Source organism: Camellia sinensis, chromosome 13 (genome assembly GCF_055761805.1).
Source record: "Camellia sinensis isolate YWXY chromosome 13, ASM5576180v1, whole genome shotgun sequence".
Taxonomy (NCBI): Eukaryota; Viridiplantae; Streptophyta; class Magnoliopsida; order Ericales; family Theaceae; genus Camellia; species Camellia sinensis.
This window is the reverse complement of record NC_138973.1, coordinates 112,118,211-112,190,299: the sequence shown is the minus strand read 5'-3', so window position 1 is coordinate 112,190,299 and position 72,089 is coordinate 112,118,211. Positions and strand designations below refer to the sequence as shown.

At 37.8% G+C, this 72,089-nt stretch overlaps 4 protein-coding genes and 1 non-coding gene across 11 annotated transcripts; 3 read left to right on the top strand and 2 right to left on the bottom strand.

The window, feature by feature from the left end:
• Window positions 1-35,470: 35,470 nt before the first annotated feature.
• On the bottom strand, window positions 35,471-45,273 carry LOC114264130 (uncharacterized). Of its 6 annotated transcripts, none has more exons than XM_082903201.1 (4): window positions 45,091-45,271; window positions 43,982-44,075; window positions 42,571-42,681; window positions 35,471-36,779 (listed from the first exon to the last, which is right to left on the bottom strand). In XM_082903201.1, the coding sequence occupies exon 4, from the start codon at window positions 36,631-36,633 to the stop codon at window positions 35,698-35,700; it is 936 nt and encodes a 311-aa protein (XP_082759327.1). In that variant the 5' UTR covers window positions 36,634-36,779; window positions 42,571-42,681; window positions 43,982-44,075; window positions 45,091-45,271; the 3' UTR covers window positions 35,471-35,697. The 6 variants fall into 6 exon arrangements, with proteins under 6 accessions (XP_082759327.1, XP_082759325.1, XP_082759326.1 ...); XM_082903199.1 differs by having other exon boundaries at window positions 35,471-36,774; XM_082903200.1 differs by having other exon boundaries at window positions 43,999-44,075.
• On the top strand, window positions 40,699-40,807 carry LOC114264160 (small nucleolar RNA R71). The gene has a single exon (XR_003629860.2). It is a non-coding gene; the product is annotated as a small nucleolar RNA R71 (small nucleolar RNA).
• An 815-nt stretch (window positions 45,274-46,088) lies between the features above and the next one.
• On the top strand, window positions 46,089-49,002 carry LOC114264436 (PKS-NRPS hybrid synthetase cheA-like). The gene is made up of 5 exons (XM_082900798.1): window positions 46,089-46,121; window positions 46,256-46,898; window positions 46,998-47,442; window positions 47,522-48,434; window positions 48,826-49,002. The coding sequence occupies exons 1-5, from the start codon at window positions 46,089-46,091 to the stop codon at window positions 49,000-49,002; spliced, it is 2,211 nt and encodes a 736-aa protein (XP_082756924.1).
• A 1,247-nt stretch (window positions 49,003-50,249) lies between these two features.
• LOC114291191 (protein MAIN-LIKE 2) lies at window positions 50,250-50,795 on the bottom strand. Its single transcript, XM_082900797.1, has one exon. The coding sequence runs from the start codon at window positions 50,793-50,795 to the stop codon at window positions 50,250-50,252; it is 546 nt and encodes a 181-aa protein (XP_082756923.1).
• A 2,682-nt stretch (window positions 50,796-53,477) lies between these two features.
• On the top strand, window positions 53,478-65,880 carry LOC114264131 (uncharacterized). Of its 2 annotated transcripts, XM_082903198.1 has the most exons (8): window positions 53,480-54,205; window positions 54,890-55,068; window positions 55,169-55,923; window positions 58,002-58,067; window positions 60,742-60,870; window positions 61,002-61,052; window positions 64,284-64,424; window positions 64,537-65,880. In XM_082903198.1, the coding sequence occupies exons 3-8, from the start codon at window positions 55,207-55,209 to the stop codon at window positions 65,587-65,589; spliced, it is 2,157 nt and encodes a 718-aa protein (XP_082759324.1). In that variant the 5' UTR covers window positions 53,480-54,205; window positions 54,890-55,068; window positions 55,169-55,206; the 3' UTR covers window positions 65,590-65,880. The 2 variants fall into 2 exon arrangements, with proteins under 2 accessions (XP_082759323.1, XP_082759324.1); XM_082903197.1 differs by having other exon boundaries at window positions 53,478-54,205; window positions 54,890-55,923.
• Window positions 65,881-72,089: the final 6,209 nt, after the last annotated feature.

Genomic DNA, 72,089 nt, shown 5'->3' with positions numbered 1-72,089 from the left:
ATGGAACGCGCTCCTAATTGATTTTCTTTGTTCTTCCTCCACTCACGAGTCCAGCGTGGTTGGCGTGTGTTCACCCTTTGCATCTATTGCATCACATCTATTACATCGTATCTATTTTACTGTCTGGTCTAGGAGACCTTAAATCCTCCGGTCTAAGAAGACCTTAAATCCTGCATCTTTATTCGCACTGTCTTGTGCACTCCCGGGTCTAGGAGACCTTAAATCCTCTAAAGGTGCAATTCCTTTGGTGTTTATCGTGCCCGAACGACTTCCAGTGGTCTGGTATAGCCACCTGCCTATGTTAGCAGTGAGTTCCTAGGAGATCAACTGAGACGGTGGAGACTAGAGTTTGAATGGCTCTTACCTAGAACGCAAAGGTTCGGAATTTCTGAGACTAAAGTCTGGTTTAAATACCCAGGGATATATCCTCGGCTTGAAATCTGTATGGCTGCCCCATAGATTGAGATAGCATATGTATGCGCCTTAATTCTGGATACCGAATCAACCTAGTCTGTCACTCTGTTGGAGAATAGGGAAAGCTGCGACCATAGTTAGGGAGAAAAGTAGTACCTGCAGTTCAACCGAGAAGAAGCAAAAGATCCCCAGCGGCATGAGGCACGATATTGTATATACGGTTCATTTGAAGCTGGTGCGACCAGACGAACTGGACGGTATTGTATTCTCCGTGTGAGACGTGATGAGGATTGCATATTTCTCTTGCATCCTTTCTACATGTAATGTAGTTTGGTTTGATTTCATTCGCCTACTTAAACTGTCGCATTCATTGTGTATGATTGCTTTGCTACGGCTGCATTTGCATGATCATAGGTTACCTTCGGCTTCTTGCATTGTCAGTTGCATTTTGCCCCTGCCTGCGGGCACGCCTGCGGGCGCATCTCTGTTTATCTCGCATGTTTGTCTAAGTCTTCGGCCTTGTCAAAAATGGGTCGTCTCTGGGCTTTGACATTCACTCCCGTCACTTATGACTTCCGAGTTCTGTCAAAGAGGGGCAACTGTAGACACCCTATTTTTGACCGACCTTAAGACTCAGACGTCACTGATTGAGCACTTGGTGATTTTGCATATTGTGCTCGTTCAGAAGTTTCAGAGTCCCGGCTGCAAGCCTTGCCTCCGGACTTCCGGACTCTTTCGCGCCTTGCCTCGGTTTGCGAACCAGGCTCTGTTTTCTCTATTTTCTCTTCTCGAAGGGAGAGAGAGGTTTCATAGATCATCTCTCAGTGGCCGTAGGCTACGTTTCGTGGTCATAGGCCATTTTTCCCATTTGGAGCCCGATTTTTGGTTTTTCGGAGCCGACGGCCGTGTGCCTCGGTTCGGGACCGCCTAACCAACTCCGTTTGCTCCGATTTTTGGCATACACCTTATTTCCTCCCTTTTGAGGAACACTGTGGCTCGAGAGACCAACTTCGTGGTCAAACGCCACCTCTAGTGCTTAACAGCCCATTTTCGGGACCCCGGGCTGCCCGTTTCGGTCCCCGAACCTCCGTTTTGCATCCATTTTGGTTCATTTTTGGTGGAGACCTTATTTTCGTTGTTAGAAAGCTTGTAGGAGGGTGGGAGGCCAGCAATTGTTTTGAAAAGCCAGATTTATTTCTTCATCGCTCTCCGTCGCCCGTTTTCCTCACTAAAAGGCTAATGTTAACCACCCCGGGGCCACTTTCTTTAGCCCTAAACCCCATATTTGTGTTGTACACACCTGGGAGGCCACCAATATGTATAGGCCGGCCAGTAATTGTCCTTGACCCTTTTGAACCCCTCTAAAAAGTTGGCTTTTCTCTCTCCTGATTCACATTTTCTGGGTTTTGACCACATATTTGTGTTGTGCACACATGGGAGGCCATCTTTTTGGGGTGGCCGGCCAGCAATTTGCATTGACCCTTTTGACCCCTGGCCAGCCGACCATGGGGGGTGGCCGGTCGGCCACCTGAACCTTTTGAACCTGGCCGGCCAGAATCCCCTCTCCAAATGCCTTCCAGCTGTACCCTCTATTTCCCCCCAGATTTTGTATCCGGGGGGGTGCCTTTTGGGGGGGAAACTTGAATTGGTTTTTCCCCCTTTTCCTCCACTCCTCCCTCTATAAAACCAGACCCCCCAGCTCCATTTTTGAAGGTTACAAATTCTTGTTTAGAGCCTTCCTTACATCTCTCCCTCTCTCTCTCTTCCAAGCCTCAAAACCCTAAAAGCCTTGCACCATTTACACACCAACCCATAGCTCTATACATCCACACTCCATTCCAGCCTTTTGAAGCTGATTTCCAGAGGCTAGGAGCTCCTCTTCTTGGTCCAAAGGCTGCTAGTTCATTGCTCTTCAAGGGTAAGCACACTTTTCCCCTAAACTAGTCTTTTCTTGCTTCATTTATAAGCCTTGCTTGCAAGCATTTTTGGGCTCCGACCCGAACTGTAAATAGTCATATTTTGTGTACATCTCCATGTTTGATTAATGGTCTTTCTCTGTTTGAGGTCTCCTCCTCACCCTTTGTGTTTAAACTCTCTTTTAGGCCTATTTTTGCATGATATTTTAGGCTTATTTGTGAGCTGTTTCGGACTTAGTTATAAACTTTGAAATATCTTTTTTTGAGCCCCTCTTCAACTTTGTTGAAGGGCTCTCCTCTGTTTGAGGCCAGAAGCTATCACTTGTCTCTTTATCCCTCTTTTAGGCCTTTTTCTTGCATGATATTTTAGGCCTACTTGTGATTATTTTCGGAGCTTGACATAAACTGTAAAGTACCCTTTTTTGAGCCCCTCTTCAACTTTGTTGAAGGGCTCTTCATGTTTGAGGCCAGCTGCTGTCCCTTGTCTCTATTCCCTCTTTTAGGGCCATTTTTGCATGATAGATTAGCCCTACTTGTGTTTGTTTTTGAGAGTTGTAATAAACTGAAAAATATCTTGTTTTAATCTCATCTTCAAGTTTGTTTAAGGTTCAATTTTTTTTTGAGGTCATATGCTTCCTTATATGCTTGATTGTCTCCTATTTTGAGCCTTACACCTAAGCCCTTGTTGCATGCTTTGTTTGGCCTTCTAGCCACTGAAATCCAGTGGATTTTTAGTGGCTAAGGCACTGCTTTGAGCTTCCAAATCAAAGGGGGGTGACCCCCTCTCACCTTGACTTGTTTGGTGGTCATTTTGGCCTTCCAAAGAGACCCTATCTTGCATGTTTTAGAGTCACTTTCTAGGGTCAATTGGGTGAGTTTTGGGACTGCCATATTTGATTTTCATAGTTTTTTATGCCATGCCAAATGTCTATCTTGTATGTGCTTAATGACTCCTTGCATGGCCCTCTAAAGTAACTCATCATTTTTGCATGCCATGGTTGCATATCGGTGGTTATTTGGGCCTATTTTTACATGTTTTATTCACTGATTTTTTCTGGTTTGGTGAGATTCCATGTGCATCCTATACTTGCCATGTAAACCATGTTTGCTAGTCAAAATTGCATGCTATTTTAGTCCATCTTGCTAGCATCTTTTGGCCATGCTTTGAACTGAAAATGTCCATGTTTTGGGACTGCCTTGACTCTGTCTTCATGCTTCATGATCAAATAATGCATGCTTTGTATAGCTACAAGTCATTCTATGTGCCTAGTTTCGAGTTTCGGGGTTCATCTCATGTATCGGGTGCCATATTTCCATAATTCGGGACCATTTTGCATCATATTTCAGTGCTGTAATTACATGCTTGTATGCCATATTTCATGCCTTGCCATGCTTTGGTAGAGTTGCATACTATGCCTTAGGTTCGGTCCTCGATTTGCGTGCATGCGTGCACGCATTTCGAGAGTCTCATTCTCATCTACTGGCTACTGGTGTGAGTATGGCTGAGGTCCACTCATGTTAGCATAAGTCCATTATGTATTGTGTATGCCATTTCATTTCATAGCATTGCGTATGCAAGGTTGTATGTTAGAGCATTGTGTATGCCCCGTTACATCGTGCATTGTGTGTGCCATTTCGTAGCATTGCGTATGCTAGGTTGCATGTTAGGATTGCATTCATACATGTCATGCACATTGCATTGTGCTTGGGATAGGAGTTAGCCCATGCACGGGAAACGAGGGACGTTTCGTACTCCAAGTGACGGAACGTGTCTCAATTCCCGGTCGCCGACACTCCGGATTATCCATGATGAAGTCTAGGCCTTGTTGTGTCCATATGTGCATTCATTTTATATTGAGTCATGCAATTCGACTTCTCGGCCATCATGCATCGAGATGCGTGATTGGTGGCACGAGGATCGAGGACTACACTCCCTGAAGAGTAGTCATGCATACATATGTGAAAATACTTTGCCATGCCCCTTTGTTGCTCTCTGTTGCAGTAAATCAAAAATCAGCAACCTTCCGGAGCCTGGCACGCATCCCAAGAATAATTACAAACAGAGGCAAACCGGGGCATCGCAAGGGATTCTCCGCACAAGGCAACCCGAGCATGCATCATTCATCATTTGGAACAGAGCTGAGGCGGTCCATGGATTTGCGTGCCAATTTACTGCTTTCTTAGATTAATTTGTTAATTAATTAGGATTCTGTATTTATTTGGGATTGTATTATTTATTCATTTGGGACTGTATTATTTATTCGGACCCTCTGCGCGAGGGCAATGTTGTAATAAGTGTGCGTGTGTGTGATGTATGTCTTCTAACCCCACGTCTTTCTCCCTTTTATTTACTCACTTATGATGGTTAGATTAGGGCATGTTTCAATTAGCATACAGTATGATAGCATGTTTGCATTCATTCATCTGTCTTGCATGCACCGGGCTCGGCGCATCATACTAACTGCATTTGTATCTCAATTCTAAGTTGAATACATGTTAGTTGTAGCATTTCACATGACATCTTTAGAATAGCCGAGCCTATCTTAGTTGCATTTTGCATGTGTTGCATTAGGCGTTTCTGTATAGTTAGGATCATGCATGGATTTCTGATTAGCTCCTGTTTTGGCTTGGAGTACTCGGTAAGTTTTATGCTTTAGCATCCTTGCATGCATGTGAATGACTGCCATGATAGCATGCTATGAGGCTATATGCTTATGTGATATAACTGCCTGAATGCCTGTGGGTGAAGATTGAATTATTTGAATTGGAATAAATGCATTGACTGTGAGTTTTAAGCCCACTAGATAGTGGCAAAATCATGTTTTTCTAAGCCCACCTGAGGGTGGCAAATCCACATTTAGCCTACTTGCGGGTACCACCATCAAACCATTTTCAAATAAACAAACATGAAATGTTTTGTTCCAATTCAGGCGACCCAGTCTATACTTGTATGTTGTGCGCATCACATAGTAAATCTAGGCTAATAACCGGAATAAGGACGCATAATGTTTCCAAAAATAGATATCATGGTTAGTAGAGGCCAATCTTTGATCGGATGAGCGGGGGTGCTCACGAAGTGACCTTCCCCAATTGTACCCAAGTTCCCGAGCCGAGGCAACTTTGGTGATGACGGACACGTGGCCTTAGGCAACGAGTCAGGATTTCCTAAATTTCCCAAAAATAAAATATTTAGGTGGCTACTCTGTATCTGGCAAAGCAGTCCATGTTTGGCACTTCTTTCAAAAAATCTGTTTTCTCAAAACGATTTGCCAGATTTGGACTCTTTGGTTCAGATTAAGAACCGTGACAATTTGAGAGTCCGAACTTGTAGTGAGCCTAAATGAACAGAACGGGACTCATCCTCCCGGGGCGTTCGGGGGCGTCTATAGCAACGAGTCAGGGTTTCCTAAATTTCCCCAAAAATAAAATATTTAAGTAGCAACTCTGTATCTGACAAAGTAGTCCATGTTTGGCACTTCCTTCAAATAAATCTTTTTTAAAAAACGATTTACCAGATTTGGGCTCTTTGATGATTCATCGGTCTTGCATTGCACTCTGCGAGATTAGATACAGGACTGTGACTTTTGAGTCTGAACTGTAGTGAGCCCATATGAACAAAACGAGGGACTCATCCTCCCGGGATGTTCGGGGACGTCTACAGTTTCTGGCGACTCTGCTGGGGAGTTAGAGAACTTGACTCGAACTTATGATATCTTGTTTTGACTACACTTGTGTGTTTCTATGCATTTCATTTGCATTGGTGCGCCTAGGACACCGTGTTTGTCGTATGCTATTCCTGAATGGTTTGCCGGAGGCTCGCTTCGAGAAGCGTGCCATAAGGCTGACCGGTTGTGGGCTTTGCCACGACGGGAACACAAACTCCGGTTTTACCGGGGCACCCTTTTTGACCATTCGACCTAGTGCATATTCGGAATCCGTAGTGACCATTCCAAAGCAAGGACAGGTTGCCTACCCAATTATAGGTTATTTGAAACCGCTGTGTGCGTAGTGAAACCCTAGCTCCTAACAAAATAGGACAGGGAAACCTTACCCCAGCATAGGGGTGTTTTGGCTCTCATTTGCCTGCTATGTGCTGTCAGAGTGTGTCTCTGCAGGGCTGTGTATATCAGTTTGCAAGTCTGGGTATCAGGCCTACGGGCATCAACATCAGTATACTGAGAATCAGTTATATCTGCGGGTATCAGATTCAGTTTTGGAAGAGTAATTTGGGAAACAGTGATCAGTGTTCGAGCATAGTTATTCAGCTGCTCATATCTGTTTTGGTGAAATCAGGCTGAGATGCTGCATGTTTTCTCTTTTGCTAGATAGTCTCGGAACCGTAGCTTCAGAAGGCTCCAATATCCCCCGAGGTTCATCGGACTTGTGCTGATAGACTTTGTCAGGTCAGAGATTCAGTTCAAGGGAAATCAGTGTTCCTTTGCCAGAGGCAGGGTAAAAGGGCCAATCAGGCACAGATCTCCAGTTCAACAGTCCTCAGATCAGCGGTCATTATCCATCTCACCTGTGCGCAGTTGGGTTGAGATATCTATTTTTACAGAGACAAATATACCGATAGATTAGTTAGATCAGGACAGTATGGCAAGAATGAAGGAGATGATGCGTCAAATCCAAGAAAGTATGAAAATCATGCAGCAGGACGCCGTTCGTCAAGCCGAATTTGCCAAACAACAGGCCGAGGTCATGGCTCAACAAGCAGATTTGATCGCTAGGTTACAGTAGCAAACCGGAGCATCTGCTTCGCACCAAGCCCCTCCCCCATCAGGAGTTCCAGCACCCGAGGAGGCACCAAATGTCCACGGAGATACGGACATTCCGGCAGGACCGGCTCCACCCCCAATCATACCCTAATTATCCAAAACACCCACCAACCTGCCGGATTCTCCCTTTGAGTCTGACATGGACCCCACAACATTGAAGGTGAGCAAGCTTGAAAAGTTGTTCAATAAATCTCAGGGTGTGAAGTCCATCCCGGACATCGAAGATGGGTATACCGACGCAGCCGTGCCGCTGCCGGACAGATTTAAAATGCCACAAATCGATCGCTTTAACGGATCTGGGGATCCCATGGTGCATCTCCGGTTATTCTTAGATATACTACGGCCAATGGGCCTCACCAGACCGCAGAAGCTTTCATTATTCGGCCGGACCTTGTTGGGTGTGGCCGCTATCTGGTACGCAAAATTAGAAGACGATGTCAAGAAGAATTGGGATGAGATGGCCAAGGCTTTTGACGCTCAGTACTCCTATAATACACAGATTGAGGTCACAACACGTGATCTCGAGACGACTAGGCAGGAGCCCAAGGAGAGTTTTTCTGACTTCGTAACCCGGTGGAGGTCTAAGGCCTCAATGATGACCACTAGGCCCACTGACAAAGATCAGATTCGGATGATTGTGCGCAATCTCCAGCCCAAGCTTATGCAGAAAATGATCGTTCTCCCCTTCCCCACCTTTTCAGACTTACATGAGATGGGAGTACAGATCGAGGACGCAATGAAGCAGGGCCTTCTTGACTAGGAGAAAGAGCCGCCCAGGAGGGCATTTTCCCACAGTTCGAATGCGACCACCAGTGGTGATGCAGCTGCAAGATCTTCTGAAGTGGGCATGGTTACCACCACTGCATAAAAAACAGCTACCCTGTTCACCGGTGCGTCCAGAAGTAGCTCACAAAAAACCAAATATCTGCCTCGAGTCAAGAGGGTTTTTACCCCACTTTATATGCCTTTGTCAAAGGCTCTAGAGGCCTTACTCCGGAAAGGATATCTGAAACCGTTGGAACAACGACCTCAACCTGATCCTCTCCCTCCAAAGCATGACCAGACTAAGTACTGCGCCTACCATCAACAAACCGGTCATGACACTGATAGTTGTTTCGTCTGCGCCATGATGTACAGGATCTGTTTGACAACAAGGTCATCGCCGCACTAGCTCAGCAAAGTCTATCGCCACTGGATCAGTGAACTTGGGGGATAGTGCGAATATGTGATCAGGGGATGAACCACCTACGGGTGGCACTCAATTTACTCCAGATGTGGCGTGTGGCACGCACTGTTTTGAGCATTTGTGAATGCTAATTTTTGTATTTTCTGACTTGGGTATTGGGTCAGTTTTGTTGTTTTGTGCATAGTCAGTCTTTTTGTACTGTGTCAGTTGGGTCTGTCTTGTTGTATCGAGTCAGTCCTGTTTTGTTAAAGTCGGGTGATCCCGAGGGCGTTACCTCGGATATCACTATTTTGTTTTGTGTCTGTCTTTTCGCTTCCTTTTGAGTCTGTTTCTGCCGGGGAGCCAGTAACGCCAAAAGATTTGAATGAAACAGCAGTGGTTTTTCATGCTTTTGTGCTTGCTTCTGCCTTGTGCCGGTTGTGCCAAAAATTTGAATGAAACGGCAATACTTTTTGCCTGCTCTTCTGTGCCTTGAAATCATTGTATTGACCTAAGCTTTTCAAAACTTTTTCTAACACTGCGGTGAAAACAAAGAGAAAGGAATTCCTCGGGTTTTGCAAAAATTTGATCAATTGAGTGAAAGAGAGGCATACCAAGCCCTTAGTGAATGAAATCATGCTTGTTAATGTGAGTACCGAGAAGGATCCTGGCTTGATCCAGATTGGTTCTACATTGTCTTCAGCGCGAGCGACTAGTCACTTTCTTAAAAGATTTCAAAAAATGTTTTGCGCGGTCCTGCGAAGACCTGTGTGGAATCGCTCTTGAGATTATGCAGCTTAGGATCGTTCCCAGCCCCGAGACTCAACCCCTCACTTTCAAACCTTGAATTTGAAATTCAGAATGTTCAAAAGGTCAATCACAATGTGAGGCCTGTGTGACCAGATTTGTAGCAACCCGTGAATCAGGGGCAAATAAGTCAGATCAAGAAGATCAGATGTCGTCAAAAGAAGCTTGTAAAGCTAGATCAGAAGCACCCCTCGAACTAGGAGCAAAAATGTCAGATGTGCTCGAAGAAGTCAAAGACGAAGATCGGCAAGAATGCCAAATCCCAGAAGGGAGGAAAGAAGAAAGTATTGCTGAAGGATAATTGAGTTCCTACCCACAACACTAGGAGCAAATTCAGCCCCCCCATTGGGTGGACTCTTGCATCGTCAGCGAACAGCAGTCATTCTCCTGGATTCAGATGACTTTAGGATCTCAAAACCATTTGACAAGGACAAAGCTGCACCTTTACCCTTGAGAGGCTCGCTGGGCCAAAAACCCGGAAGGGCAACCCAAGCAAAAGTTAGAACAAGGAAAAAAAGAAGAAAAGAAAAATGCAAAAAAAAAAAAAAAAAATGAAGAAAAAAATCTTGAAAAGATTGAAGAAAAGAAAATGAAAAGAAATGAAAAGAAAAGAAGAACAAAGCTCGTAAGGTTGAAAACCCGGAAGGGCGGCCTTGGTAAAAGTTAGAACGCAAAAGGAGAGATTAATACCCGAGTGTACCTTGACCTCGAACTACGTAAGGCTTGATTCCCATCTTAGGGATACGTAGGCAACTTCACTCTGAAGTCCAGCCGTAAAACACTTCAAATCTGACTGTGTCCATGTGATGGTTCTGGTCATCTTTGTCTTCTCTGTATCCGAGAATTTGGTTGTAATTGTCACTGTGAGGACTGATTGCCATGTGCTGCGGCGCTATTCAGACTAGGGGCAACTTTCCGTTGCCATACAATGTGCCGCGGTGCTATTCAAACAAGAGGCAACCTTCTGTGTCCTTCAAGCAAGGGACAATTTTCCTTCGGATCTGAGGTTGTGCATCTCGAGGGTAGGTTCCATGCTCGTTGAGTAGTGACCGTTGGCAAAAACAGTTTTTGAGAATTTTTACTAAGGTTGATTAATTTTCTCGAAAAGTATTCCATTTTTCAAAACTGGACCATTTCTTGGACCCAAAAAGGAAAATTTTCAGTGCTCATAACCTACCTGGCATGATTTCAAATCAGAAAATTGAACAATCATGTTAATCTAACTCTCATGTTGGTCAAAATTGTTTTAGCAGAACGTTAAAAACAAAAAATGGTCAAAATAATGAACTAGGGGCACAGTTGAGTCAGGCTTCCTGTCTTTTCCCCAATGCATTTGCCAGAAAGGGCACCATACTTGCCAAGAAGGGCGCTCTCCCTGCTAGAAAAGGGCACAGCTGAAACTGTCAACAAAGGAGCTGAAAGCTCTCTCGTCCTCCAAGCAACGAGGTATCAAGCCAAGTGCAAAGCATGAACTGGAATGGATCAAGGTATTCCACTCCCTCATCTGGACAGATCTAACCGCATCCAAACTCCCTGACAGAGTATCGACAGCCAATGTCAGCTGCAGATTCGTTACACACTTAGTTGCAGCGCAACCCCTCTGTGGGAGGAACTCATTAGCTGCGCGCAGAAAAAGAAGAATCTAGCTGAGTGCTAGGGACAGGAGCCCACAACTTTTGTTTATCCATCAACCACCCTAGGGATAGATGAAAAATGAGAGATTAAAGAATAGAGAGATGTGCGCTGAGAGGAAAAGCGAAGAAAGGGTTTTTGAGAGAAAAACTGAGCTTGAAGGCCGAGTGATGTGAGAATCACAAATGAGAAAGGGTGGGAAACAATACCCAAAGAAACAAGCTCCCTGTGCACGTCCGAGTGTCGTGTCTTTTTGTTTTACCTCGATTCTTGTCTTGAGTCGTTTTTGAATGTCTGTGTTTGTGTTTAGGTTGTTTTGCCTTTTGTTTTCTGTTGTTGAGTCGTAGTGCGCTGTGTTCAGTCGTAGGCTCAATACCCCGGTCAAAAACTCATCACTCAATTTTAAAAATAAAATCGTTTTGCGCTCCGAGTGCCGTGTCGTTCTGCACATCTGTGCAAAATAAGATTCGTTCTTTCATAAAATCGTAGGGTTCAACCTACGTCATGTAGGAACAGTAAAACCAGGACCTATCTGAAGCCATATTGGTTCTGGACTGCAAAGCAAAAGAAAAGAGAGAAAATGTCGGGTATTTGAGTTTGTTTCAACTTTAGTAAGTTCCGAGACTACATTTCGTGTGTACCTCTTCAGGTCTTGCCAATGCTCCGAAGTATGAGTGTGCCTCTACCTCAAGCTCGAGATCAAGTCTGCTTCAAGCCAGAATGGCAATCAAAAGTGCTCTCCCTGAGTACCATTCCCTACCAGAGGCATCTTGGCTGTGTTCGCAATGAGTTCCTAGGAGACCAACTGTGACGGTGGAAACTAGAGTTCGAATGGCTCACGCCTAGAACGCAAAGGTTTAGGACTTCCGAGACTAAAGTCTGGTTTAAATACCCAGAGGCGTGTCCTCGGCTTGAAATCTATATGGAAGCCCCATAGCTTGAGATAGCGTGTATGCACCTCAATTCTAGATACCGAACCAACCTAGTATGTCACCCCGTTGGAGAATAGGAAAAGTTGTGAATATGATCAGGAAGAAAGGTAGCATCCAAAGTGTTCTACGTGAAGAACCCTTGTCAGTATTACAGAGCCTTTGTACTGTGAGTTGAAGGTAAGTGTTCGAAGAGCACGAAGGGAGATCCTCGTCAGAGTAGAGCGGTTCACCGCTACTCACCCCATGAGGTGCTTTCTAAAGCGCCGCTACGCTTGTTTATTGCGTTCCTTAAACATCATGCATTGTATTGCATTGTACCTATCAAGTTTCTTTCTCATTCATGCACGATATTGTATGTACAGTTCATTCAAAGAAGTTCCGTTTGAGATCATTTATTTAGTGTATCAATCACACTTCATTCAGTTAGTGTATTAATCACACTTCATTTACTTAGTGTATCAATCACACTTCACTTTCTTCATTTGTTTAGTGTATCAATCACACTTCATTTATTTAGTGTATCAATCACTCTCTCCACTTAGTGTGTCAATCACACTTCTTTCATTTTGTGTATCTATCGCACACATTCTCATCTATCACAGACATTCTCATTTTCTGTATCTAGCACACATATTCTCATTTTCTGTATCTATCACACACACCCACCTTTAGTGTATCCATCACACTCATTCACATAGTGCATCTATCACACTTTGTGTTCACTTTTAGTGTATCCATCACACTTGTTCACTTAGTGCATCTATCACACTTTGTGTTCATCTTTAGTGTATCCATCATACTCTGTTCACATAGTGCATCTATCACACTTTCTGTTCATTTTTAGTATATCTATCATACTCTGTTCACATAGTGCATCTATCACACTTTGTGTTCACCTTTAATGTATCCATCACACTCGTTCACATAGTGCATCTATCACGCTTTGTGTTCATTTTTAGTATATCTATCACACTCTGTTCACATAGTGCATCTATCACACTTTGTGTTCACCTTTAGTGTATCCATCACACTCGTTCACATAGTGCATCTACCACACTTTGTGTTCATCTTTAGTGTATCCATCATACCTTGTTCACTAAGTGCATCTATCACACTTTGTGCTCACCATTAGTATATCTATCATACTCTGTTCACATAGTGCATCTATCACACTTTGTGCTCACCATTAGTGTATCCATCATACTCTGTTCACATAGTGCATCTATCACACTTTGTGTCCACCTTTTGTGTATCCATCACACTTATTCACTTAGTGCATCTATCACACTTCATGTTCACCTTTTGTGTATCCATCACACTGGTTCACTTAGTGCATCTATCACACTTCGTGTTCACCTTTTGTGTATCCATCACACTTGTTCACTTAGTGCATCTATCACATTTCGCATTCACCCTTTGTGTATCTATCACACACTCGCTTTGTGTATCCATCACACGTTTACTTTGTGTATCCATCACACGCACGCCTTGTGTATCCATCACATGCTCACTTTAGTGTATCTATCACTACACTCGCTTTGTGTGTCTATCGCACATGCCTACTCACTCTGTGTATCTATCACACCTCGTCCACTTTTGTGTATCTATCGCACATGCTCCCTAAGATTGCATAATCTTTTTATATCCTTTCTGCATGTAATGTAGTTTGGTTTTTGTTCTTGCTTAAAACTGTTGCATTTATTGTGAATATTTGCTTCATTACAGCTCGCTGCTTTGCATGATCACGAGTTACGTCCGGCTTTGTGTATATCGTTTTTGCATTTTGCCCCCTGCCTGCGGGCATGCCTGTGGGCACATCTGTGTTATCTTGCCTGTTTGTCTAAGTCTTCGACCTTGTCAAAAATGGGTCGTCTCTGGGCTTTGACATTCACTCCCGTCACGTATGACTTCCAAGTTCTGTCAAAGAGGGGTAACTGTAGACACCCCATTTTTGACCGACCTTAAGACTCAAACGTCACCAATTGAGCGCTCGGTGATGATGCATATTGTGCTCGTTCTGAGATTTCAGAGTCTCAGCTGCGAGCCTTGCCTCCAAACTTCGGGACTCTTTTGTGCTTTGCCTCGGTTTGCGAACCAAGTCCTGTTTTCTTTCTTTTCTCTTCCCAAATGGAGGGAGAGGTCTCGTAGACCATCTCTCAGTGGCCGTAGGCTACGTTTCGCGGTCATAGGCCATTTTTCCCATTTGGAGGCCAGTTTCCGGATTTTTTGAGCCGTCGGCCGTACGCCTCGGTTCGAGACTGCTTAACTACTTCCGTTTGCTCTGGTTTTTGGCACACCCCTTATTTTCTCCCTTTAGAGGGACACTGTGGCCTGGGAGACCACCTTCGTGGTCATACGCCACTTCCAGTGCCTAACAGCCTGTTTTCAGGGCCCCAAACTGCGCCTTTTGGCCCCCGAACCCTCGTTTTGCATCCGTCTTGGCCCATTTTTGGTAGGGACCCTATTTTCAATGCTAGGGAGGTGGTAGGATGGTGGGAGGCCCCCTTTTCTCCTGAAAAACCAGTTTTCTCTTTTTCTCTCTCCAAAAGCTGATTTTTTTGACAGAAAGCTGGTTTTTTCTCACTTTTGGGCCACAATTTCTGGCTTTTCATACCACCATTGTGTTGTGCTCATCTGGGAGGCCACCAATATGGGTAGGCCGACCAGTATTTCATCTTGAACCTTTTGAACCTTGCTAAAAAGCTGATTTTTCTCTCTCTTGGGTCACATTTTCTAGTTTTTCACTATACAGCTGTGTTACACTCATCTATGAGGCCACTTTTTTGGGGTGGCCGGTCAAAAATTCTTCTTGAACCTTTTGACCCCTGGTCGGCCGACCAGGGGGAGTGGTCGGCCGGCCACTTGAACTGGCCGGCCTGCTTCTTGCTTTTTGCCCTCTCTGAATGTATCACAACTGTGCCAGCTGTGAGGCAATTGGACCATCCTCCATACATATGTGAAGCCACTTTAAGATATTTTGGAGCCTCTCCTCTATAAAGGGGAGGCTGATCTTCCATTGCAAGGGTTGAACCCCTTTGAAGGCTTACAACTCTCTCTCTCTATATATCTCTACACTTGAGCCTCAAAACCCTAATTTTCTTGCATCATTTGCACTACAACCCTTAGCACCACACCTCTTCCATCCATTCCAGCACTTTGGGACTGATTTGCAAGGGTTGAAGGTTCATCAACTTGGTCCAAAAGCTCCAGCTTGGCTACTCGTCAAGGGTATGCACCTATTTCCCTTAAACTTGCATTTTTTTGTTCCATTGATCAGCCTTACTTGCAAGTATTTTTGGACTTTTTCATAAACTAAAAAGTGTCATATTTTGAGCTCCTCTTGAATATTGATTAAGGACACTTTTCTGTTTGAGGCCTCCTACATCCTTGTATGCTTTATCCCTCTTTGTAGGCCTATTTTGCATCATATCTTAGTCCTACTTGTGAGCATTTTCGAGATTTATCATAAACTATAAAAAGTTTCCTTTTGAGATTATAAATATGTTCACTTAAGGTCACTTCTCTATTTGGGGTCATCTTCCCCCTATGCATGCTTCATCTCTTCATGATTAGGGCTATGCATGTGAGTATTTGCATTGGCCTTGATTTGGCCTCTTAGCCACTGAAATCCAGGAAGGCCAACAAGGCCACCAAACAAGACAAGGAGAGAAGGGGTCACTCCCCTCTGATTTTGGCTCTCAAAAATACATCCAAGCCACTGAAAATCCACTGGACCCCTTTTTGCATGCTTTGAAGTCATGTTCCAGGCCTCATTCTGAGGGTTTTGAGGTCTGCCTTAGCTCTGTCCAAGGCCCTTTTGGCCATATTTTATGTCCATAATGCATGTGTAGAACAATTCCATTCAAGGCCTTTTAAGGGGGCATTTCATTGTATGCTTTATTGATCAATTTCAGGGCCAATTTGGTGAGTTTTAGGGCTGTCATATTTGATTTCCAGAGTTGGTTTTGCTATGCTAAGTGTCCATCATATATGTGTTTAGTAACCCTTTGCATGCCCTTTCAAAGGAGCTCATCATTTTCGCACATGTTGGCTGCATTTCAGTGGTTATTTGGGCATATTTTGCCATGTTTTATTCACTGTTTTTGGCTGGTTTAATAAGTTCTCATACGCTTCATATACATGCCATGTAAACCATGCTTGCTAGCCAAATTTGCATGCTATTTTAGTCCATCATGTTAGCACTTTTTGGCTATGCTTTAAACTAGAAATGTGCATGTTTTGGGACTGCCTTGGCTCTGTCTTTGTACTTCATGGCCAAATAATGCTTGCTTTGTATAGTTATAATTCAATACATGTGCCTAGCTTTGAGTTTCGGGGCTTATTTCATGCATCGGGTGCCATGTTCTCATGTTTCGGGACCATTTTGTGTCATGTTTCAATGCTGGAAATTTCATGTTTGTATGCCATCTTTCATCCCCTGCCATGCTTTGGTAGAGTGGCATTTTATGCCTTAGGTTCGGTCCTTGAAATTCGTGCATGTGTGCATGCATTTCGATTCTCTCATTTCCATCACTTGGCCACTGATGTGAGTGTGGCTGACGTCCACTCATGTTGGTGTAAGTCCATCGTGCATTGTGTATGCCATTTTAATCCATAGCATTGCGTATGCTAGGTTATATTTTAGAGCATTGTGCGTGCCATGTTACATCACGCGCATTGTGTATGCCATTTTAGTACAGAGCATTGCGTATGCTAGGTTGCATGTTAGTCGTATCGTGCATGCCATTCCAATTGCATGGTGCTTGGAATAGGGTTTAGTCCAAGCACGGGAAGCGAGGGGCGTTTCGTACTCCAAGTGACGAAACGTGCCTCGATTCCCGATCCCCGACGTTCTTGATTATCTATGATCGAATTGTTGGCTTCATATGTTCATACCCGCATTCATGTCATATTAAAACGTGCAATTCGGCGTGGTTGGTGGCTCGAGAACCGAGGGCCACACTCTCTAGAGCTTGTGCAAGGACGGGGAGGAGTGGTCGCGCACACATATGTTAAAAATACATTGCTTTCTCTCTTTCTTGCCCTTGTTGCAGAAGAACCAAAGTCCAGGGGCAGAAAATGGTCGGCCGACCAGGTTTTCTGGTAGGCCGACCACCTTTTTTGGTTTTCACCATGAGGGGTGGTCGGCAGGGGATTTCCAAGCCAATACCTGGTCGGTGGCTTTCCCAAGGTGGAGTTTCAGTCTCCTGGAGCTTTGTGTAAGTTTCTGAAATCAGCTGTAAACAATGGCGAGACAAGGCATTGCGATGGAATTTACCGGCAAAGCGCATCGAGCATGCATGCATCCATTATCATCCAAAACAAAGCCGGGGCAGTCCATTTGCATGCCAGTTTATAGCTTACTTAGCTAATTTGTTAGTTAGTTAGTGGATGTGTAATAATTAGCTGTAATTCGTTATTCATTTCGGACTGTATTATTTATTCGGACCCTCCGAGCGAGGGCAATGCTGTAATAAGTGTGCGTACGTGTGATGTATGTCTTCCAACCCCACGTCTTTCTCCCTTTTATTTACTAGCTTATAATGGTTAGATTAGGGCATGTTTCAATTAGCATACTTATGCTTGCACATTTGCATCATTCATCTGTATTGCATGCACCGGGCTCGGCACATCATACTAACTGCATTGTATTTCAATTCCAAATTGAATATGTGTTAGCTGTAACATCATCATATGCCATGTTTAGAATAGCCGAGTCTATTGTAGTTGCATTTTTGCATGTGTTGCATTAGGCATTTCTGTATATTTAGGATCATGCATGATTTCTAATTAGCTTTTGTTTTGGCTTGGAGTACTCGGTAAGTACTTATGCTTTAGCATCCTTGCATGCGTGTGAGTGACTGCCATGATAGCATGCTTTACCATGAGGCTATTTGCTTATATGATATAACTGCCTGAATGCCTATGGGTGAAGGTTGGGTTATTTGAATTGGAATAATGCATTGACTGTGAGTTTTAAGCCCACTAGATAGTGGCAAAACCATGTTTCCTAAGTCCAACTGAGGGTGGCAAATCTGCATTTTAGCCTACTTGCGAGTAGCAAACCGTTTTCAAAACAAACATAAGATGTGTTGTTCCAATTCAGGCGATCCGGTCTATATTTGTATGTTGTGCGCATCACATAGTAAATCTAGGCTAATAACCGGAATAAGAGCACATAATGTTTTCAAAACTAGGTATCATGGTTAGTAGAGGCCGATCTTTGATCGGGCAAGCGGGGGTGCTCACGAAGTGACCTTCCCTAATCGTACCCAAGTTCCCGAGCCGATGCAACTTTGGTGATGACGGACACGTGGCCTTAGGTAACGAGTCAGGGTTTCCTAAATTTCCCCAAAAATAAAATATTTAGGTGGCGACTCTGTATCTGGCAAAGCAGTCCATGTTTGGCACTTCTTTCAAAAAAATCTGTTTTCAAAAACGGTTTGCCAGATTTGGACTCTTTGATGATTCATCGGTCTTGCATTGCACTCTGCGAGATTAGATACAGGATCGTGACTTTTGAGTCCGAACTGTAGTGAGCCCATATGAACAAAACGAGGGACTCATCCTCCCGGGACATTTGGGGACGTCTACAAAAGGGTTGAAACCTAATGTGTAATACTTCAAAAATTTTGGGAGTAAATGTTATATTTTCAAAGATAGAAAGTCGTTGGGCAAATTTGACTCCCATAGTGATGAATGTATTTTTCTAAGGTATTCAACTACAAGTAGAGCCTTTCGTGTTTACAATCTTCGTATTTTATCTATCATAATAGATGACACAAGTTCTCCGATGGCATCTCTACATGAGGAGGAAGAAGGTAATCTTCAAGCACAAAATATGGCTACTTTAAGCCAAGAAGAAACTCAAGGCAAAGCTCAAGGGGATGACCATGCACCACATCAGTTGTCAAGTCTAAACACAACAAACACTCAAGAAGGTTCAACCATGTCCAATCCATCCTCATCATCTCCTATCTTGGAGCCATCGTCAAGGATAAAGCTGAATCATCCTATTTAACAAGTGATAGGGAGTGTCATTGACCGGATGAAGACCCGAAGGCAAATTCAGGAGGAGGTATCACACATATGTTATGTTTCTGTAATTGAACCTAAAAACATAAAAGAGGCCCTATATGATAATTGTTGGGTCAATTCTATGCATGAAGAATTGGGTCAATTTAAAAGAAACAAGGTTTGGACACTTGTTCCTAGACCGAATAATGTTGATGTGATAAGTACCAAATGGATTTTTAAGAATAAATCTAATGAGAATGGTACTATCATTCGGAACAAGGCAAGGTTGGTTGCTCAAGGCTACACGCAAGTAGAGGGGGTTGACTATGTTGAGACGTTTGCCCCTGTTGCACGTCTCAAATCTATTCGCATTTTACTTGTTGTTGCATGCTCTCTTAGATTTAAACTGTTTCAAATAGATGTAAAAAGTGCATTCTTGAGTGAATGGTTAAAAGAGGAAGCCTATGTTGAGCAACCAAAGGGTTTTGAGGACCCTAAATTTTTGAATCATGTCTACAAGTTAGACAACGCTTTGTATGGATTACAAACCCCTCGTGCTTGGTATGATAAATTGACCTCTTTTCTTGTTGACAATGATTTTAAAAGGGTTAGCATGGACAAGATCTTATTTGTTAAACATGCTAAGTCACACATTTTTATTGCTCAAATTTACGTTGATGATATTGTGTTTGGATCCACATCTGAATCGCTTGTTAAAGATTTTTCAGATTGCATGGCATGTGAATTTGAAATGACCATGATATGTGAGTTGTCATTCTTTTTGGGTCTTCTAATTAAACAATTGTCATCAGGTATGTTTGTGTCTCAGATTAAGTATGCAAAGAATCTTGTGTCTAAATTTGGTCCTGAGTCTACTAGACCTGCTCTTACCCCGATGAGCAAAATGCTTCATTTATCTAAAGACTCCTCTTGAACTAAAGTTGATCCTATTCTTTATGGGAGTATGATGGGAAGACTTTGTATCTCACAGCGAGTCAGCCTGATATTGCTTTTAGTGTTGGTGTCTGTGCCCATTACCCATCTTGTCCTAAAGAGTCTCATCTTTTAGCCATTAAACTTATTGTCAAGTATGCGAGTGGGACTTTGCGGTATGGGATCTGGTTTTCTTCTAACACCACAACCGAAATTATCGACTTTTCTGATGCCGATTGGACAGGGTGTGTTGACGACCACAAAAGCACATCTAGGGGTTATTTTTATCTCGGTAACAACTTGGTCTCATGGCATAGCAAAAAACAAAATGCCATCTCTCTTTCGACTGCCGAGGTAGAGTACATTGCTGCGGGAAGTTGTTGTACTCAAATGATTTGGATGAAGTAAATGCTTCATAATTATAGTATAGACCAGCACACACTCACCCTATTCTGTGATAACACAAGTGCCATACACATTTCTCTCAATCTGGTTCAACACTCTCGCACTAAACATATTGACATTCGTCACCATTTCATTCAAGAGTTAGTTGAGGAGGGTCTTGTTGTTCTGGAACATGTTATTATGCATCAAAGAGCTGACATTTTCACAAAACCCCTTGATCTTCTTAGGTTTGAATTCCTTAGAAAGACCTTGGGAGTAGTACTCATTGAATAAAATGTCACTTGCTGCATGAATGGATGTGGATTATTTGGTCTTCTGTGTGCTTGGATGTTATAATCTAATAATCATTGATGCGTATCTTCTTTGCACACATTTATTTGAACATCTCTCATTTTGTATGCAAGGTTTAATATCTGCTTATTTTTCTGCTCATGATGAATGTACATGCTTATTTGCTTCATGAACTAATTCTATACACATCCTTGAGTTAAGCATTTATAGGGGTGTCCGCATAAGTGATCAAAGTTCTCTATGGACCTCTAGCTTGGGGTCTTGTGCATTTCTCAAAAATTGACCTTTGCCAGCATATCTCGGGTGATGTTGAGTCTCTTAACCACCATCCATCTTATTACACTTTCATTGCTTTCCTCTCTTTTCGAATGATCTCAAGGCATGAAGAAACGGCTACCTCAGAGGCACCAACCAAGCTTTCATTATATTTTTCCATTCATCTCTGGTTTGGCTTCCATACTCTGAGCGTGAAAGCCGTTGGTGAGTGCCCTTGAAAATTGATTTCGTTGTCTGAGAGGGAGCCTCCGTAATTGCTCAACAAATTCCCCTTGCTCAATGGTGGTTTGACTTTTCTCAGTTTTGCTCAAACCTTCTTACCGGAGGACCAGCCATCAGATCACTACTAAGATTAACCCTGGCGGGTGCAGACATTCAAGGATTGCACACACACTAGGGATGTCAATTTAAACCCGGCCCGACGAGGACCCGACCCCCCGTCCCCGATAAGAGTGTTTTTTTCCCGAAAAATATTCCCGACGGGCCGGGGATGGTATTTGAAATTGAATCCCCGAACAGTTTCGGGCCGAGGACGAGGATAGCTTTGACAGCCCCGGACCTGGCTCGTCCCCGGCCCCGTCCCCGACCCCGTGTTCTCTCCGAAATAAAATTACCGTTATACCCTCTATTCATTCATTCATTCATATATATACATATAAAGTCCCCTTTACTAATTCTAATGCCCCTCTGATCTGTCTTTCATTTTATCTCTCTCTCTCTCCTCTCACTCTCCCCTCTGATATGTCTCTCTCACTCTCCCGTCTGATCTCTCTCTCTCTCTCTCTCTCTCTCTCTCACTTTCTCTCTTCTCTTCGTCTCCTCCTTCTCTGATGGCGTAGTCGGCGAGGGCGTCGTAGTCTCATTCTCCGCAGTCGGCGATGGCTTCGTCGTCTCCTCCTCCGCAGCCGGATCGCCTCTCACCACCTCCTCCTCCGTCGCTTCCTCCTCTTCCGTGGCCTCTCATCGCCTCCTCCTCCTCCTCCTCCTCTGTGGCCTCTCACCGCCTCCTCCTCCCTCCGCCACAGCAGATCTAAGCAGATCCGGCCACTGCCACCGCCACCACCGAGCCGATATCCTTTTTCTCATATCTCAGATCTTATGTATATGTGTATATGTGTGTGTGTGTCTCTCTCTGACTCTATTTCTTCTTCTTTTTTTTTTGTGATGATGTTGTTAATGAAAATGATGTTGTTGTTGTTGTTGATAATGTTGTTGTTGATGAAAATCATGTCGTTGTTGATGATTTATTATTGAGAGAGAGCTAAAAACAGAGAAAGAGAGAGAGAGAGAGTTACGGGGATTTTTCGGGGTCGGGGAAACCCGATCCCCGTTAGGAGGCGGGGGTGGGGGGAGTGACGGGTTCCCCGCCGGGGATCGGGGACGGGGACAGGGAGTTTTGCAGCTTCAGGGATCGGGGACAGGGAGGGTGATCCCCGGTCCTGCCCCGCCCCGCCCCGTTGCCATTCCTGACACACACACACCTTCATATGAGACTTCATGTTTGCACTTCAGCTGTGTCTTTATATATTGCCAAATGTTTGCGTTTCAAAATTCTTACATTGCTTGCTAATGATCTCATGTTCACATTATCTATTTTGCAAGTTTGATGGTCTCATGATATGTGACTATCTCATCTTCGTATCACATTAGTGCTATCTCTACTAATGCATCCTTGTTACAGGTGATACTTTGTTGTATGAGTGGTTTTGGATGCTTAGGAATGGGTGTTTAAGGGCAATGGGAAGCCTCTTGGTTTGTTGACACCGCTTGAGAGATGGCTTTTACGCTCGAGCAGTAAATCACCCCATCCAATACTTTTGCAAGTAGTTCAAACTTCTAAGAGATGTTTTGGTGCACACGGGCGATGGTATCTTGGCTCGAGCAATGGCACGTGTGTAAGTAGGTTCGCTCGAGCAACAAAGTGGTTGCTCAAGTGGTCTTCTCTTGTTTAAATACATCAGATTGTCTCTTCCACTTTTATTTTCCCCAAATTGTTTCTCTCTCCTAGGGTTTTTTCTCTCTACCTCTGTACATCGACATCTCTCTCTCTCTCTCTCTCTCTCTCTCTCTCTCTCTCCATTTTGACCTCTCTGCTCTTGATTTCTCTCTTCATCTAGTGATTTTCATCACTCCCTAGTAAGTTTTTTTTTTCCTCTTTTCTTCCCTTTGTTTTTAGTCTACCACTCTCTTGGGTTGTTTCTTCTTTAAATTTGTTTTTGGTTTATTTCATGTGGTTTCTTGGTTTTCCTTGGTACACATCTCTCGCACTGCTTGTTGTTTGTGATTTTATTCTAGGGCTTCTAGTTTTATTTTATTTTATTTTTTAAATTTTTTTATTTTGTTTTCTAGGGTTTTATATAGTTTTATTCTTGATATTCTATGTAAGTAATGTCATCTGATAGTTAATTGTCTTCTTACTCTCATAGTTGTAAAATCTTCTCACACTCATCTCTCTACTGTATGTTTCATCTTTTAGAGTTTTATTTATTTATTTATTTTTCTGTTTTGATAAATTGATTAAATAGTTGTTTCTTCTTCTCAGTTCCCTGTATATAATTGTTGTTGTTTGTTCTTGATTAACGTCACTTGTTGGTACTAATGTGATTAATTTTTACTAATCTTTGTGATGTTTTTGAACTGTTCTTGATGGGGTTTCTGGGTGTGTCCTTGGTGGGGTGTCATTGGGGTTTCTCTGTGTCTATCATTGGTTGTCTGGATGTATTGTCTCCTGTTGGTTGGTCTTTTGATTTGTCTGGTTCTGTCTGGGTATGGTTGTTTTCATGTTGGTTATCATTTCCTATCCGTTGATATTTTGTCATGGCCACTGTGTCTCATCCCTCTTTTAACACTGAGCTATTCCAATCTAAAGAGAGCCAATATGTATCGAAATTTTTATGTGTCTAGGACAGTCCATCTAGAGCGTAATGTCCAAACTAATACCTTCGAGTCCATTCCCATTCGTGCTGCCTTTGATGCACTAGGAGGTGACCGTGTACTACACTTCTCGGGGCCTACAAAATCTGAGTTAGGTCCGAGAATTCTATTGTAACATCCACTCCATCGATAAAATTGCTCCTTCATTCTAAGGAAGTTTTCAATAATCAGGAGACAATTCGGTCTATTCTTGGTATTCTCGAAGTCCAAAATTGTCATTTTCCCTTTCTTGCCACCCGAACTACCAACTTTGACATGGTTGCCACTGAATAGTGTGGTTCTCCCCAGTCTTGGATTGTCGGGGCTCTCATTAGGCAAAATGAGCTTATTCCCCATTATTGCCTTCTGAATCTTATTGTTTGTGCCAACATTCATATCTCCACTCATAGCTCCAACATTACCCGAGATCAGGGTTATGTTCTTTATTGCATCGATCACTATCTTCCCATTAATCTTCCTAAAATCATAGTGTCCAAAATGATCTCGATATTTGAGAGTAAAAAGTCCTTAGGTCTTCCTTACGGGTGTCTTTTAAACCGACATTTTACTCCTTTTGGTGTCACATCCTCCTCGGATTATGAGCTTTCTTGTCCTATCAAACCCATCACCAAAAAGACGGTTTCCTAGAGTCAAGCCATGTTAAGGGGGAGTCGTCCGGGGCTGGTGTTTCAGGTGCAACTGATGATCTGATGGATGAGGACGCAGAGATTGATGTTATAGCAGCTGGCGAGGGGGAGCTGCCTATTCATGCTCGGACTCTTCGAGGGTAACTCCTCCAGGTGGAGTAGGCCATGAGCACACGCATTGATAGATTGGACATCCACTGATGCGTGCCTCACTGCTTTGGAGGCCTCTTCTGGACGGATTGAGCATGTCGTGGACCAGCCCTCTCTTCAATTAGCTCAGATCTTGTCCCTCCTTCAAATACAGCAGCAGCAACCGCCTCCACCTCCGTCATCTCAGTGATGTTGTTTTTATCTCTCTTGGACATCTATTTTTTTATTTTTATCTATTGGACATGTTTCTTCTCTTTTTAATATTCTTTTGGGCCAAATTTTGTTGTTGATATAGTCTCTGTTACTGGTTACTCATCTCTGGCCCTGTTAATTACTATATTGGGACTGTTTGGTTGTTATCTCTTTTTTGGTTCTCTTTGGTTGTTTTTTTCTTCTCTTTTGTCCCTTTGTCTCTCCTTGCCAAAAAAAGGGGAGTATGATGATAGTATGCATGTGTGGTTATTTTTGTTTTTGTTTTTGTATTATATCTTGATGCTAATCATTTTTCTCTCCATTCTAGTGTTTGTGCTTTATTTTTGCTCTTTGCAGGAGGTTTTGTTTGCACGGTGTTTTAGATTGGTTAGGTTGAGTGTTGTGTCTAGAGCGTGCATTTGTTAGGACAAAATGTTAGATGTATTTTGTTTGAAAATTGACAAAGGGGGAGATTGTTAGGTCCCTTGTGTTGTTAATTCTGCGAACAATCACTTTTCTGTTATAATTCAATGTTCTGTTTGCTCTTAGACCGCTCAAACAACGAACTGGTAGCTCGAGCAAAGAAGCCTTGCTTTCAATACTTCAGTCCCTCTGCAAAACTATGAAGAACTCGCATTCTTTGCTCGAGTGCACATTCGGGATCGGCACTTTAAAAAGTCATTTTTGGATCACTTGTCCTCATTCTTTGCAGATTCTTTCTCTCTCTTCTCTCTTTATTCAGCCATTGTTGAGTTCCAAGCTCTTTAAACCTTAGATTTCATCTCCTTAAAGTGAAAATCTCGCCTTGGTTTCTCATACAAAAATGAAGAGCATGGAGAGGGCTTCCTATTAATCTAAGTAGATCGTGTTTTCACCAACATTGGATTTTTGGGTTTTCTCTCTCCTTGCTAGAGGTAAGGATTTCTTTGCTTCTCTTCAATTTCGTGTAGATAGATATGTGGTATATTTTTATTGCATAAAACCTTATGTTGAAAGAGATTTTCTTGAAATGCATATAAAGAAATGTTAGGGTTTCTAACACAAAAGAGATATATGGGTCCGTTTGGGAAGATGGTTTGTGGCTATTTTAGCCACAAAAGACAAAATATGCTATTTTAGCCACAACAAACAAAACATCACATCCAACCCATAATCATTACACTATTCTCTCAGAAAAAAAGCCAAAAAAGCCAAAAAGGCCTTCCCAAACCAAGCTTTTTAGCCCAGGCTAAAATAACCAAAAAAGTCAAAAAGCCAAAAAGCCAACCCACTTCCCAAACCAACCCATAACCTACTATGTAAGGTTGATTATGGAAGTTTTGAGCTATTGAAATATGATTATACATTCTAAAATAATAAAAAAAACCCTACTTTTTGTACAAACCCCAGTTTTAATTTCTATTCAAACATGGGGCTTTCTTCAATTGACCTTAAATTCTTGAAATTGAGTTGATGTTTGCATAAATTGGGTATAAATATTGATTATTAGTTGTTGTGAGAATATTAATCATTGATGAATGGGCTCATGTTATAATAATGGCTGATGGGAATTGTTGTCATGAACTATGTAAAGTGCATGGAATTAAATGGGTAGTGTGATTTAAATAAGAGGAGTTGATTTTGGAGTATAGGAAATATTGGGGAGAACAAATTTTGTTCATGCATAAAGATAAATTTTTACTTTAATTGTTATGTGTGGTTGGCGTAATTTTGTTTTGAAGTGAAAAGATGAATTATGGGATAAAGTTTGGAAAAAGGGTCCGTTTCGTTCTGGCTTGTGACCTGTAAAGCATAGCGCTTGATAGAGATTCTGTCTTTCTTCCGAAGTAGCGCTCCGTAAAGCGTGTGGATTGTTAGGCTATATAGAGGCTCCACTTTCCTTCCGGCTAACCACCAGTAAAGCGTGGCGCTTGACAGAGGTTCCAGCTTTCCTTCCAAAGTAGTGCCTAGTAAACTGTGTTGGTATGGCTTGGTGAAGCCGATTGTTGGTATGTGGATACTCATTGAGAATCTTGTGATAATTCCGTTATGTAATTGTGAAAATTGTTAGCCATAAATTTGAAATGTGTAATGTGGAATGTGTGGGCGTTTGGTATTGCTTAAAAACAGCTTAACTCAGCTTTTGGCTTAAGTTAACCTATTTCTGAGTGTTTGGTTTAGCTTAACTTAGCTTTTGACAACTTAATTTAAGCCAAAAACCATGAATTTTGAGAAGTGGCCTGGGAGGTGCTTAAGCAATTACAGCTTAAGCAAAAAGCTATATTGAAGGGGCAAGATTACTTAAATGCCCCTTATCAATTTCAATTATTACCAAAAATCGAAATATATAAACCACATCTCAACATTGTTCACGAACCAAAGAGAGACGAAGGCGATTTTCGGTGATTTCTAGCGTCGACAACCCTAACCCTAACGACCACCATCGACGACGTGACAATCTCAAACCAGACCTCACCATTGCGATCTCAAACCAAAGCTCGCCATCTCGTCTCGAACTCAAACCAGAGCTCACCGTCACGATCAATCCACCAAAGCTCACTGTTACAATCTCAAACCAGAGCGTCACGATCTCAAACCAAAGCTCATCGTCATGAATGATCCACCAGAGCTCACCATCGCAATCGTGATCTGCGATGTAAAACCCTAGCCACCGGCGACGGTTGCTAGGGTTTGTAATGTAAAAAAAATTAATAAATTAATAAATAAATATTAATTAGTATACTTTGTAATGAATTAATAAATTAAAAAATAAATTTTTTTATATTATTAGTTGTAATGAAAAAAAAATTAATAAAAAGGAATCACAATTTTTTTTTTAAATTAAAATTGAAGGAAATGAAAAAATAACAATTGTTGCTAATTGATATTAATGAAGAAAATGAAAAAATAATAATAATAATAAAGAAAAGAAATATAGAAATAAATAATTAAAATGAATATAAAAAAATAAAATGAAAAAAAGGGCAAAAATGACATTACACAGCAAAAAGTTATTTTACAACTTATTCAACCAAAGACTACTCTGCTGATTAAATTTATAATCCCACAGCTGTACCAAACAGGTTAACAGCTTATGTTTAAAAATATAATCTATAATCTTTTAAGTTATAGGCCCTGTTTGGTAAGGCTTATTTCCAGCTTATTTCAGTTTTTAGCTTAATTTAAGCTATTTTGATGTGTTTGGTTCAGCTTAACAATACAGCTTATAGCTTTTTGTAAGTCAAAAATTAACTTATTCTTTGAGTGGGGGAGGAGAAACTTAATTTATAAGTCAAAAATCAGCTTATGTTCACAGTTATAAGCCATAAGCTGTTAGGCTATAAGTTATAATCACTTTTTCACAGCTCTACCAAATGGGGCCATAATCTATAATCAATTTCCCACAGCTCTACCAAACGAGGCCTGTGTTGTTAGTGGGTTAACTCTTATAACCCAATTATTTGGAATGTGTTGACTTATGTATGAGCTTAGTGTTATGTAGAGAATGTTAAGGTGAAGGTTTGTAGTAGAAATTGAATTGTATAACTGTCATGTGTATAACAGTTGTTAGATGTACATGTTAGATGTTGCCGGGTATTGGTACGGTGAGGAGTAGTGGCATAATTAATGAATATGAGATATGAACTAAAAGAAGTAATTGATTAGTGGGCCAAAAACCTTTATCTAAGGCAAAAGAGATTTTAAGGAAAATCATTTGACTGAATTTTTGTAATATAAAGGGATGGCAAAGGAGATTTCTAAGAAATGGGAAGTGGGGTTTGGTGAAAAGCTTATCTATTTATCTAATCTATCTTACATATAAAAGGACAAATTATTTATGTATGTATCACCTAATAGCATTCATGATCACATATATCTAGTGATCTTATTGTCGGGAACCATTATAGATCCCTACTGGATCTCGTGTTCATCCCATGTTGTTTAACCTTTTTTCAGGGACAAAGTTGGGTTCAACAATTTGAAGATCATGAAGTTCTAAATCATTAAGACTTCTTACAGCGTGAATTGTAGATGAAGATGTTATTATTTTATTGTAAATAATTAGAGTGTAATCTTCTATGTAAGCCCTTGAGGCATGTAATGTGAATAATTCTTGTGAACATTTTTGTATATCATTGTAATTATGCGAGAGAGAACCTCATTTAATCTTTATAGGTTGTGTTGTTTCTTTAACTATTATGGTAAATGGACTTTTATAAGGAATAATGGTAATATATCTGAGTTATAAAATCAGGGGCGTGACCGGAGAGGTTGAGCTTGGCTAGGTTAACTTTAATTTCTGGGTTAACTTTATTTGAGCTAAGATAATGGTAGACAAATTTTAGAAGAATAATTAAACAAAAATGAAAGGGAAAAATAGAGAAATGAGGGAGATTAGCTAGAGAGAGAGGAAAGCATTTAAAGAGAGAATCAATGTCTCTGGTTTTCAAAAAAAAAAAAATTGGAAAGAAGAAAAAACTAAGGAATTGTCTAGTGTGGTTGGTGGGGGAAAATTTTAGTTTTATGGTCATGCAACACACGCTATATTGAAACAAATGGTTCCGTCTGAAATTGCACTCTAATATGAAGTTCAGGGGATTTAAGTGTTACAAATAAAACTACAGGGGACTTTGTATTTTTTGAGTAAACCACAGAGAGTTAAAGTGTAATTTACCCTATTTTTTATTATAAAATTTGAATTCCATTGTAGTATTTTTTTTTTCTTCTAACGATAGGGAAATAATTATAAATATGATAAATATTTATACCATCAAATAGACTGGCGTAGCTCTACTTTCTACACCTCAAGTCTAATAGTTTTTTCATCTGGACACTATGTGCCGAACAAATTATATATGTCCGAAAACTTAATTGTGAAACTTTGAAGTTTCTTCGAATACTTAGTTCCAAACAATAAAAAATTGGTTATAGCATTTTCATCTGGATGCACAGTACCAAACAAATTATATATGCCTGGATATTTAATTCCGAACCTATGAAGTTTCTTCGGATACTCAATTCTGAATAATAGAAAATTGGTTTTCATCGGGATACTCAGTGCCAAACAAATTATATATGTCTGGATACTTAATTCCGAACCTATAAAGTTTCTTCGGATACTTAGTGTCAAACAAATTAAATATATTTTGATACTCAGTTCCGAACAATAGAAAAATGAAAAATGAAATATCTTCTATAGAAAACTACTTGGAAAATTTCTTGAAAATATCTTCTTTATTGTCCATTATTGATTTCAATATGAAATAGAAAGTAAAAATGATAGATTCAAGCAAATAAGATTAGTTATGAAGATGAAAAGTGAAAATAGTAAGAAGAGGAGAGAGAGAGAGAGAGAGAAGAAATATTTGGGCTAATGATAAATGGGGTGTCCAAAACCCTTTGATTTACACTTTTTCCAATGTCAAGTATTTTTTGATCATTTTAAATAAGGACTTAATGGTAATAAAAACATTTCATCAAATTAGGGTGGTCAACCTAATTTTTAGGGTGCAAATAAAGCTACCCAATAGACCAGTAGCCTATAATAATTAGAAAGTCAACAAAACCTAATAATCACAACTAATTACAAACAACTCCCATAATTGGAGAGAAATAAACATCACCATAAAAGGTATTAAACTCCTCTATAGGAATTGAACTCGAAAATTCACACCACAGAAGATGCTACCCAACCGTTGGACCAAATGCTCTAAAATTTTATTGGAAAATGCGTTGGACCCCCAGTGGGGGTACTGGGGGTCCTCTCTGATTGGAGGAAAAAAACTGTTTTTTTTTTTTTTTTTTTTTAAGCCAATGGGGAGCCGACACCTCACTGGGGATTGTCAGTGGGGGTCAGCTCACTGGGGGTCTATAGCACTTCCCAATTTTATTGTAGTCAAAGAGTCACTTTATTCAAATCAATTGTAATTTTCAATAATTATCATTTTTGCAAACTCTACTCTTTGTAATCTATAACATATATAAAAAGAGGCTAAACCTTAAGTTGAGTCTAACATTGCCTTCATCAAATATAGCCCTCTACTTTCAACTGTATTACAAGTTTACCTAGACTAGACCATTCATGCCTCCGTCCAAATCTTTATAAATAAAATAATCACTAAATACAATATATATATATATATATATATATGTTTTTAGTGAATTTTTTTTCATTATATATATTTTTTAGATCCTTCTACACTAGACATACTTGAATAGTAAAATTTCTTTACACAAATTTGAAATAAACAAATCACTAATGATAACAAAATTGAGAAGAAAATGTGGTGTTTTTAAGCTTATTTCAAACTCAATCTAAGTTAGTCATCTTTTCCTCTCAGTTACTTGATAAAGGTAGTTATTCATATCCGCTCGTAATTTTTTTTACTAATTTTTTGTTTTCTCTTCAGGCTTTTTTTTCCCATTATACATATATATGTATATATATATATATATTTACCTTTTATTTTCAGAAAAAAATATGACTTTTTTAGGCTAATTCCAAACTTGTTCTAAGTGAATCATTTTTTCTCTCTCAATTACTTGACAAAGTGAGTCGTCATATCTTACTCGTAAATATTTTTACAATGTAATTAATTGAAAATACCAAATAAATATTATGAAATAGTGACTCACTAAATTATAGGCACACACAATCTGTTAAACTAATTTTGGGTTTGCCAATGTTATGTCTTGGTGATTGTTAGTATGCAAAAACTTTGTATGCCATGTGTTTGATGATATTTCCATAAAAGAGAGCTTATTATTTTTGAGTGGTGTTGTGTTCTTATCCCTCTTATTTCTTTTGTTGGTTTAAACGGGCTAGATGGATTTTGTTGTAACTAAGACCAAAAGATATGGAATCAAGCTTTAGTGAGTAACTATGACATTTTGGAGTAAAGAAACAATATGTGACATTTGATGATGATTTGTTTATTTGTTTATTGAAAAATGAGTTTTATTGAATATACTTTTATTTATGTATTAATTTGCATATCGTTCTTAATAAATATAACACTATGACTGTAATTCTTCACTTGAATGATCCAACAACCTTTGTCCTGAGAGCTTATGAATGAGCATATATGCACATAAGATCCAGGAGGGAGGAACATTGAGATTTGCATGAGCTTCACCACTGGTTTTAGTTTTTGCTTACTACTTCAGATCTAACTTTTAAATTGCGTGGATGAACTATTGACTGCTTTTGAAGACAAATTGTAACATCGCTCGGGGGTTACCCGAGCGCTAAACAGTTCGGATCTTCGATTTCTTTGATCTAATCTCACGAGTGTAATATGAAACATAAATGAGAGTCCAAATCCGGCAATTTTTATAGAAAATCCATTTTGTTACAAAACCTTTGCCAAAAATGGACTACATCACCAGATTTCAAAGTCGCCACCTAATATTTTGAAAAAATCAGGAAACCCATGACTCGTGCCACGGCCAATGTTTGTTATAACCAGAGATGTCTCAGTTTAAAACCTTAGGTATGAGGGGAAAAGTCATTAATTGAGCACCACCGCTTACCCGATCAATAGATCGGTCTCTACTAAACCATGATATAAATTTGATTGACTTTATATGTTCACGTTCCGATTATTTAATAAATGGTAAAATTACTATATGAAGCAAACAAGTATAAACTGTGTCATTCATTTTGGAATGAGTGACTTGACCCATCAACTTCCTTAAGCTTGACAGAAAGTAGGAAGAATAAGGAGGAAAAAAAAGTACAAAAAGAACAAAAAGGAGACTCAAATATACGTTTGTTGCGCTTAGTAGATGGCCCATTAGCCTGTCTCTCAGCCAAGTTTGTTGGGCATGGCTTCGGCCTAAGGTTTTTGGCCTTGGGTGGAGTTAGCCCATTCCAATAAAGAAAAAGGCCGTTGAATCCACTAGCACTCATAGAATATATCACTTAAGAAAGTAGCAATATAGTAGCATACTAAACATAATAAGAAAAATATACAGAATTGAGATGCTAAAGTATAAACACTCACATATTTATTAGCGTCCCGCGAACACCTAAAAAACAAAATTAGAAAATATGCATGATCTTATATACAAAAATCCTAATGTAATACATACACAAAATGCGACTAGAGATCCGGCTACTAAAACATGACATGTGAATCATTTCAAAAACATGAGGTAGCACACATAATCACGTAAAAAATTAGTTAAATTCACAGATGCAAATGAGCCGAATCTTGATGCATGAAATATGGATGTAAAGCACGGGTATGATGAAAAATAAAACACGATGCTTATTTATGGATATGTCGAGTAAATGAAAAGGATAGAAAGAAATGGGGGTGGAGAATTATTACATCACTAAATAATTACAAGACCAAATAAAAGACAAGGGAGAGAGAAGAGATTATTGCAACATAAATAAAACCTCACAAATATCTCAAATTTAAAAAAAAAAAATAGAAAAATGCCTTGGAGATCAACTGCCATAAATGATTCTGCTTGTTGCTGGAAGATTGCTCTGTTTTACCTGGGAAAACTTATTTTGTGGGAGCACTCTTTATCCAACGGAGTACTATTCATCGCCGGTAGCTACTATTCACACTCCTTGGTCATTATTCATCTCACCGAACATTTTTTTTATCCGCAGTTACTATTCATCACAGGAGGTACTATTCATTGTCGGGGTTACTTTTCATCGCCGAAGATTACTATTCACCACTACTGGTCACTATTCATTCGGCGGGGTCATATTTTTAACAAATTAGCTAGTTTTGACCAACCATTTAAAGTAGTAAATTACAACCGTTTATGTAGGCGGTGTAGCGCCGAGCATTCAAAGCGGCAAATTACAATAGTTTATTTAAAACAATAAATTATAACAGTTTATGTATAACAAATATGTGGGTAGTGTAGTATTCCCTAAAAACGGTAAAACAGTTATATAAAAAAAAATATAAAATAAAAAAGTAAATTATAACAGATATGTGTATGGTGCAACCTTCCCTTTAAAGCAATAAAACTAGTTATGAAAAGTAGTAAAGGAAGTATTTAAAAAAGTTATATCACATTTTAAATTAAATGAAAATTTGCATAAATTCACATGAATTTTCTGATTTTCAAACTTTCTTCCGATCACCCTTAAGATTGTGAAATGTGCTCTCAATTCTTTGTCCAAAATTCGTAATTTTAACTTTGATGATATTTTTTTGGATGGTGTTTGGATGGGATATTAGAGAAGAGACATGAAGAGAATGGAGAAACAAGTTGGTTAAAAAATTCGACTTTGAAGAGCAGTTCTTCTCTCTCAAAATTCTTTTTTGAAAAACAAAATTTCTTTTTTTTATTTTTTTTTCTCTTTGAACGCAAAACTTTCTCCCTTCTCCCAAAACGAAATTTTCCTCTGCCCCTTTTATAGGGGATAATTTTCATAAACCAACCAAAAAAAAAAAAACATTTCGGTGGAAGGTTGAGAAATCAAAAGGCGCATATTGAATTTTATAATATAATAATATGTAAAATATATCATTTACATATATATATATATACAAATACTTAAAATAAAATATAAAAATGTATAAATTTATAAAATAATAAAAATAAATAGACAAATAAAATATATTTTAACAAGTCAAAATAACATAATTTGGTCAAATCGGATTTAAAACAAAAGAAACAAAATAACAAACGGTTGGGAAGCTGGAGAATTTCAAAGAGTGCACAGTAATTTTATAATATAATAATATATAAAATATCTAAAATATATTAATTATATTAATACATGTATAGATAGTCAAAATATTAAAAAAACATGTAAAATTATAAAATAATACAAATAAATAGATTAATAAAATATATTTTAAGAGGCTGTAACATAATTTGGCCAAAACAGGTCTAAAACAATTTGACCAAAACAAGTGTAGATTGTGATTAAAACTTAAATTTCATCTTTCCACTAAGAATTTTGTGAGATGACATATTCTTATTTGCATCATCGGGTGATCAAATGAAAACGTCCAAATCTTAGAACTAATCAAAATAGGATGTCTACTCCAACATTCTTACAAGTTATTAATTTACTAATTTCTATCATTTCATCTATCATCTCATCTTTTATTTAGTTATTAGACAAATACCTATATTTACAAGATCTATTTCAGAGGAGAATCTGTTTTCCATTACGTGTTTTCTTCACTTGCGATAATTTATAAATTAAAAGAGTTTATTGAAATGAAATTTTTCATCCGGATTTGGTTGGTAGCTCAAAAAACAGTGGCCCTAATGGCCCTAAATTTCCATATAAGGAAAAAAAAAAAAAAACAAGGCAAAAAAAAAAAAGAAAAAAAAAACAAACTTATCCAAAAAAGGAAATTAGGGCCATTAGGGCCACTGTTTTTAGGGCCACAATTCATTTTCCTTTTTCATCCTATTCGTTTTGGGAGAAAATGCTTACAAAGAAGAACAACGTAATAAGTACATACTAAATTAAATATTTTTGTACTGAATTATTTTCTGTCAACAGAAACGCGACCCCCATGTGCTACGCGTGGAGGTTGTTAACATTTAAAACAATTTCAATTTCAATTAAATTTTTCGTCTTTCAAAAATTGTTCAGGCACGTGTACTCACAGTTGAAATTAGGAAAAGATAGCTCCGTGAAAAATTCTATTTATCATTAATACTTTTAAATTATATATATTATTTTATAAATAAAATAGTCCTCCAATGTAAAAGATATGTATCACATTATTTTACCATTTTACATTCTATTTTTATTTTCTATTCAAAAAATATCTTTATTCTATTAGAGATCATTTCTATATAGTATTTGAATTATATATATAATTTATATATCATATTATACATACATATTCATTTATATGTATATTATACATTCATATGTATCACAATGGTCTAGGTGTAATAGGTTCAAAGGAATGACCTAGATATGAGGTAGCGCAGATAGATGGCCTAGGTTCAACACACAAAACAAAGAACAAAACATGAATATGACACAAAACAAGGAACAAGGAACAAAACACAATAGCACAAAACAAAACAGAAACCTTTACTTAGACAAATCAAATCAAAGTCTGCAGATACAAACTTAACAAGACCAAATCATGTAAATTTATATGAGCATGACTAAGACAAGAATTAGGATTGTTATAGTGACTATATTGATTTCTGTGGGTTTGGCATTACCAGCTGTGCTACTACTAGGAGCAACATTCAAACTACGAATGATGGCTTTCTCATGGGCTCATTTCCTTATACAATGATCCCCTGTTTGATGGCATCCTCAACTTGAACCCCAATCTCATACAGGTCCTTGAAGTTGAAGAGAGGGAGAACTATCATTTTCTGCAACATCTTTCTATGCAGATTTCTCACAACCATACGGACTTGATCTTTCTCTAGGGGCCTGTTTGTCATCATGGCCGCTTTCGCCCTCCATCTGGTGATGAAAGCCACAAAACTCTCATTGGGCTCTTGACGAGTTGCCTCTAACTCTCCCGTAGTTATCTCGATCTGCATGTTGTAGGAGTATTGAGTAATGAATGTCTTAGCTAACTCCTCCCAACTCTGTTTCACTGATTCCTCTAACTTAGCGTACCAGATGACAGCTACACCTGACAGAGTCCTCCCAAACAAAGACAACTTTTGGGCTCGAGTTAAGTCCATTGGTTTTACAACATTCAAGAAGAGGCAGATATGCACCATAGGGTCCCCAGATCCATCAAACCGGTCTACATGTGGCATTTTGAACCTCTCAGGCAATCTTACAACAGTTTCAGCATATCTGTCTTCAATGTCCGGGATAGAGTTGATACCCTGTGAGTTTTTGAATAATTTCTTTAGCTTGGCTAGCTTTAGCATAGCTAAGTCATCATTAGGATCAACGGAAAAAAGTCCTTCAAATGGTTGTACCAGAAACCCTCCAACTAGCTGTAATGGAATTCCTTCAACTGGCTGTACTGAAACCCTGAGATCTTCTGGTAGGTTTAGACCTTGAGGGTCCTTAATTGGCGGAGGTGGATTTAGAACTGGATGGTTGACTGGAGGTGGATGAGTAGTAGAGGCCCCAGATAAGTGCTGCAATCTGGCGATGGTTTCAGCTTGGGCTGCAACTGTGTGGTTAAGAGCTTCTATACTCCGCTGAAGGGACATAAGCATGTCCGCTATGTCTATTGGATTTTGAGCCATCACAGAATCTGATGAATTAGCAACCAAGGAACTGAGTGGAGATGATCTGAGAGGTGCTCCGAACTGACTGCAATGATCTAACCCGTCTTCTTCTAGCTACTGGTGGAAGAGAAACTAACACTGGTTGACCTTGAACTAAATCTGCACTTTTGACCAAAAAGGGACCCCCAATTAGAATGTCAGTAGCATTCTGGCTCAATTGATCATTATATAACATGCTGAAACACTAAACTCAACCCCTCAAAATGATATGCTTGAACCACTAATTTCAATTTCAAATTCTTGTAAAAGCAATATGCAACGAATAAGACGAGATTTGGCATCTTATTAAATATTTTAGTGTAGCATGGTCGGAGTAGACTATGACTTTAGACCCTAGTATATAAAAACGAAATTTTTCCATGAAAAAAACAATTGCTAATAACTCTTTTTCTATGGTGGAATAATTGAGTTGTGCATCATTTAGTGTCTTACTAGCATAATAAATTATATGAGGGAGTTTATCAATTCATTGCCCTAAAATAGCACTAATTGCATAGTTAGATGCGTCATACATAATTTCAAATGTTTGACTCCAATCAGGTGATCTAATTATAGGTACAGAAGTTAATTCAGATTTCAATTTTTCAAAAGCTTGAAGGCACTTGTCATCAATTACAAATGGTGCATCTTTGGAAAGCAAACTACACAAGGGCCACAATATCTTCTAAAATCCTTGATGAATCTTCTATAAAATCCTGCGTGCAGTTTTCAGATGTGAAAGATTGGAAATTAAATCAATTTTAGCTTTATCAACCTCAATACCCTTATCTGACACCGACGGCATTTTAAAAGCGTCGCTAAAACTATAGTGACGTCATAGTACCGTTAGGATAGGATATTTAGCGATGTTTTCTAAACGTCATAAAGTTATAGTGACGGCCGCGTTGTCGGCGTTTGGTACTAAACGTCACAAAAAGAATTAGCGACATTGTCCAAGTACAATTCCTCTTTTTACCATAAAATGACACTTTTCCCAGTTAAGTACAAGATTCTTTTCTATACATCAAGCTAGTACTAACATAAGATGGTGCAAATATTTATCAAAAGAATTTTTGAAAACTGAGAAATCATCCAGAAAAACTTCTAGAAAACGTTCAACCATGTCAGAGAAAATGTTAATCATGCAGCACTGGAAAGTGGCAGGTGCATTGCACAGCCCAAAAGGCATGCGCCGATAGGTGAATGTAATAGGAATTTGATTATAAGTAGAGTAACCATCAAAAAAACAATATTAAGCATGACCTACTAAGGTAGCGTTTGGTAGAGTTTTGTAAATGTGATTTGAGAGTATGAGTTGTATTTTGAGTTTGTGTGTTGTGGAGTTATGATTTGAGTGTAGAAAATTTGTTTGGTAAAGAGTTTTGAAAATAGTTTTGGAAAAGAGGTTTGATTTGAGTGGGGAATTATTGATGTGACATTTGATATGTGATACAAAAATTTACAACTCATAACTAAACATACAATTCAAAATTATTTTAAAGCACATAAAAAATTAAAAAAAATTCAGAAAATATTTTTTCCGATTATATAAATCAATTGCAAAAAAAAAAAATACTGTTCCGGACAGCCGGCCGGTCAACCGGCCGGACGACCGGCCGGACGTCCCCTTAGCAAAAATTTTGAAAAAAAAAACAGAGCAAAAGAGCGGCTGAGACAGATTTGGTACAGAGCTCTCAGCAGAGCTTTTGAAACGTGATTACAAAATCCTAAACAAACATCATACTGAAACACAGGTGTAGAATCACGTTTCAAAAGCACAACCAAACACAGCCTAACTTTTCCAACATTTGATCTATGAATGGAAGAGGAAAATGATCTTTTCATGTCATGGAATTTAGCTTTCAGTAATCAATGCAAACACACCACCTTGTTTGCACACGAGTTGGAACCAATTCATTATTCTCATCTTTTACTACTGTAACACTAGATTTTTTGGGTACAACTTGAACAGGACTTACCTAAGTATTATCAGCAATTGGATAGATTATACCTGCATCAAAGAGTTTAAGAACTTCAGCCCTAACTACTTCTTGCATGGGAGGATTTAGGCGTCTTTGTGGTTCCCGTGAAGGTTTAGCATCCTCTCCTAAATGAATTCTATGCATGACAATAGAAGGACTGATTCTCTTAATGTCATTAATGGACCACCTATTGCTTCCTTATGTTCTTTTAAGACCTCAAGTAATTTTTGTTCATGAGCATCTTCCAAATCAGAAGCTATAATTACTAGGAAAGACTCTGAAGGACCAAGGAATGCATATTTAAGGGTATTAGGTAATGGTTTCAATTCCAGTTTAGGAAGCTCCACTATGGATGGAAGTGATGGTGTTGAAGAAATTGAAAGAGGGGCCAGTTTAGGTTGCCATTCATTGAGGTTCATTACTGGAGTAGAATCCAAAAGTATGTTAACTTGCTCAATTGACTCATCAATTTCAAAATTACATCCAAAATGAGCTAGGCACGCCTCTAAAGGATCTTCATAACTAGATTCAATGAATTTATCCTGACAAGACTATCAATCAGGCACACAGTACTAGCTTCTTCTTCAATTGGTGATTGTCTAGTAATATTGAAAATATTAAGCTAAACTGTCATATTACCAAATGAAATTTTCATAACACCATTCCTACAGTTTATTAAAGCATTAGAGGTAGCTAAAAATGGGCGTCCTAGAATAATAGGAATTTGATTATTTGAGTTGTGGACAGGCTGAGAATCTAGAACTATGAAGTCTACTGGAAAATAAAATTTTTCAACATGGATTAAAACATCCTCAATGATACCTCTAGTAATTTTAACTGATCTATCAGCTAATTGCAGTGTCACAAGGGTGGGTTTTAGCTCTCCTAAACCAAATTGCAAATAGACAGAATATGGAACTAAGTTGACACTAGCCCCCAAATATACTTGCTTAATATGGTGGTCACCTATCATACGAGAAATTGTGGGACAGCCAGGATCCTTATACTTGATAGGTACATTTCGTTGAATAATGGACCTATCTTGTTCTGCTAAAAATGCCTTTTTAGGAACGTTTGTCTTTCTTTTCACGGTCACAACTTCTAAAAATTTGGCGTAGGCAGGTACTTGTTGAATAGCATCTAGAAATGGAATATTAATTTGGACTTGCTTAAATATTTCTAGAACCTCTCCTAGTAGTGGACCTTTCTTAGAACCTACTAGTCTTTAGGGAAAAGGAGCTTTAGGAATATAACTCCCAACTTGAGGTTTTGTTTCAGTAGGTTGTGAAGTAGAAGGTTCTTGAGCTTTAACAACTTCCTTGTTTTTTTCTGTCTAGTTCTGTTGGCATCTCCTCTACTGGCATGTGCACTTGGTTGTCTACCTGTTTTCCTGACCTAAGGGTAACAATAGATTGAACCTGTTCTTGCTGGGAAGATTCAGGTGAATTTATGGAAAATTGCCGTTTTGGATTAGGTATAGGTTTACCAGGAAACTTACCTTTTTCTCTCTCAGATATTTGGTTGGCTAACTGGCGGCCCATTTGATTTTCTAGTTTAGAAATGGCTTGTGTGTTCAAATGAGTGGAATTTTTAATCTCAGCTATAGATTGGCAAGTTATTTGTATAAATGCATTCAATGTATCTTCTAAAGATGAATTTTGTTGTTCTGGTGCAACACATTGAAAATTAAATTGAGAGACAGGGTTGATTAACATAAGGCTGATTAGGAAATGTTTGGGTTGGAGGACGGAACCCTGGTGAAAATTGATTGTGAGATTGTAAGTGTTGTGACAAAGAAACCTAAGTTCATTATCTAATTTCATCCTAAGTTGAGAATCATCTTTGGCTCCATATAATCCTCCTCTCTTAGATGACAAATCAGATTTATCCCTATTAAAAGTGAAATCCCATTGTAGGGAGCCCTCAGATAATTTTTCGAGGAACTCATAGGCTGCATCATCTCTAAGACTTTAAGAAACCTCCACCATTCATAGATTCAATCATGTTTCGATGAGAGTGAGTCAAACCGTTATAAAAATATTGCACAAGTCTCCATATTTCAAAACTATGGTGGGGACATTTTAAAGTTAAGACTTTAAATCGTTCCCAACTTTCATAAAATTTTTCATGTTCAGTTTGTGAAAAATCAGAAATTTCTCTTCTTAAAGCATTAGTTTTTGCCATTGGAAAAAATTTAGAGAGATTTTTTTTACAAGAAACTCCCATGAAGTGACTGAACCAGAGGGTAGAAAATTTAACCATGCTTTCGCCTTATCCTTCAAAGAAAAGGGAAAAAGGCGTAGTTTAACACTCTTCAGAAAAATTTTGAAATCTTAAAAGTTGAACAAATTTTGAGAAAAACTTTTACATGCATGTAAGGATCCTCTCTTTCTAACCCATGAAAAATTGGAAGAAGTTGGATTATATGAGGTTTTAATTCGAAATGTGTTGCATTTGTTGTGGGTAACACTATACACGAAGGAGGATTAGTGGTTATTGGTGAAAATAAGTCTTTAAGAACCTTTGGTTCATTAGCATTTTCGATATTATCCCTCATTTTGGTATTATGCAACTCTCTTTGTTTCCTTAACCTTTTCCTAAATGTTTTATCAATCTCAGGATTAAAAGGTAATAGTTCTAATTTCTTCCATTTAGGACCAAGAATGCACTAATCACCTTATGAGATTTTATTTATATACAATGCTTAATAATGGAAAGTGATCCTAAAAATAAAATAAAACAGGAATATTTGTCTAAATTTTTCTAACTTAGGCTGATAGGGGAACCTACAACAAATGACTAAATTATACTACACTATATAAGTTATGTAACAAAATGATTTAACAGGCACTAAAAACAGAAATAAGCAAATAAGACAGTTTAAAGAAACAAGCTCACAAACACAAACTACTAATTCTAATTATATAATATATATATATATATATATTTTTCAAAACCAACAAGCCACAAAGCACCCAGACGACGCAGCCAACAATTTTATTTTTATTTTTTTTTAATTTTTTTTTTAAAACCGGACAGATATCAAACAGTAGAAATTTTTTAAAAAATAAGTAAGGTTCACAGGCCCCTGTTTTGATTTTGATTTTTTTAAACTAATTAATCCTATTTATAACTAGTAGAAGGGTATATCATAATTCAATTTTAATCACTTTTCTTAAAGTCCTCGCAACGGCGCCAAAAACTTCTTGTGAAATTTTAAATGTATTGGCAAGCGCATGAACTGTACAATAGTATAGTTAATTGAGTGTGAGGTTGAACCCACAACTGACTTTTTGAAAAATTAATTAACTTCAATTTAAATAAGCCCAACCTAGTTAACAAATCTTAAAATTGGTGATTTTAAATTTAATTATGCAAAACACAAATAAATACTAAACTGAAATTGATAAATTAACCAGGTAAATGAAACCAAGGTTTGAGAATCGACACTCAAATATAAATAATAATCATATAGAATAATCTGATTTATTTCCTTAATTCTCTACACAATAATTTAGAATTCAATCTTAATTATTATGCAAAATATCATAGTTTAATTCAATCAAAATAATAATCTTGTATATGTTCTTCCTCGCCTTATTGTTCAAAATTAAATCATCCAATGTATCCACTCGTAACAAATCACAATAGATATCCAATATTTGATTTTAATAAAATAAAGAGCTAGGCACATAAATTAATTAGTAAACTTCAAATCCTGATTAAATCCATATCCAAAATTTACTAAATTAATTAAAACAGAGGCAAGAGCAATTTATCAATAAAACCATAATTTTAGGAAATACAATCAGATTAACTATTTAATTATTACAATACAAGAGGCTTAATCCTTAGCCTTAGCAGAAAATTTAACTACTCATAATGATTCAAACATAAAAACAAAACTTACAAATTAAGGCAGAAAATAACATACCTGCTCTTCACTCCCCAACCGAATTCTGCTCTTCCTCCCTCTTCCTCCCCTCCGAGCTTGAACTCTTGTTGCCTTTTATAGGCAACTTCCTAATGCCAATTCCGACAGCACCTGCAAAGCATACAAATTAAATATATCAAAGATACCAATCTGCAAGGCAAACAATTAAATAAAGAAAGAAAAGTAAAGTAAAGCAATTAAAATAAACAAAAGAAAAGATAGTCAATAATGGGGTGGGAGAATGATGGTGTCTCCACTGAAATGCTTTATTATACTTTATTATTTTATTGTATATTACTAATATAATATTAAAATATGTTATTCATAATAATTTATGTACAAACACTCGAAACATGTACAAACACACAAAATCACACCAAATTATAAAATAATATAAATAAATAGACTAATAAAGTGTCTATTAACAAGTTAAATGAGTAACATTTAAGTACCGATCAATGATGACGCATGAGAATGAAAAAAAAAAAAAGGATGAGGCCATATCGCCGGTTCCTATTGCTTGAGAATACTTGACCTGGTGAGAGGCAACCGAAGGAAAGAGTTCTTGGTATCCGGCACAAAGCTAGATATACGGTAGAGAATTATTGTTTTTGTTTCAGTTGTGAGCAGTCGAGTGTTGTTTGGTATCATTGCCCCTAATATGGGCATGAGTTGTGTGTAGGAGTTTTGTGCCTACGTGTGTTATGTACTTATGCTTGTCTGTTGTCCAAACGATTTGGGTATGTATATGATGTTGAAACCTCATGACTTGAGAAGTGTTGTGGGAATTAGAAATCCTAGTTTGGTTGTAGAGTTAGTGTGTTGTTGTGATTGGTTCTAGGAGGGTTAATAGTGGCGTTATGTTACCTTCAGTGTTTGGTTTGGGTAGTATGACTCGTTCGAGTCTTATGGCATTGGTGAGACCTGTTGAGGGATGTTATTCCGAGAGAGTGAGACTAGTGTCTCCCGGCGAAGAAAGCAAGATTTGTGGTTGTTGTTCCCTGTGTTTGGGTAAGGTGATTAGAGCGTTGGTTGTTAACCCTATCGGTCTTCTTGTGAGGAATGTGAAATGTTTGGGTGCCACATTGTCACGACCCAAATCCATCTCTATAGGTTTAGCATCGTAACCGTCCAATAATCCTAGGATTACCGAAGGCCTCTGAAACGGATTAACAAAATTAAGTGGCTAGCGAAAGCAAATATCAAAATAAAATACCCATAGAGCTATGTAGACATATAGGAAACAAAAAATTTTAACTTGATTTACATATATATTTGACGTCATATTTACATCAATCTTACGTCACCCATACACAGATAAAACAAAATGGCACTTAGCCTTCTTTATAAAACATATAGAAACTTGTCCAACAAACAAAAGAGAATAAAGTTGGCATTGATTTCACAAAACTTAAAACACTTGGGAACCTCCTCGAGAGGCACGGTGGTTGGCTTGACAAAACACATCCAGGCAGCAAATTAGGCCTAATCACGCACCTAGTCACCTACATACATAAATAACACGGTGAGCTTGAACCCAGTAAATAACAACAGAGTAAAAGGTTTATGAATGATGTCCAAAGCAGATTCAGAAAACAGACACTACAAGAAATTACACTTTCCGCGACCAACGTTTTGGTCGCGAAAAGTACCATATTTGGTCGCTAAAATCTTTTCGCGACCAAAATATGTTGGTCGCGAGTTGGTCACTAAAGCCTCGTCACAGATAGTTTTCTGCGACCAAAGTTATAGTTGGTCACTAAAAGGGATCATTGGCTTCCCAGTAAATAACAACATAGTAAAAGGTTTATGAATGAGGTGAAATTTTTAGCTTTTCGAAAACATAAAAAGAAAATCCCCAAATAAAATAGAGGCACCACTCAACTGCACTTGCAAACAAAACTTGTTAGCAAAAGAAATGCGTAAACTCAACCTAACTAATGAGCAAAGAGACGAACAAAAGCAGAGACAAACACAAAAGATCCGTTTGGTTAGTGAGAAAATGAAGGAAAAGAAAGCAAAATTTTCAAAATTTCAAGCCTGAATTATTTGAAAAAATGAAAATTATTTAATATAAAAAATCACTAAAATGAGGCAAAAACCCTAGCCTTTCAGCTAAATTCACACACAGACACTACTTACATACAAAATCTAACTACAGATCTTCAAAATCTATCTAGAGAGAGAAAAAAATGAAATAAAATAGAAAGTACAAACACTTTTAGAGAGAGAAAATAAGAGACGAAAAGCATTGTTGAGAGAGAGAGAGAGAAGGGAAATTAATGAATGAAGGCCAGAATTGAAGCATCGAAGGAGATAATTCTCAGTCCTTGTTGGGTTTTTTTGAACATTCAAATAGTGATGTGTGAAAGAGAGAGAGAGACAGCGAGAAGAGAAAGCTTCACATTAATTGGATGCACACCATTTCACAGAGTAACCAAAAACAAATACAAACCCTAAATCGATGTGTGTGTGTATATATATATCTATATATAATAAACATAGGGTTTGAAATCTTACTTTTTTAGTACAGATCAATGGAAAACAGGGGACCTCGTGAACGATAGCCTGCGATCTTGGATGTGGAGGCAGTTCATCATTCACCAGAGAGGAGATGAGAGGAGAAGAGGAAAGCACCGTGTGAGAGGAGAGGAGAGTGTTAGGTCTGAATAGAGAAAAAGGCTTATATATTGGCATTTTGGTAATCTTCGAAGTTTTGGAGGAGTATTTAAGGGAGCCTCTATTTGCACACACTAATTTCACTCTTTGCACACACTAATTTCACTCTTTGCACACATTTAATGAATTTTATTTTTATTACAATTTTACCTCTAAATAAAATTACTATTATAGACATCTCACACAATTCAAATAAACACACATCCTCTCAATACACACACAGACGTTGCAATGCCTCTGCTTCCTTATTTTGCTAAATGATCCACACACACGTTACTCCATACCAGAGCTCCAAAGTTACTCCATTCTTCATTAGTGTACACTCCTTGCACAAGCTCCACACTCCTTCCACAAGCTGTCTTCCTCATTCTTCCTTCCTCATTCTTCATTACTTATTTGTGATTGAGGATTTGTCTTCTGAAAATTAGCAAATAAGTATTCATGTGAAGCAGAGCGAAGGAAATGTGAGTTTAATTTTTATTTTTTTTCGCAGCGTCGTTCGGATAACCAGAGCCGAATTTTGTTATTTTGTTCGGAAATGTACTACTGAAATAATTATGTATTTTCGGAAGTTGATGTCCGAATAAAGTGATAAATTTCGGAAGTTGTTGTCCGAAAAATATGTACAAATTCGGAAGTTGTTGTCCGAAAAATGTTAACTTATACAACATTCAACTTCCGAAATTTGAAAAAAAATTCGGACAACTACTTCCGAATGAAGTAAAATTTTTTTTTTCCATTTTATATTCCAAATTTGCAAACTGCATACCAAATTTACAGTTTTAAATTGCAAATTAATCTTTATAATGCCATTAAAAATTTGTAATGTTATACAAAACATGCAGGAATATGTGTCAACTCAAGGAAGTCAGGTTTGCGCGAATTTTGTGTTAGATTACACCACTCATTTCACAACTGAACAGGTTCAGTCTACGAAATTATAACGATTATGTTTTGAATTGCTCACCAAATGTAAATGTTTGATAATATTTATTTAACTTTGTAGGTATCCAAAAGTAAGGATGAATTGCTCAACTGGGTACGTGAAGTTGGAAAGAGAAATGGTTTGGTCATTGTAATCAAAACATCAGACTATGGTAGAGGGAAAAAAAGACCCAGGATGTATCTTGCTTGTGAGAGGAGTGGCCAATATAGAGCAACAAAGAAGTTAAAACATGATGGCAACAATACATTAAGAATAACCGTTACGAAGAAGTGTGGTTGTCCTTTTGATATGAGGGCTCACAGGTTTACCACATATGATGAATGGACATTGACTGTAGTATGCGGATTGCATAATCATCCACCTGCAGAGCACCTCGAGGGACATTCATATGAGGGGAGGCTATCAAAGGATGAGAAAGCATTGTTAATGGATATGTCAAAGAGCATGGTTCGGCCAAAAGAAATCCTAGTAACCTTGAAACAGCGAGATGCCCTCAATGTAAGCACACTTAAAACCATTTACAATGTACGCCATCGAAACAGGGTGGTACAGAGAGCTGGAAGATCACAGATGCAACACTTATTGGGTGAATTGGCCAAGTATAATTACATTGAGCGCCATCGGTCTGAAGAGTCCACGATGACTGTGACAGACTTGTTTTGGGCACATCCTACCAGTTTGGATTTATTTCGGTCTTTCCCACGTATATTAATTATGGATTGCACATATAAAACCAACAGATATCGGCTTCCTCTTCTTGAAATTGTGGGAGTGACATCAACTTAAATGACATTCTCTGTAGCTTTTGCATACTTACAGTATGAGAGGGTCGATAACTATGCGTGGGTGTTAGCCACATTACGTGATGTCATGAATGGGTTTGTTGTGCCAACAGTTATTGTTACTGACAGAGAGCTAGCCTTGATGAATGCCATACAGAAGATATTCCCGAGTGCCAGACATTTATTATGTCGTTGGCATATCAATAAGAATGTGTTAACCAAATGCAAGAAAATGTTTGAGACACAGCAAAAATGGGAGAAGTTCAACCATGAGTGGAACTCTGTAGTGTATTCATCTTCTGAAATTCAATACGAGGAGCGTCTTAAATCATTACTTAAGGAATTCAGTAGTTATCCTGATGCAGTCAAATATGTCATGGATACTTGGTTGGTTCCTTACAAGGACAAATTTGTGGCGGCATGGACAAACACGTGTATGCATTGTGGCAATGTTACAACGAACCGGTAACATCACTTTTGTTGAATATGTTATTAATAACTGTCATGTACTTGATTTTAACTTGACTTACATTGAATTGAACAGGGCTGAGAGTGCACATGCAAAACTTAAAAGACAATTGGGTTCATGTCAAGTCTCATTTCAGGCATCATTTAAGAAAATACACAGTCTACTTGAGTTGCAACACACTGATATCAAGGCTTCATTTGAGAAAAGTCTAACTGTTGTGCAACATCAATTTAAACCTTCTCAATTCAGGGAGCTACGGGGGAATGTGTCTATTTCTGCATTGGAGTATTTGCCTGTCGAGAGTAAGAGAGCTAATTCCGTTGGTATTGATGTTGAAGCTTGTGGATGCGTCCTTCGCCACACTCATGGTTTACCTTGCGCCCATGAGATTACTGACTACATCAGACAAGATCGTCCTATACCACTTGCTACCATACAGTCACAGTGGAGGCAACTTCATATCTCCATATGCAAGAAAGAAGAGGAAACAGAGGTGACTTGTCATGCAGAAGTAGAGTTGTTTGTCAACAAGTTTAATGAAAGTGATAGAACCATGCGATTGGAGCTTTTGAAGAAGTTGAAAGAGATTGTATATCCGGAAAACACTTTTCTTGTTGAGCCGGAGGTGAAGCCCAAAACACGTCCTCGGGATCATAAGAAGATCAATGTTTCTACCCGTCGTGACCCGTGTGCATTTGAGTTAGTGCAATCTGGACATGATTCCTTTTCACCTAGGGACACTCAAATCACTACATTAGCTTCTACTCTGCAAACCAAGACGAAGCGACCTGTTAAGGGAAAGGAGAAGGTGAACCCGAAAGGGAAGGCATACATTACTAGAACAGTGAAACCTGGTGCATATGTTGATGCTTTCCCTACTGGGTTAAAAACATATATTAAGTTTGTCAAGGATGTAGCTGCAGATGGGAATTGTGGTTTTAGGGCTATAGCTGCTTCAATTGGTCATACAGAAGATGATTGGGCTCAGGTTAGGCGTGACCTATTTTGTGAGCTGCACACACACAAAGAGGAATACATTACACTTTATGGGTCCTATGAAAGGTTTGAAAAATTGACAAGCATATTGTCATACTTTGAAGACAATCCTGGATACTCACATTGGATGACTATGCCAGACATGGGCCATCTTGTTGCATCATGCTACAATCTTGTGTTATACCACTTGTCTTTACAGCAATGTCTCACCTTTTTACCTCTTAGAACCGTGCCAGTACCTTAACTTGATAGACGTGAGATTGCCATTGGGTTTGTCAACGGAAATCATTTCGTGCAGGTATAACAGAAACTTATCAATTGCGTTTATGCATGTACAACAAGTTATAAGGTATGACCACTAAATCAATTGATATTTGGTGCAGGTTTTGTTGCAGCCAGGCCATCCAGTTCCTCCTATTGCCACTAATTGGAGAAAATACCGTCACCCTTGCGCTGTGGACTGGGATGATGCATATGCGCGTTGCATTCAACATTTCAAGGACATTATTCATGATAATGTAGCTACTCGAGAGACTTTTGATGTTGTTGATGTCGCATGACACATGTATGCATTTGACAATGTTACAATTATGGAAGAAATTAATGGATGTGTTTTTTATGTTGATGTGTTATGTTTTGCAATGTGGATTGAATGTTATCGACCATTGTTACCATTCAATTGTAATACGAAAATATCATTTACAAAATCAACGACCATTGTTACCATTCCATTCTAATAATAAAAGGTCATTACAATGTCATTACAATACCATTGTTGCCATTCCATTCTAATAAGAAAATATTAACCACTGTTACCATTACAACAATGTCATCTTACAAAAAACACCAAACAATATTCATCAACTAACAAAATAACATGTAACAACATAACATGTCACGAATCAGCTGTATGCCTACGCCTAGGCCTACGACTGTATGTCAATGTCGAAGATGGAAAGCGACCTCCAGCAGAACTAGGTTCAGCAGAACTAGGTCCAGCTTCGTCAATGTGCTGACCTTCAAGAACATGTGTCATACTCTCGATAGCCTGGTAAAGTCGATAAGGATGGCGAATCCCCTCCTGATAACCAGCGTCAATAATAGGATGTGAAATCTGTAGTGCATGTGCAATACGCTGCATTTGAAAAGAATATCACATTTTAAGGAACATATCAAAATAAAAAAAAAAGTAAGTTACATGTGCATCAGAGAGGATAATAGATTACATCCGCATGTTCGCTGAAATCCTGATGGTCATGGACACGCGGTTCATCAGTGTGCTCGACATATAGGTGCGTGATATTCTTATACCAATCCATGTAACCCGGTACACATTGCCAAGGCTGACGAACTGGTGTGCTCCTCCGTTGCGCAGACAACACGTGGTTATCCCAAGCCTCCCACATCCTATCCAAGTATCTGTACATGACGGTATATCGTGCATATATGTTGCCTCGTGCACCACGACTAGGAGCTAGCGGCGCATCTGGGATGGTTTGAACCCTGCCAAACTGCCTCAAAACTCTATCTGGATGATAGGGTTCGACAACGTCTAAGCACTTTAAGCATCCATGGTAGAACATAACCGGGTTACATGGATGCCGGTCTCTGCAGCTGTGGTATGGATCCCAAATAACCTGTAAACGTAAAAGTGTTTTTGCATTAAAGTACATAAAGGGTATGATAAATGGAAGTCTTAAAATTATCGCAGGATGAGTAAACTTACATCAGTAGCTACTAAACTGTCAAGCTCGGCTCGAAAAGATTTCAAATGGTCAATGGAGGAACCCGCCTCTCTCCTAGATGCCTAATGGTACACATGTGGCATGTCTTCATTGTAGCCCATGTTCTGATGAGGTCGGAATGCTCGGAAGTGCTTATAAATCCACGCCTCCAAAAGAGTCATATAACCGCCCATCTGCTTAACCCCAGACCGGCTAGCAAACCCCAACTGTCGATATAAAAATGCTAATGCAGCAGCACCCCAGGCATAAGTATGTATGGATCCCAAATCCATCAACAAGCCGAGGTAAACAACGGGAACCCTGCCGCCACTCTTGTCACTGAAGAGTGTACATCCCAACAGAAACAATAAATAAGCTCTTGCAGCGCACTGTATAGCCTCCTCAGGGTCTGAATCTATGACACCACCAAACTGACTTCGCAACCATTCAAGCCTGACTGAATTGCCACCAGCAGAAGAAACCTCTTCATATGCTGCACGTTCAGTAATCCCCAAGCCATAAACGAGTAATGTAACTCCATGATGATTTGTCACATCTGGTATGCTGACTGATTTGCCTACAATGGGAAGGCCAAGAATAGTGCCAACATCATCCAGGGTCAAGGTCATCTCACCAACTATCATGTGAAATGTGTTCGTCTGAGGTTGCCATCTCTCAACAAAACATGAGACTAGAAGCTTGTTGACGAACCGATAAGTGCAACGAGCTAACTGTGACAGTCCAGACTGCTCAATAATGGCTTTGAATCTGGTGTTGTTCTCTACTAACCACCATGGCCATGCAAGGATCTTGGAAGAGTGATTATGACACTTTAGGGGCCCTCGTTCCTACAACACAAATGATATCTCATTACAAACTACCATACAACACACAAAAAAAAAAAAACTCATACACAAATGAATTTCAGTTTTACTGAGGAATGTTTACCTCCCCGTGCCAAATAGCTGCAGCCACATGACTATTGAAACTCCGCAGTATTGACGGATCATTCGGTCCACCTGGAAAAGCATGAGTAAGGTACTCTTCCTGGACAGGAGGAGAATCAGGTAAAGAGGTATCCTCCACACCAATGTCAGGCATATCATAACCTTCAACTCGTCTTTGGCTTCGGCCCCCACTTTGACTGGCACTGGGAATATCATATTCTACCGAAACTGGATCACGACCTCGACCACGACCTTGACCTTGACCTCGTCCTCGCCCACGCCCTCGTCCCCGTTGATGGTCTACATCCAATTCACGACGTCGTCTATTTGAAGCAATAGGTGGGACACGTTGTTGATATTCATAATCCATATTATCTACAAACAATACTAAGTGTGTGTAATGAGTGTGTGTGTAAATAAACATAGTGTGTATAAAATTAATGAGAGTGTTTTAAAATATAAGTGTGTGTGTAATGAGTGTGTGTGCAAAATTAATGAGAGTGTGTGTGTAAATAATAAGTGTTTTAAATTATAATGAGAGTGTGTGTAAAATTAATGAGAGTGTGTGTAGTGAGTGTTATAATTAAGTGTTATAATTAAGTGTTAGAAGGAAAAAAAAAAAAAAAAAAATTTCTGTTCGGAAGTTGTTGTCCGAAAACACCTACTCTGTTCGGAAATTGTTGTCCGAAAATACCTGTTTTGTTCGGAAGTTGTTGTCCGAAATTATAGCTCATAATTGGAAGTTGAAAACCGAAAAAAAAAATTATTTTCGGCACTTGAAAGCCGAACCAAGTCAATATTTTCGGAACTATAGTGCCGAATGGAAGCAGAAATTTCGGAACTCTACTGCCGAACAAAAACAAAAATTTCGAATAACCAGTTCCGAATGAAACACGGCAATCACAGTGGACTGAAAATTTCGAAAATGGTAAAAATTAACCCTACATTACAAATAAAATAGGAATGAGAAGATTATAATCTGTGTAAACTAACCTAAAATGTGAAAATTTCAATGCTCTTCAATGCCCTTCAATGCCAAAACTTCAATGACACAAATGGATGGATGAAGCTTTTGGGGAGGAACGGTGGAGAGTGTGAGAGATGGGTGTGTGTGTGAGAGGGGTTCTCAGATGGGTGTGTGTGTGTGTGAGGGGTCTCACGGGTGTGTGTGTGTGTGAGGGGGTGTGTGTGTATGATTTACATTTGGGGGTATATGTGGAATGATAGGTGTGTGTAGTGAGTCAAATATATTAGGATTTATTTTTTTAGTGTGTGTATTAAGAAAGATTTGTATAGAGAGGAAAGGGTGTGTGTATATAGAAGCTCCCGTATTTAAGTCATTATGCCCCTTCTATTTTAGCTGCGCGCATAAGCTAAAAATCTTAAGCACCCCATTAGCAGCTTCAGCTTTTAAGCTGAAAATCAATTAATTTAGGCTATAATCTATCTCTATAAGTTTTACCAAACACACCAAAACAGCTCAATCTAAGTCAAAAGCTGATTTAAGCTAAAAATAAGTGTTACCAAACAAGCACATAGTCTAGCACAAACTCCCAAATCAGAATCACTCCAAAAGTTGTAACAAACAGTTGTAGTTGAACCCCTGATGTTTATCTCTCTCTCACTTCCCAATACTAGGACTGGACATAGGGTTATTTGATTCGCAAAAACTACCCAATCCGAACCGCCCGCGCCTATATGGGTGGTTTCGCAAAATTGTTAGGGTCGGATGTAGTTTAGGATTTTCTATTTTGTGGGTTGTGGGCGAGTTGCGGGTTTCACCTGTACTGGTAGGTACCGGCACCGGCACCGGCACTACCCTAAACATTTTTTCTAAATTATTTTAAATCTCTGACTTTCGTCCAGTAACACATTAGTAGCCTTAGCATCTCGACGGATAATTTTAAGATTACATTGTTCATAAAGGTACTCTAGCCCACGAGCTGTGCCTAAAGCCACTCGTTTTCTTGTAGGCCAATCTAAAACAGGCTCCCGAGGCTTAAGCTCTGCATTTAGAGTTTAAAACTAATCAAGCATCACCAAAAAATCAATTAAATAATCACCAAAATCACACAAAAATAATAGCCATTAAAATAGTGAATGATTTTGAATAATTTTGAATTTTGAATGATATACCTGTATTAGTTTATAATTTAATTTAAAAATTTAGAGTTTTAAATGTTTTACTTGTATCAGAAATTGATTTTGTCATATTTTTAATTTTATAAATTTTAATTAATTAATTATTGATATTCTAAAGTAATGGGAAACAACAGGTCTAAGTTTTGTTTTTCAAAGACAAAATTTCAATTTACAATCCACCCACAACTATTTATATATATGCAAACCCCATCCACCTAAATCGCAATTACAATACAATTCACAATACAAGCGGTTGCAAATTCAATATTTACTAAACCGAAAACGTACAAGCAAGTCCAAACCGCAACTCAACCGCCTAAAACCCATTCGTGACCACCCTACCCAATACACTCATACACTCTCTCTCTTTCTCTCTTTCTCTCTCTCGGTAAACCCATGAGACCCCTGATCTTCATTCTCTCTTACCCACAAACCCAATCTTCGATTGCCTTCCACAAACCCTATTTCCCTTATTCAATCTCCCTCTCATAGAAACCCTAATGGCCATAGGGCAGAGCGGCGATGGAAAAGCGATGGCGATCGACGGTGACAAAGTTTAGCAGATCAATGGAGCAAAAGCCATGGCGACGATGATGACGGAGTTGATCGATTGTGGGTGGCGCTAAACGACGGAAAGTTTTTTATCTTTTTTTTTTTTTGTTTTTGAAATTGGTCTTCACCCTATTTCTATCTCTCAACTCATTCATCTTTGAATAATATATATATATATATAGATACGGTTCCCGAATTCGAAGGTGATTTTTGAAATTAATGAATGGAGCAATCACACTTGGAAACCCTAAACCACTCAGATTCTCTCTTTCCTTTCCCTCCTCATCGCAGAAGACACCTCAAGAGCGAAACTTTCCTCACACTTGTTCGAATTCTATCTCATTGCCATGCCGACTCTCATACTTCTCATTCCCATCCGCAGGGGCCTCCAAAACAAGGTATTCATTAGTGTTTTCCTTTTCGAATTCTCCGATTGGTTTCTCAGAAAATTATACAATAAGTTCAAGCATTAAACCCTGTGGTTCACTTTTGCACTTGTGTCAAAATTTAACTCTATTTCGGAACAAGGAGCCCTGATTTTGATTCTCTCAAAATTTCAATTCATTTCAGTGTATAAAAGGGGAAGGGGGGGGGGGGGGGTGGGGGAAGAGCTGACTGCATTACGATAACGTGAGCATCTCCAATCCTTCGCCTTTTCTTTCATCAAATTTAAATTTGATGAAAAAGTGATCAAAAATCATCTCCAATCCTTTCATCAAGTGTTCGTCAAATCAAGGGAGAGTCATTTTTCTCATCAAATTTAGAACTCATCAAATTAGATGAAAATTTAAAAAGATGAAGCATTGGAGATGATGATTATTATTATTATTATTTTTTTATTTTTTATCAAATTTGATGAAAAGTGAAATTTGGGATGAAAAGGTAATTTTTTAAAAGATTTGGCTGAAAATTTGATGAAATGATTGGAGTAGTTCATATCAAATCAAGTTTTCTACTCAAATTTGAAATCCAATTAGATGAAAAATTTGGTGAATGATTGGAGGTTTTAATTGAGTATCAATTATGCTAACTTTAGCTTAATTGTGTTATTCATTTTTGTGTTGTTATTCTTTTATAAGCAGACAGTGTTGAGAATGAATTGGGGCAAGCGACCCAAGGAGAAGTGTGTGGTGAACCAGTTGGTCCTATCAGTATGGAGTCTGAAATATTGTCAATTCAGAGGGGTGCTTTGAATTCAACACTTCTTGGTAGCGATGAATGTGTTAATGAGGACAGAATGGAAACAGATGAGTTTGACCATGTAAGTAGGGTAAATAAGGAACTCGTTCCAGAAAACAGTATTAAACTTGTAAATAATACATTGGACAAGAATCCAAGTGGTAATGTTGTCTCTTTGATAGATAACCAAGAAGGCCAAAGCAGTCCCCAAGAAATTTGTATGGAGGAATCAGGAAATGTAGACAAGGAAAACTATAGTTGTAAGGTCACTGAAGCTCTTGATTTGTCTTTAGATGTAGATATTTATGCTGAATCGTCAAGATTGGATGAGAATAATGAACAAGGAAGTTCATTTGTGGAGAGGAATGTGTTGGAAGAAGTGAACGAAATGCAGCTGATGGAATTGGAGAAATGGGTATCTGATTGTGGTGGGTTAAATTCTCTTCTTCGTGTAACTGATGATGAAGAGATTGAAGAAGGAGAAATCTCAGGGGACTTTGGGGTTTATGACCAATCAATGGATTTGTTGTTTGAAGATGCTGTATCATTAGAAAAGAAGAATGTGGATGAGGAGCAAAATTCTGAAGCCACTATTAATGATGAACAATTAACTTGTAAGAAACAGAAAGTGGCAAATCAGGAAGATACCACCAAATCTAATAAGAATTTTGTGGAGACAATTGATAATGTGGGTAAGGAAGTAGAATTAAAATTCAGAGAAAGTAGTATGCCAGAGATGGAGTGTAAGTCAGAAATTGCTGCTTTTGGGAAAAATGGTGAGGCTAAACTGGCACATGGGTTTGACTCTATAATAGAAACTGTAAGAAACGAGAAGCAAACTGCTAGAGCTATTGAGGAGTTCAACCATCCAGCAGTGCCTGGAAAAATCTCAAGGGAAAATGTTACCGAAAATCAATGCACTTTATCCACTGAAAAGGTATGATTTTGATTTGTGAATTTCCTTTAACTGCTTATGGTGCAAGATAATTTTTTTGACACATTTGTCTGCACGGGCGATTCAGTGTTGGTTACTTGAGTTGTCACTGTGATAATGTGCTGATGTGCGACCTTTACTCACCTTTATTCAAAGGATCCTCCCTCCACCCTTCCAACAAAAAGAAAAAACCACCAATTTATAGCTTTCCACCCTGATGTTTTAGTAATAATAATGGAATAAAGAAGAAGATTATGGTTCATTCCTTAATATGGTGCAATGGATCCGAGTAATTCTGGCGTCATCGTGATATTTTGTTATACAGAGTCTAAAACTTCCACATATTTTCAGTATTTTAGTGCTTCCTTTGGTAGAGTTGACCATAATTCTTACTTATAACCATAGTTGTTTGAATTGTATTTTGTGATAAACACCAAATTTTTTGGCATGGAGTTTCCGCTCTTGCATTTGGAAATAGATGTCATAAATTTGGTTGAAATATGCCTAGCAGCTTAAACCAGCGGCCTTTATGATGCAGTTGATTGGAAAACCAATGAAAGCCAGAATAGCTGATGCTTGTACCTCTACCTCTCTAACACATGCATATGTGTCACACAGTCACAAGCACAAGTGCGCATGTGGAAATGAACAATGTCAACCAAACTGCTAAAAAGCCTCAACCCCCCTTCTATCTTCCATAAGAGGAAAACAATTAGAAGGAAAAAAGAAGAAAAGAATAAAAGGAAAGCAACGAGTATCAATTTCCTACCATTGTTTTTTGAAAAGCCTCGGCACTCAACAGACCATAATCCCTTCTGACGAACTTTAAATGACATTTACATTGCTTTTAGAGTGAAATTAGGAAACAAAAGGGTAATCATTGTGATACTTTGCTAGCATAGTGAAAAATTCACCTTGTAGAGTACTAACAATCATCCTAGAATTCCTTTTCTTGTTTTCAGAAATCTATTTAATTTATTCATTTTTTTTCTTGGATGATGATACAATCAAAATCGATTAGTTATGCAATCAAATATTGACTGTTAAATTTTGGATGATGATACAAGTAGATAGTCAAGTCCCACCAAAATGATTTAAGATGTTATATTATGAGATTTTTATCTCAGGAGTAAGTTTTAAGAGTATTAAGTTTCTTTTTTAATTATGTTTTCTTATTTTATTCTCTGATTTTCATAAAGTTTGAAATTGGGTTGGTTTTTGAGTCTATAGCTATAAAGCAGTTTGTTTGACTTGGTGTCTTCAGGTTCTATTTGGTGGGGGTGCAACCTGTATACATTAGAAAACTATCTCATCTATATAACAAAAGCTATTCAAAGCCCTCTGCAAAATCCCAAAAGTTGGCTGAAGGATGGATTGACAATCCCCGAAAAGTTAAAAGAAAAAAATACAATAATCTATTTTTAAAACTCTAAATAGAGTTGTCCTTCCCATAAAAAAAATCTTCTATTCTGTTTGTCCCACACTGACCACATTAATGCAAAAGGAACCAATCACCATGCTTTCCTCCTCCCCACTCAAGCACCTCTCCAAGAGCGAAGAACTTCCCCACCCTCCCAGGAAACACCTATTCCACACCAAATATAAGGAGCAAGGGCTATAAATCCTACTCCACCTCCAAATGAATAAGAAGACGGCTAACTAACTCCCTATTGTGCTTATGATCACACATACATCTGCTGCAATGAGACTATAGTGAATATTTTGAAAAATAAAATACCTCGAATCTTTATATATGCATTTACTCACACAACCTAACAAGATTAGTACTAGTTCTTTGAGCGCCATAGATTGTTGAATTTGAGCTTATATTGCTTAGAATTATAGATCTTTAACCAAAAATAAGATTTATTTATTTATTTTTATTTGTTATGAGTTCTCAACCTTGATCTGAGTGTTATTTGAGTGCAACAATGGTTGTGGCTATGATTCTCTACCTAGGCTGTAGTAATTGTTTTCTGAATCATTATGCGACATCTGTTAGATATATAACCATCTTTTTTATGGTTACGTTTGGTCTATATATATTGGATCCGGTATAAAGTTAGTTATATCTATAACAGGATGCTGGTGTTCGCAAAAAGAAAAAGCGGGGTCCTTCGACCAAGGAAAACAAAGCAAAGAAAAAGGTATACATTTGTTTCTTTTTATACTTTTAATCTTTGGCTGAATTTTGTATCTTTGTCTAGGTTTTTTCTTTATGGCGCAAGGAAACACATTTGGAAAAAAAAAAAAAATTTGCTATGCCCATCAAAATATTAGACTCGTGCCCTTTAAAATATTGTTAATTTTCAATATTAACAATTGACACTAAAACTATTTAAATTGTTCCACCTTGCCCTAAGTCATTGATAGTGTTAGAATTGTTTGACAAAAAACTAAACTATACCCATCAAACTATAACATTTGTGTCACTTAAACTTTAGCCCTTGAACTATCAAATTTAATAGTTAACAGTTGACAACTTAAATAATTAAAATTGATTCATTTTTCCCTGAATCGATAATGACCTTGTAATTTTTTAAGTAAGATCACATGAATTGGCCACGGGTGATAGTGTAAGCACTGGAGGGGAAGGAGACCCCTTCTCCCACCAAATCCATACCAGTTTTGTGCACATGTAAATGAACTTCATCTTCTTTACCTTTATATGGTTTAATAGTAAACCAAATTTTATGACAAAACAAAGTGAGGATAGATAAGCATGACAAGATATAGAAGCTTGAAAGGAGAGAAAAATGTAAGTAGACGAAGTCATTTGGAGGTTTGAAACGATTCATCCACAAATACGCAAGCAATACACAAGCAATTGTAGCATTATTGTCTTTCCCTTGTAGTTGCTATAGATTTGGTTGGAGAAGGGCGCTCCTCTCTCCAATGCCCCTTAAATATCACCTGTGACCGATTCATATGGTCTTCTATAAAAAATTGTAACGTTCGTAATGATTGGGGGTAAAGTGAATCAATTTTAATAGTCTAAGGTATTAAAAAAAGCTATGTGGCATAGATACAAAAATGTGACACAACACAAACACTTCGACATGGTGATTTTCAAAAAATGCAAGACACGATATGCCTAGGACACGTTAAAAGTTTATATTTTTATAAATTTATTATATGTCAAATATATGGATATTCAAATGTAATGAAAGAAAAATGTACATAACACCAATTAAAAAGCCATATATTTCATAACTTAAATATCAAGATATCATTCATGTTACAATAACATTGCAAAGAATGTAAAAACAATTGTAGCACATTCAAATACGTGATGTATTCATCTTATAAATGTTTTGAAATATATTTAGAATGAACAAGTTGCATTCTAAAGAATGCAGAACATTGTTACTATGAAGAGATTAATCATATAGATTGTGCTCAAAGGGTTCAAGAAGTATTGCCAGAGTATTCAAGTAGTGTCTATGAAGTGTTCAATATTATGAATTTAAAATTTTAATTAAAACACTTTGAGCAAGCGTCAGATACACTTTTAGGAGTGTCTGCTGAGTGTTATGTCCAACATGCATGTCTCTTCCATAGAAGTGGATAGGGTGTTCATGGGTCAGATTGGCTCGAGTTCACCCTTGACCAGTCAACCGAGCCGACACCATCTGGTGAGGAAACCATTCACCTGCTGTCGACCGCCGTCCTATTCAAAATCGACCCCCTTAAACCATTCAGTTCAGCGGTGGTTAGCTCGGTCGAGTAGTTCAAATTACAACTTAAACCCTTTGTTTCTCCTAATGTGATTCAAAGTTCAAATTGAGGTATGTTCTTTGAATCTGTTAATTCATCCGAGAGAGAGAGAGAGAGAGAGAGAGAGAGGGTGAAGAACTTGTTGAAGCCCCTAGATCGAGGTATGTTTTTCGAATCTGTTCTTTGTTCTTCTTTTGTCGTTTCTTCTATTCGTCTCTCTCTCTCTCTCTTGCTGTGTGTTCGAGTCTCGCTTTTGCTTTCTGTGTCTATTTGACTCTTTCTCTTTCTCTGTGTCTATTCTCTCTCTTTCTCTCTCTCTCTCTCTCTCTCTCTCCCCCTTTGCGTGTTTGCCCCTCTCTCTGTTCTATCCATTTTTTGTTTTCTTTTGTTTTGTTTTCTTTTCTCTCTCTCTCTCTCGGATGAATGAACCTTTTTTTTACAGTACCTTTTTTTCTCCTCTTTTCATTTTTTCTATTTTTTTGGATATTCTTGTGTGCTAAACATTAACAGACATAGAATAAATTATTTTTATTTGTAGAAAAAAATTAATTTGTGAATGATATTTGATATTAAAGTAAATACATAAATAAAAATAATATATATTTTTAATTTTACATATAATAAATAAAAAAATTTATATATATTCAGCGTGTCCCTTATTTTTTGAAAATTTGCATGTCCGCGTGGACGTGTCGTGTCCCGGGTCCAGGTCCGGGTCCGGGTCCGGGTCCGTGCTTCATAGGTTCCGTGCTTCTTAGGTTAAAGGACTAAATTGACACATGATAGTTTGAGGTACAAAGTGAAATTTTTCTTCAAACAATGTAACACAATGACAATTATTGCAAAGTAAAACAATTTTTTACAGTTTAAGGCGTTAATTGTTAAAATTGATAGGTTAGGTGCAAAGTGACATAAGTCCCCAAAGTAAATTATTCCCTTACATTTAATAAATGCGGTACTTTATGATACTTTGAATATTTATTTTACACATCACACACCAAGTTCAGTGTTGATCAATACTATTATAGTTGCCATGCACAGTTTCAATCTATATTACATCTTTTTTTCTGGGCTTAACTAATTTATCTAATTTGCTTATTGCAGCAAAAGGAAAGAATCAAACGAGCAGAAAAGAATAGGCGTCTTGGTGTTAAAAGGTTAAAAATCCAACCAGTATTGAAACCAAAAACAGTGACATATTGCCGTCATTATATGAAGGGAAGATGCCAAGAGGTTGTAATAGTAATCTATGTTCTGTCTTTCTTGTCTTGTCTAATTTTAGGATGGAGGTTTCAATTGCTTAGAAGTCTCACTTATATGCATACTGATGACACTGCTTTTATTTTGTTCTTTTTGTTGCACAGGGTGACAAGTGCAAATTTTCACATGATACAATACCCTTGACAAAATCCAAGGTATGATCATGTAACGTTTTAACCAAGCACTCTCATGATTCAACAATTGCATTTGATTGTGATTATTATAAGACCAGCTGATTGTTGATAACTACTGGAGATGTATCATTAATAATTAGCGCTGTTTCATTCTGTTACCATTAATAGTCTGCTCTGTTTCATTCTGACTGATAGTCTGCTTATAGTGGTACACTAGTTCAATAATTGACTAGTGAGATACTCAAGTAGAATGAACACTTCTAACAAGGAGCTGTGTCTGTCAAATACTGACATTTTACGACACTGTTGGTGACGTGTCCCACAATTATGTGTTATAATTTAAAAATAAAAATTCTTAATTTTAGACCATTCGGTGATATACATTTTTAACAATTTGACATCACTTCTTTAACACTCTTCAACAAAGAACAATGTTAGAATTCTTAGGAATGCCACTCATGCATCTGGAAACATTTCTAAGAAGAATGCACCATATGCTTGATCAACATGAAGTCAAATATGCATTGGTAACTTCTAACATAGGGAAATAATATATACTTATAAAATACATAGGGAAATAATAAAGTAACAAAGAGTTAAAAAAAATGTAGTGAGAAAGCAAGTAATGAAAGTCATTACATAGATGATATTTTTGGAGCTTTTTTTCATGTTTTTCTATATTAAGTAGAATTATATAATTGATCAAATCAAATGTTTTTTTTATATAATGTGTAAAAGTTATATTATATATAATATGTTTCCATGTCTCTATCCGTGGCCCCCTTTTTTAAGGTTTGCCCGTGTCTATATTACATCGTGTATGTGTTTCTTGTTCGTGTGTATGCAACATAATTGGACATCAATTTTGAGCACAATGGAGAAAGTTTCTTGGTACAAAACCATCTTATAGGTTATTGACAAATGTATGAAGAAGAAAAAGAAGAAGAAGAAGAAGAAGAAGAAGGGAGAGAGAGAGAGAGAGAGAGAGAGAGAGAGAGAAGATTTTATTGATATGTGATTGTGTTTTACAATGAAGGAAAGGAGGCTATATATAAGCCAAAGTAAATCAAGGCTGATGTCATGGATGACATCATAATAGGGTTGATGTCACCATGACATAGACACCGACACAACACTTAACACTCTCCCGCAAGGTGGTGCAAATATATTTCTTATGCCCAACTTGCAACAAATTGGATGAAAAACCTTACTACTAAGACCTTTGGTAAACACATCGGCCAATTGATTTTCTGACTTCACAAAAGGCATACACATGAAACCGTTATTCAATTTCTCTTTAATAAAGTGCCGATCAATCTCAATATGCTTGGTTTTATCATGTTGAATAGGATTGTGAGCAATACTAATGGTGGCTTTGTTGTTACAGTACATAGTCATAGGATCACCACAAACAATTCCATGAGTTCACAAATACCATGCACCTTAGCTTAGTATTTTGCCTCTGCACTAGACCAGGATACCATTGTCTGCTTTTTATTATGTCAAGTGACTAAATTACTCCCTACAAAAGCGCAATAGCCAGATGTAGACCATCTGTCATTTACAGAACTTGTCCAATCTGCATCAGTAAATGCCTCCAACCTCAAGTGTCCATGATTATATAACAAAATTCCTTTTCTTAGGGCAGATTTAAGATACCTTAAAATGCGATACACAGCCTCCAAATGTGTTGCACGAGGATCATGCATAAATTGACTTACTATGCCAACTGCATAGGCAATAACCGGCCGAGTGTGGGATAGGTATATGAGCCGTCCAACAAGTCTTTGGTACCTTTCTTTCTCCACCGAGTTACCAACACCACTGCAAAGATGATGGTTAACCTCAATAGGTGAATCGGTTGGTTTATAGCCTAACATGCTTATTTCTTCAAGGAGATCTAGAATGTACTTCCTTTGAGAAATAAAGATGCCTTTGTTAGATTTGGCAACTTCAATCCAAAGAAAGTAACCTCAATGGGCCAAGATCTTTGATCTTAAACTCCTTGGTCAACATCTTCAGATGTGTCACATTCTCCTCATCATTCCTTGTCACAACTATATCATCCACATATACAATAAGCACAGTTACCTTATTTGAATTGTGTTTGACAAACATGGTATAATCTGCATTACTTTGCTTGTATTCAAACCTCAACATTGCTTTTAGAAATCTGTCAAACCAAGTCCGAAGAGACTGTTTCAAATCATATAAAGCTTTCTTCAACCTGCAAACTTTCCCAACTGTAGAGTGTGAGGAGAATCTTGGTGACATTGACACTGATCTTATGCTAAACATTAAAATGAGGTCTTATTTTGCTGTGTTTTTAAAAAATTGAGGCCTTCGGCAATAAGAATTTTTAAAAATGTTCCGGGTTGGCCTTAGGCGATAAGATTAGTGGCCTAATGGCTGAGCCACCTTTGAGGCTCACCCAAATCTCAAGGACTAATAATCTTTCTTGTTTTCTTAGAAGAGATCGATTTTTGTTTTTATGAACCGCATGCCCTTAAAGAGGTATGGGTCTCTCTGGAAACTACTACTTCCACCCATTGGATTCTTCCACTCTTTGATGGGCTGGCACTAATCAATTCTATTTCTAAGATTTGATTTCTGTTTGGGAATCGTCATTAGTCTCCATTTTGGCAAGTACTTTATGCTGCCTTCAATCTTGTATTGATATGCTTTTACATAGATGTTAATTCTCTATTTTTTTTAGGTTTTTGTCCTTTTATTCCAAATAATTACGACAAAGATAGCTGACTATGTAGACTGAACATTTTCAACCGGCAAGTGTTCTGATGGTTGATAATACCTAGGGACAGCAATAGATTTGGTTTAGAACAGTGTGCCCCGGTCCTTGCCTTGACCCTCACAGAAGTCCCCGACCCTTGCTTGTCCCAGACACTGCTAATTTCCCCAAGTGGAGATGAAAGAATATCCACGACTCACTATTACATGTCACCTACAGTTAATTTACTTCTCATTTCAAGTGTTTGATTTGGATTATGTGCAGTTTCGAATGATTTTAAATCAGTGGTAGTTCAGAAGTTAAACTTGTTCAATCATGTGTACTTCCCTCACCAACATAATTCATCCATATTTCTTACTACTTTTCAATATGCATAAATCATACTGCATGATGGCAAATTCATCCCTGAAACATACTTATCATTCTTATAGCAAATCAAGGGGTTATTTTTATTGCTTAGCATCTCTCTCTCTCTCACTCTCTCATGGTTTTTGGTGTTGCAGGCATGTTGTCATTTTGCTCGTCACTCATGCATGAAGGGCGATGACTGTCCATTTGATCATCAACTGTCCAAGTATCCCTGCAACAATTATTTGTCCAACGGATTTTGCAGCAGAGGCCCCGACTGTTTGTTTTCACACGAGGTGACTTTTTTTTCTTTTTGAGTTTTTGTTGGCTTTGTTTAGCTATGCTTTACTGAATGTGTGGCCATACTTATTGCCTTTCGGAATACTTATCCAGCTATATGTCTCTCAGATGCCACTCACGGAAGGTTCCCCAAGCACAACAAATGTTTCCAAACCCGAGTTGAAGTTTTCATCCCTCCTAAAGAGTACAAATTCTGAGAAGAAATTGAACTTGAATAATTCCTCTCATCAGAAGGTTGATTCTAGTAAGAACACTAAACAGGATGTGGTAGAGACTATACTCAAACGTGCTGTACAGACACAACCCAAGGGAATAAGCAAGCTTATGTTTGGGAAATCGGCACTGGACAATCCAAGTAAGCTTAATCAAGTTTCTCCGATAACAGGTGTTGGTGGTGTTAAAGTTGGTCTTCCGATGATCCGTGGCACACCAGATATGGCTCAAAACTCAAATGAGATTACAAAGATGACAGCTGCAGTGGAATCAAAGGGAATAAACTTCCTGTCATTTGGCAAAGCTCCTTTAAAGGATTGTGGTATTCCAAAATCAATTACCTTTGATGATTCTAACAAGGATAAGCAAGCTGCCTCATCTCCAAAGAAGGATGTTGGACTCAAAATTGGCAATCAGACGGCTCAAATCGCAAGAGACGTGATACCCATCTGGAGTGAGATGCCGAAGAGAACACCTACTATGCCACCCCAAGGAATAAACTTTCTTTCGTTTGGCAAAGCTGCATTAGATCATCCTAAGGACAATGATGTTGTGTCTGTTCAAGAGAAAGAAACTGCACCTAGACTTCAGATCCCCAGTTCAAAACCATGGAAGCAACTATCTTCACTTCCTTCAGATCAATCTGTGGATCAATTGACAGATGAGCATGGTAAAGACACACAGAGTTCAGCTCTGAAGGCACTCTTGTCAAATACGCCAAATGCAGCTCAAAAGGCACGTCTTTCAAACATGACGAACTCAGCACAGAAGGCACTCATGTCAACGTTAGCTTTTGCAGCTAAGTATGAGTCTAGAATTAAGATGGATCGTCCTCCTGATGGCAGCGCCAACTTCAATAAGGAAAGCAGTAGTTCACAAAGTACTTCGAGGGGGTCTACAATTTTGGATTTCTTGTATGGCAATGGTAGTAAAACCAAGCCAGGTTAATGTAGTATTGTACTGCCAATGATAGTGATCCCATGATAGTGATCCCTAGTCACTAGTCTTCACTTTTATTTATTTATTTATCTCTTTTTTCTTTTTCTTTTTTTTTTTTTAGCAGCAACCAGGCAAGTATTGTTTTTCCTGAATTTTAGTTATGGAAATCGTTGTATCTGATCCAGTTGCTAACAGTTTTCGATGCTTTTTTATACTTGGCAGCTGATATAATAGGTCAACGGATTCCTCCTATAATTTATTTTGGGATGTGAGTGGATTAAAAAGCTGTGTTTTTCGAAATCAAGGGTAAAATACCTCTCTCTCTCTCTCTCTCAGAAAATATTAATATATATATATATTTTCTAATCACTACAAATAAATTACATGTAAAAGTTTGGTTGACTCTTGGACCGCAGATTTTTAAAAGATTCAAGTTTATTCTTCTTGTTGCAAGTATGATGAGTATGATGAACTAGTAGAGTATTGCAGACTAAATAGTCCAAGACTTGGCTGTCTAAAGCACAGATCAGGATCATATAATGGATGCTGCTGGTTGAGGTATTGGCATGGTTTGGAGCTTGATTTTTTTTCTCCCTTTCATTTGCTTTTATGCATATCCTTTGTATGATATCAACAGGACTCTGTCAAATTCCTCCTCCTTGATTAAAAAACTGAAAAAAAAGAAGAATTAGATTTAAACATTTTGATTTGTTTTCTCAAAAAACCATTAGCTAAACCAACTGGGATTGGCTAGAACCCTTGAATTTTATTAAGAGATCGAAAGGCTTGCCACCTTTTTTCTGGCCACAGCCGGTGATTTGGACCAAAATTAAGACGCTGTCAAGCTTTAGACAATATCTGTGCAACAGGTTTTCAAAAAAATGTCTTCCAAATTAATACTACATTGTTCACAGTCATAACAGCCTTGTGTCTAATGGATGGTAAAAAGAAAAGTCTGTTACCCCGGTTTGTTTAGCAGGATTAATGAATTTCTTTTTTAATATTGTTTATATTATTTAAATAATGTATAAATATATTATTTATATTAAATAAAGATAAAAGAGTGGATTTTATTCATACTTGAACTCGACTTGTTTATTAAATAAGCTTAAAGGTTCAACTCAAGTTCGTTTATTTACTTGACTAGCGGAGCCAAGCTTACTACCAACTTAATGTGTATGCAGCCTTGTGTAGAAGTAGGGTTTGTGCTCAACTACTAGTGATGTCACATTTTTTACTTGCACCAGAACACAAACGCTGCACTGAAGAGAGAAAAAAAAAAAAAACCAACATACTCATTTACAATTCCATATTTTTATTATTAGTTTCATTCAATTTCCCTTTTATTCATTTATTTATACATTTTTGTGATGCAATAACTTTAGTTCAATCAGTCGGGGAGGGCATGAAGATCGAGCTCGGAACATAGATTGGAATTGCCCTTTATCATTGGGGTAATTGCGTTTTAGAGAAACTCCAGTTTTCTTGAAAGATTTAGTTTATCTTAAGTTGGTCATTTCAATTTGAAATGTTTGAGTTTGGTGGTTTATTTTGGAATCGATTTTGATTATCCAAGCTGTTCATTTTTTAGGATTCGTTGAATATAATATGCATACAAAAAATCAAGATAATCAAATATCGGTAGTCATATATTTGAATCAAATTTGTATTATAAAAAATAGATGGCTATTCTTGAAATTATATTTGTTGTTATTTTTTTTTTTAAACAAAACAAATATGATTCAAATATAGATATTGATATCTAATTATCTTGATTTTTTTATCTGCATATTTTACTCAACGAGTCTTAAAAAATAAACAATTTGAATTACTGAAATCGGTCTTCAAAAAGAGCTTACCAAGCCCAAACGGTCTCTTAAGCAGAGATGATAATTTGACAAAAGCCCAACTCATAAAGAAAAATGATATGGAATACTTTTTTGAAAAGTTATCTAAAACTACCCAAATTTTAAGAAATAATTGTAAGTACTTTTTAAAATTTTAAAATTATTTTTAGAGGAAAATAAAAAGCAATTTTAAAACGATGGTGATCTCAAATCTTTTTCATTTATATTATTTATAAAAAGAAAAAAACTTTTTCATTTGTCTTATTTTTTAAAATACAAAAAAAAATTTACATTTTTTTTTTTTTGGAAAAATGCCAGCAATTGTGCTAAACCATTGGGTTGCAATTCTGTTTGGTTTTAAGTTTTCAAATACAATTTTTGAGTATATCATTTCCCTTTCAAAAATTACATTTTTGTTTTAGGTATTTTTTTGTTTGGGCAAATTTCAGTTGGCCCCTTTGTGTTTTTGGAAATAACCATACAACTCCCTTATGATTTGTGGACTGAAATATATCATTAAACATTTTATCTAACTTAACAGCAAGTGTGAAACACATGCCACACATAAGGGGATTATATGCTAATTTTCAAATTTAAGGATGGTAAATCGCTCATGGATTAAAATACAAGGGGATTAAAGTACATTTTGCCTCCTAAACAAATGATGAAAATATTTGTTGTTCACACGCTTACGTTACTTATATATAGGAGTATTTCAGTCTTTTTTATTAAATCATTAACATGTCTAATTGTGTGTTTTAGTCCACAAACTATAAAGGGGTTATGTGGTTATTTTCAAATGAGAGGGAGAGGTAATCTGCATATAAGCCAAACCATAAGGAAGTAAAGAAAATTTTGTCATTTTTGCTTTTAGACAATTCTTTTTTTTTAATATTTTATGCAATTTAATTACTTTTTAAATTCACTTAATCAAGATATACTTATAAAATATAATATTTTTGATTTATTTTTTAAAAAAAATTACTAAATACCACCAAAAAAAAAACTTTTTGTATTTATTATATCTTTTCTCAGATATTTTACTTTTTTGACTTCATTCAGCTTAGGTGTGTTTAAAAAAAGGATTATGATTTGACATGGGTAACAAATCAAATTTTAACTTTTTAATTGTTTAATTTTAATTATGAGCTTTTAAAATGGTATGAATTTCTAATTGGGAAATTTATCAATAAATCCCATTTCACAAACTATTAAACCAATTAGTCCCAACTTTATTCTTTTGTTCGGATAAGTCCTATCAGTGGGGAAGTTTATTTCTTGTTAATCCTATTTTTCATATTTAGTGTAACTGTGTGGACAATTTTACCCATTATTGTTTTGTTTCCCTATACTGTTGGTGCACCCTCACTTCACCATCACTTCACCATCTCAACACTGAACATCATCGCCAAACTCTCTCTCCCTCTCCTCCTTTTCCTCTTCATCTTCTTAGGAGTCCCTCTCCTCTGTCCACCGCATCTCCTCTAACGACGGCACTCCTCAGTTCACTGCCTCCTCCTCACCTACTTCAAGATCCACCACCAGAACCATTGCCCCTTTCTCTCTCAGATCGTGAAACCCTAGGCGGCGATCCATCCATCGCACTATTAGGTCCTACTCCGTAACCGCCTCTGTTACTCCTCCTCCCTTGCCGTTGTCGGAGACGAGGATTGGCGATGGAGGAGATGAATCGAGATCGGAACACGAGGTTGTGATCGATTTACGCGCGGATTTGAAGGGAATTTTGAGATTGAATGCTTGTGTGTAGGGTTTTGAATAAGATTGCTTCGTAATGGTGGAGTTTGAAGCGTGTAATCGAGTGTATATAGGTCTGTGTGTATGTATATATATATATCTATTGTGTGTGTGTGTCTGCCCCTCGTAATGCTTGTGTGTATCTGTGTGTGTGTGTGTGTATCTCTGTGTGTGTGTGTATGTATCTGTGTGTGTGTGTATCTGTGTGTGTGTGTGTATCTCTGTGTGTGTGTGTATGTATCTGTGTGTGTATCTCTGTGTGTGTGTGTATGTATCTGTGTGTGTGTGTATCTGTGTATTTGTGAGCAAAGGTTAGATGAGGGTAATTACGTCCCTCACAATTAAATGGGACTAAACAGTTTACTAGAATAAAAATGGGACCAATTGGTTCATAAGTTTACATTTTGGGATTTATTGGTAAATCTCCCTTTCTAATTATTCGTTTCTATTCATTATTTTTATTATTATTATTATTTTTTTTTATTTTTAGAAAGTTATAATGCAATTATATTAAAATAAAAGTAAACAACACATTGAACAGGAAAAAGAAAAACAACAAAGTTCTAAAGGGTCAAACAAAAAACTTTACAACACGAATGCCAAATTGTAAAGTTGTTAAAAAATCAGTTATGATTTTGGGAAGCCCACCAGTCTTCTCACAGATGGGGCTTGAAGAAACAAAATTTGCATTAAAATAAAGTCTAAACTCACCATTGTCATCATCATCGCCGCTGCCTAATTTTGCAACTACCACCGTTGAACTTCGGTCACCGTCAAAAGCCAAAGTTGGAGAAGAACACTTACAACAGTAAGGGAGAATGGTTAAGAAAAGGGAGGACCACTGTGAATGTCGAAAATTTAAAAATCTATGTTGAAAATTGAGGGAGAAGCTCTCAAACCCTTATTTCTAGACATAAAAAGACCAGATTTACAGTTTGAAAGTATTTTTGAAATTCGTCGAAAACACGTCGAAGGGGCGCAAAAAATTGTCTAGAGAGAGGCTCTTTAGCTGCTCCCGTTTGGGTTTTTGTAATGTGTGTATCCGTTAGTTATAGCTAACGGAGAATGGACAATTTAGACAATTTAATAAATTTTTCCTCTTATTACTGTTGACAATCAACTTCTACTTTTACCGTTATCCATTACTGCCCCTCATCTTTAAAAATCCATTGCCATCGCCATCCCTTCACCCCTTTTCCCAGTCGACCTTTATTTCTTCCCTTTCTTAACTCATTGCCACCCCTATCTTTTCCTTAGTTCATAGCTATTGCCGTCATATAGTATTACTGACAAAAAGTGATTAACTTGTCTAAGTTGCCCTTACTAGGTTCAGATATAAAAATAGATGGTTAAAATTGATATCATTTTAAAAGTTGGAAGTGTAAATTGAAATTATTAAAAAATTAGAGTTTAATTTGTTCTTGGAGTCAAATTCTAGATTTTTTTCTCTCCAAAAAATTTGTACTTAAAAATTAGTTTTAATAACTCAAATCAAATACAATTATGGGGTGATCAAGAATAAAATTTTACCCTCTTTATCTGTCTCAGAGAAAATTTCAAAATCCAAACAGAGCAGAGTCCTTAAACTCAGGAATGGATATTGATTAATCAATATATAATTGTGCATGTGTGTGTGTGGAGGGGGGGGGGGGGGGGTTGGGGGATTGTATTAGGGAGATTTGTTGATGACGGTCACTTTACTGGCAGTTTGTGAGGAGGACATCACTTTCACTTTTCCAGGGTAGTAGCTACCAAAAAACTTTGAAGCGGTTTGCCTCTTTCTTGTCTTTTTCTCCATGGCTTTATTCTGCACTCAATTTAGAGTAATGATACATAACTTTAATTTAAGAGCTCTAAATAGAGCTTTAATGAGGTAGAAGAGAGAGAGGGTAGAGAGAGATAGATAGAGGAGTGTAGGCCCTTCCTTCACATGGTTACTTTCCACATCATTAAAGTTACATTAGAGCTCTCAAACATTATTGCAATTTAAAACCCCCCTAATTTAAAAGCATTTTTTTTTTTTTTTTTTTTGTTTTTATTTTGTTTTGCAAGTCCATGGCTATAAGGGTCTACTCTTACTTTGATGGTAAGGATATGAGTAATGAAATATATTAATATGAAGTATAGCTCTTGTTTTTAAGGATGTATAAATTCTATTATACGCACTCTAATTATAACTTATTATTATATGAGTTATAACTCGGTTTTAATTCATTGTGATATTGATTATACCTTATGTGTTGTTTGGTTATTATTCATTATTACTTTTTAGTTTTGACGAATGATTTAATTATGATATTTGTAATAATCAATACCATAAATGTCATAACTTACACATGATATACACTCCAAAAATGACGGGTAAAGCATGACCCCACACACACATATATATATAGTTACCCTTGGTATATATATATTTTTTATCTTTACATTATTTATCTTTTTTCACACTACTATCAATCGCCGCATGCCGTTTGCCTCCAGTGGCTAGTTGGAAAAGTTATTCTCTTCAGAAAATTTCTTAAAAAGTCATGGCAGTCATCATCGGTGAAGTGGCAGTGGATAGATAAATGGACATCTAGATAGTAGGGGTGGCAATTTAAAACCGGCCTGATGGGGACTCGACCCCCTGACCTCGAATTGAGCAGGTTTTTCTCAAAAAATACTCCCGACGGGACGGGGATGGTATTAAAAAATCAATCCCCGATCAGTTTCGAGCCGGGGACGGGAATAAGTGTCCCAGCCCCGTCCCTGGCCCGATTTATCTCCGATGTGAAATTATTATTTTACCCCTACATTTATATATAAACCAAACCCTCATCCTCTCACTTTCACTTCTCTCTCTCTGTCTCAGAGCCACGCTCACTGACTTCTTTCTCTCTCTCTCTCTCTCTCACTCACGGATCT

Excerpts from the sequence above, each read along its gene's own strand:
- LOC114264130 (XM_028204738.2), bottom strand. The coding sequence starts at position 36,633 with ATGGCTCAAAATCCAATAGACATAGCGGACATGCTTATGTCCCTTCAG.
- LOC114264436 (XM_082900798.1), top strand. The coding sequence starts at position 46,089 with ATGCAGGAATATGTGTCAACTCAAGGAAGTCAG. Across the intron at positions 46,899-46,997 it reads TTTATTTCGGTCTTTCCCAC|CTTTTGCATACTTACAGTAT; the intron begins GTATATTAATTA and ends CATTCTCTGTAG. Across the intron at positions 47,443-47,521 it reads GGCAATGTTACAACGAACCG|GGCTGAGAGTGCACATGCAA; the intron begins GTAACATCACTT and ends TGAATTGAACAG.
- LOC114291191 (XM_082900797.1), bottom strand. The coding sequence starts at position 50,795 with ATGACCTTGACCCTGGATGATGTTGGCACTATTCTTGGCCTTCCCATT.
- LOC114264131 (XM_082903197.1), top strand. The coding sequence starts at position 54,031 with ATGGAGCAATCACACTTGGAAACCCTAAACCACTCAGATTCTCTCTTT. Across the intron at positions 58,068-60,741 it reads AAAACAAAGCAAAGAAAAAG|CAAAAGGAAAGAATCAAACG; the intron begins GTATACATTTGT and ends TGCTTATTGCAG. Across the intron at positions 61,053-64,283 it reads TACCCTTGACAAAATCCAAG|GCATGTTGTCATTTTGCTCG; the intron begins GTATGATCATGT and ends TTGGTGTTGCAG.